We start from the raw sequence: 72089 nt of genomic DNA, 5'->3' as shown, positions 1-72089 counted from the left end.
TTGATAAAAGCGTGTATACACACAGGTTTGACACATCGAAGTAGTGTATACCTTTTGATCTATGATTTTTGAAGTTACAATTGGTTTTGGTTGCTAATGCAAAGTTCTGGGTTTTTCATTGTATTCTGGTGACTGTTTTCTAATGACAATTTTCTGCATATTCAGATTGGTTGATTGTGATTAGCTTCAGTGTTGATGGATGAAATCTAATGGTGGATCAGGATCATAATGACTTATCATTATGTGATCTGATAATGGATGGGCTAGATCTGATCACTAACACATGTTCTTCCTCTATGTGTGATTATGTCTGAAGTCTAGAAGTGCAGCAAAGTGTTTGTAGATCTACACACGGGTTTGCTTCAGGGAAGCTGCGTATACACGTAGGTTGGCTTCTGCCAAATAGTGTATACCCTATGAAGCATGGTTTTAAGATGACAACTGATTCTAAATGATAATGTAACTCAGATCTGTGTATTGGTTACAATGATCTATCTGTTACAATTGATTAGTTAAAGTATGAATGGATGATTGATTCAATTTCGTCAGAGATTCAGAGGTTGTCAGTGCTTGATTGAGTTTGGTTGATTCAGATTAAGTTTCAATGATTGGTTGATACAAATATAGTTGATGAATTTATTGCAGTGGTGATTGATTTTGAGCTTCAATGTTGTTGATGGGTCCAGTATGAAAATTGGATGAAACGTGGCCTTCAAATTATGATGTTGTGTTCCAGGAGTATCTAGTATGAAAATTTATGAAACGAGGTCCCTAGAGGAAGAGAGAAGGTTGTAGCCTTCTCTAAGTTGGCGCCTATGTACTAGTAAACATATTAGCTAGTACAAGAGTTAGGGGGTTGTAGCTCCCTTCCAGTAGAAGCTGGAGAATGAGATAAGGTTGTAGCCTTCTGCAGGTAGAAACCTGCATACTGGTATGAGTCTGCCCAGTACAATGTTGTAAACAATTTTTCTTAGTATTAAAAGAAGACAGAGACGACAATAGCAGGTGGTTTTCACCGACATTGGGTTTCCACCTTAAATCATGGTGTTCATGTGTGTTTCTTATGTGTGATGATCTGTTCTGTTTTTATTGCACTTGGTTACTGTTTATATGGTCAATGAAGTTTTGATGCACTGATTAAATATCAACATATGATGAATTAACTGAATCATAAGTTTGTTGGATATATGCTAGTTGCATTAAACATAGTTGCGTGTACACGTGAGTTCCCTTAACTGAAGTAGCGTATATGAATCTGATTATGGAAATGAAAAAGTTATTGATTTGCTAATACTGATTCATCCCCCCCCCCCCGCCTCTCAGTATTATTTCCAACAATTGGTTTCAGAGCAGGTCCTTTGGTAGAAGCTTGATCGCTTGAAGGAGATCCGTAGAACAATGGGAAAGAAGCTAAAGAAGAAAGCACCTCAAAATAAGAAGACATCTCAAAGGAACTATGACAGTGGGAGAATCGATTGGGTAATATGTGGAAGCAACTCTTCATATTCAGAATCAACTCATAATGAAGAAGAACAAGCAAAAGATCTATCAGGTATGAATTTGTTATCCTCTGGTGATACATTTCTCCATCCATTTGAAGATGTTGAAAGTGATAGCGAAACAACTGAATTTTCTCTTATGGGTGAGAAAGAAAGATATCAAATAGAGGCAAAATTTAAAAGGCTTACGGATAAAATTAGAGATCAACAAGATATAGTGGACAAAAGGGAATATTCCTTCACAGAAGAAGCTACCAAACTAAAAGCTCAACTAGAGGAAGGAAACAAAGTAAGGAAGCAATTCAAGGAAAAGGAAGATCAATGTCAAAAGCTACAGGATGAAGTGAAATCATTAAGAAATGAAGTAAATGAAAGGAGCACAACAATCAAGAAACTCAGAGATAGATCCAGTTACTACGAAATTCTTGAAGCTAAGATCCTCTCGCTAAAAGAAGTTCTTGAAAAATCAAATAAGCAGAATAAAGAACTACTCCAAGCTCTTGAAAAACAAGAAAAAAAAGTTCTTGAATTAAGGCAACGGATGGAAGAAGGAAGAAAAGCTGAAGGAATCATGAAGAAGCGGTATCTTGAAAAGTAAGAGCATCATCAGGTTGAGGTAAATATTCTAAAAGATAAATTAGAAGAAAAGGATAAGATCTTACGATTTCAAGATAGTACTAAGATCTTGGATGATATTCTTAGTAGTCAAAGGTCTCCTGCCATCAAAATCGGTCTTGGTTTTCATGAATTTGTTGAAGGTGAATCCAGCTCACAAAGTGAGGCAAGAAACTCTAATGCAAAATCTAAAATGCTCAACAAGGAGATGAGAGGTCAATCCCATCAGCAACTAAGGAAAGAAATTATTCAAAGAAAATATTTTACTCCTAACCATGGAAATGATAGTCGGTTATTTCCTCAAATTAATAATGTTGAATAATTTATATGTCATGATCTTGGACATGTTGTAGCAAGATGCGGAAGAGGAATGGTTCACACAGAAATATCATCAACTTGCAGGTACTTTCAGGGATATTGTTTTTCTTGCAATATGTTTGGTCACAAAGCCATTAACTGCTATAGAAGAAATATGAAACATATAAGATGCTATGAATGTAACAAGCTTGGACATATAGCAAAGGAATGCAGGAGAAAATATCAGACACCATACCAAAAGAAGAAAACATCATCATGCTCGAAGATATGGAAGAAGAAGGAAGTACATTCAGAAAAATGTGGCATGGCACAATGTACAAACATGACAGACTTAGGAGAAGCCGAAAGTATGAAACTTCAATGTTATAAATTTCATATGCAAGTTTCATGAAGGCAAGTCACGTATATACGTGAGTTCAATACTTCACAGTCGCGTATATGTAGTTTGAGAAAAATATTGTGGGACAGTCTTAGAAAAACTGATGTGATATGATTCAGACAATTATCAGTTATCCTTTCTGTCATAGATGAATACAGTCTGTGGATATTATTTAGAAGTATTTTGATCCTAACAAGTTGTTGATCGCTTGATGTATATCTGATTGATGATGATGCCTTGATACTTCTTATTGATATATGCAATGATCAGATCTGACAGTGAACAGGTGGAATAGGTTCAGGGGGAGAACATGCTATGCTTCTAATAAAGCATTGTTGGCATTATGTTTAGAAGTCTTTAGTACCTAATCAATGATGATGATGCTTATATATGGCTAAATGATACATCTTTCTATGATATGGTTATGAGTTGCCCATGATAAAATCTCATATTATTCTTAGGGTCACATAGTTGATGTTCAGATCAGGTTTATGGATGACTCTTTAATAACGCATATAGTACATATACGTTGCTTACATGATGATCTTCATAAGGACAAATAGATGTACAAAGCTTGAGTACAAAACTTCATTATTTGATGATGAGCCACTCATTTCTTTTATTCTGCTGTCATCATGCCTTCAAAGATGCATAAAGTTAATATGGTGCAGTTATGATACATGATTCCTTGAAGATTGTTGTTGTTGATAATATCAAGAAATCTTGACAAATGGCCATGAGCTCATGGTTTGCTAGATACTTATTGCTATGATGGATACATGGATGATCCCTTAAGTTGCATATTGACAAATATTGTTGGTTGGCCAAGAGAATGGTGGTATTTCAGGTCTCATGAAGACATAGCTATTCGAAGACATGGCTTAATAAGTTCTTACCTTATGATGATAGGTTGATACTCACTTATATTGATTACCATGGTTGATGTTTATCAGATGTGCGATGTTCCTTAGTGATGATACATGGTTTATATATTGAAGGTCCTTGTGGAAAGATCATGCAGTTCTTGATGATGATCATACTATGGTGTTTTCTCATATGATATGGTGTGAATGACTTTGTCACTACTTGGAGATATGACATATGATAAGTTTATTCATGGAAGGAAATGAAGCAAGTTGATCTTGATGAGATCAAGAGGATGAGGTGATATCTATATATGCAGACATACTTTGTCACAGGTTGATGATATTTACACTGACATGGACATATACAAGTTGTTGGTTTGGATGCTGTTGACAGATGCTTATGGAGCAGAACATACATGGTGTATGATAGCTGTTGATGAATATCATGGTCTTGTTTAGATATTTGGCCTCTGTTATAAATGTCATGTATATCATTCAATGCAAAGGTCATATCAATACCCATGATGTAATAATTTGTCTTTGTAGTCTTTTGATGAGTCCCTTTTGGTCATATGATGTAAATTGTACACCCACTAGGCATGGGATAAATGATGTAATGTTTCTTGTTTTTGACTTGTATAAACAAGTGATATATCCCCACTTGGTTGGGTGGATGAGTCAAATTTGGTATATCCCTACTTGGTTGGGAGATGGATGCATGTATGAGTCACTGGTGATAGGAAGGTCAGTTGTGATGTATTTATAGAATCATGTTATTCTTTTAGAACATTTTCCTTGCAGACTTTTCTTATGCTGAGGGGGAGCATGGACTCGATCATGGGAGCTCAATCAGCACTTCAACATATTAGAAAATTCAGCATGCACTTAGGGGGAGCATGACCCTTTGCCTTTGATGTCAAAGGGGGAGAATGACTTGGTGTGGTTGTTGCCATCAAGTCTAAAGGGGGAGATTGTTGGCATTGTGATGTATGTGTTGTACTTGATGACAAACCACTTGTAGCAGAACAACTCTCTTGTACATGGTAGTTGTGTTAACAGATATGATGCAGGGAAGAGATATCAGATGTGACAGAATACATGGTAGTTGTGTTAACAGATGTGATGCAGGGCAGTTCAAAGGAATTAGTTCAGAAGTAATGTACAATGGCAACTCACTCAGATGACAGATCACAGTTCATAGAATGAAGAAATAGAGGTATACACAAGTTCCCCATTGACCAAGCCGTGTGTACACACTTGTTCGCAGAACAAAAGGTGCATATAGCATACGCATGCACCTTCATAGAAGGAAATGTGCGTACATGTTGGAAAACTTAGTTTTGGTCCGTGGTATTTGGTCCATGGTATTTTTATCCATGGTATTGGTCCAAGGTATCTTGTCTGAAGTGTTGACCCTAAGTATTTGGTCCAAGATATTGATTCAAAGTGGTTTTGGTCCATGGTATTGAGTAAGGCATAAGAATATAAAAGGAGGAGAAGATCATTAGGCTAAGTCACTCATGAATTGAATATCTGATGAAGTGTGAGATCAAGTATGCAGGTTATGGGTTTATGATGCTCTGCTTGATCTGAACCAAGGAGGAGCCTTAGCGGTTGATGGAGGACAAGATCTAATGATGGATCGAGATCTTAAGGCTTGGAATGAATAATATTTATATGGTTTGATCATGTTTATTCTAGATTTGTATACTGATGCATGTGTTGATCTGTAAATATTATGATCTGGTTATAACTGAGGTCTGGAATAGCTGCAAAATTATGAATGAATATTTACAGATGTATACACTGGTTGACCTTGATAAAAGTGTGTATACACACAGGTTTGACACATAAAAGTAGCGTATACCATGTGATCTGATAATGGATGGGCTAGGTCTGATCACTAACACATGTTCTATCCTCTATGTGCGATTATGTCTGAAGTCTGGAAGTGCAACAAAGTGTTTGCAGATCTACACATGGGTTTGCTTCAGGGAAGTTGCATATACGCGTAGGTTTGCTTCTCCCAAATAGCGCATACCCTCTGAAGCATGGTTTTAAGATGACAACTGATTCTGAATGATAATGTAACTCAGATCTGTGCACTCATTACAATGATATATCTGTTATAGTTGATTAGTTAAAGTATGAATGGATGATTGATTTAGTTTCTTCAGAGGTTCAAAGGTTGTCGGTGATTGATTGAGTTTGGTTGATTCAGATTGAGTTTTAGTGATTGGTTGATACAAATATAGTTGATCAATTTATTGAAGTGGTGATTGATTTTGAGCTTCAATGTTATTGATGGGTCCAGTATGAAAATTGGATGAAACGTGGCCTTCAAATTATGATGTTGTGTTCAAGGAGTATCCAGTATGAAAATTTATGAAACGAGGTCCCTGGAGGAAGAGAGAAGGTTGTAACCTTCTGTAGGTCGGCGCCTACGTACTAGTAAACATATCAACTAGTACAAGAGCTAGGGGGTTGTAGCTCCCTTCCAGTAGAAGTTGGAGAATGAGAGAAGGTTGTAGCCTTCTGCAGGTAGAAGCCTGCGTACTGGTATGAGTCTGTGCCAGTACAATGTTGTAAACAATTTTTCTTAATATTAAAAGAAGACAAAGACGACAACAGTAGGTGGTTTTCACCCACATTTGGTTTCCACCTTAAATCATGGTGTTCATGTGTGTTTCTTATGTGTGATGATCTGTTCTGTTTTTACTACACTAGGTTACTGTTTATATGGTCAATGAAGTTCTGATGCAGTGATTAAAGATTGACATATGATGAGTTAACTGAATCATAAGTTTGCTGGATATACGCTAGTTTCATTAAACACAGTTGCATGTACACGCAAGTTCCATTAATTGAAGTAGCGTATATGAATATGATTATGGAAATGAAAAAGTTATTGATTTGCTAATACTGATTCACCCCCCCCCCCCCCTCAGTATTATTTCCAACAGTCGCACCATCCTTTTAGCGCCAAGCCTCGACTAAGTTATTTTGGACTTGGACACGGTCAATAGGAAGCATGATATAAGCCTCTTCCATCTTTAAATGAAGCACTAGGCCTCGTGGGACCCGAAACAACTTGAGGTGGTGGACACTACAAAGGTCAAGTAAGTCTAAATGGACGCCACACATGTAGAATATCATGGTAAGGTTGTTGACGTGGCACACTATTGGGATGACACATGGTAGGCAGAAATGTCCCTTTTGGTTGGCCAAATGGATGGTTTTTGGATGACACACTACACTGATAGAGGATGTCACATGGTAGGGTGACTTCACCCTTACGATAGTGTGACGTCAGCAAGAAATTATGAAGGTAGGATGATTTAGAGTCATATGACATGGGTTCTATGTGGACACATGGATACCCAAGTGGTGCCATGTCACATGCCATGTCATCCCAGATTGTGCATATCAGAAGATCCTTGAGGATCGCCCTTATTTCTTGGTGTGGGTAACAGGGAGGGTGACATCAAACTTAGTGTTTTAGGGTGGGAAAGTTTCCATTTGCACCTTTTGTCTAGCACCAACTTTTGTTTACCCATCCCCAATTGTGGGCATTATTAACAAAATGTGTGACTGATGGGTTATCCATTAACTAACGTGGAAAATGTTAATAGCAGATCCCATTAATTATTAGGGAGGCAGGGGATCTCGTTACTAACATGGTCTATTGGTTTATATCAGAGTAGTTGGACCACGGTTTAAATTGCGAGGTGGTAAATCCGTTGGTCACGTGGGGTGCCATGTGGAACTACCTAATTGGTAAATCTTCTAGAGGGAATAACTTTCAATCTATGATATGAAATTAGACACTTAAATTTTTCTCTAACTTCAATTTATACTTCTAGGATCTTGTGTATTAAGGCTTGAATCCAACTTGGAAATTCAATACCATTAATTTCACTTAAGTCTCTTTAATTATTAACTGATTAAGAAACTTGGTTATAGAAATAAAGAGCATAGGCAATCATCAAATAATAATGACATCAAAGGAAACTAGTTGATAACAGAGTTCACCAGACACCTTGGCTACATCTTCGGGTTCGCTTAACCGTGCAACTATTTTATTATCTCTCCTTTGAAAAGCTACTCTCTTTGACAATACAAAGGGATAAATTATCACATCAAGTGGCAATGTCTGTCTTTCAAAGAGACATTCTCCTTTGGAAATAAAAAAGAATGAACTCTCACATCACGTGGTAGTGCCTCTCCTTCAACGAAATGTTCTCATTTGACAATACAAAAGGACTTGAAATATCACATCAAGTGGCAATATCTCTCCTTCAAAGAGACATTCTGTTATAGACATTTTTGTGCCTTACAACATTGAGCATGAAATGTCCATAATCTAAGGGATCCAAAGTCCCTAAACATGTTGTTCCTACCCCTAGAGGAACAAGGCCAAATAACCACAACAATTCACAGAAGTTCTCCACCTGAAACCACTCAAAAACAAGTCAATTCAGGGTCATGTCAACTGCTCCACTGAGCATCTGCGCTGAATGTCAACTGCTCCACTGAGCATCTGCGCTGAATGTCAACTGCTCCACTGTCTACCTGCGTTGAATGTCAACTCCAACAAAGGCTACCTGCACTGAGCGAGTTTGGACAAGTGGCAGGCTCATTCCTCAATGTGTCAATGCCCAGGAAGCTTCCAAAATGACACTTGCCTCAGGGAATTCGACTGGTGATGAGTAAGAGGTTCCAAATCTCCAAGTGGAAGCAAGAACCTCCAAGTGGACTCAAGAACTGAGAGAGGGAGAGGACACTAGTCAGATCTCAAGCTGACTCATCCTCTCTCCAAAATAACTATATATAGATCTCTCCTCCATGAGATCTGGAGGCTGGAATTTTGTTATTGCAAAGAATTGCTGTTGGTTTGTGACTGGAAACATTGGGTGCTTAATGCTTTGAAGGGAGCTGAAGAAGGAATTCCATTCTGCTGGGAAGGAGATGCTGGATTGGAGCCCTCTGGGTTGTATCTCTTCCTAAACCCTGTTATCAATCAATAAAGCTATCTTGGTTTTCTCCTATATACTGGTGTATTTGCATAATTGCATTAGTGTATTTGATTTACTTCTAATCCTGAATCATTTATGAATATGAATATTTGCCTTTGTGTTGTGTTCTTCTCTTGTCGCAAGTAGCTGTTCTCTTGTCACAAGTAGTTGTTCTCTTGTGATCTCGTGGGAATCAAGTAGCTGTTCTCTTGAGCAAGCGAGGAGGCAAGTAGCTGTGAACACCCAAAGAGAAGAGGATCTAGATCGAGGGACAAACGGAAGACAATGGTAAGTCTATCGATCTCCCCTCTTTCACATTTCATAAAGGATGAAACCAGAATAGCTGTACCTGTTTGTTGCTAAGGCACTGTCACACCTTAGGTGGATAGGATCGTCTTGCATAGGCATTTTTCCCCACAACACATTCTCCTTTTTATGACAAAAGAATTGGTCACAAGCTCTTTTCTCATGCCTTGTGCTTTTCGCACAAGCTTTGTTTCATGCTCCATACACAAAACACTTAGTTACAAATAACAACTTTACATAAGCTTCATGTCTTCTTAAGCATGTAAAACAAGTTTCAAAACTCCCTTCAAACATGCCACTAAAAATGCAGCAACAAACACCTAATTTCCCATGCTTAGGCGCAAAGAGAATTGTTTTCACTGAAATGAAAATGGTCTCAAGATTAAATTTCAACTTTGTTGCTCAGATTTAGGTGTAGTCACTATAGTCATATTTGTCTAAAAAATCATTACTTTTGATTATAAATACCCCTACGTTATGAAAAGTACCTCTTAACCTCAATATGGCCTATCCATCTTGGAATACATGCCCAAAATATGTACAACAACATGTGTAAAGCTCATCACAATCATATTCGTCTCCATATGATACTTTGATAAATTTTATTTAACAATAAATATATATTTTTCTACATCGCTTAACAACGGAACTAGTAGACTGATAAGTGGGATGTTCAATTTTATTTTGGTTGATCACGTGTTCAAACTTCCCAGTGAACAAAACGTTAATAAATTTTTGATTCGTCCCACATTAGCCAAATCAAGGGTGCAACATGGCACCACATTATTATCCCACATGTCGCCCTTTGATTGGCCCACTTATTGCCCAATCAACTGCCACATCACTTTGTTTGTCATAGCTTACCATATGTCACCATCTTGGACTGCCACATGTCAACATCTTGCTTTGTCACGTGTTGTCATCTTGGCCTGCCACATGTCATCATCTCAGCCTGTCATGTGTTTCCATCACAACTTGCCATGTGTTTCCATCACAGCCTGCCATGTGTCAAAATCTCTACTTTCCATATATTACCATCTTGAACTAACATGTGTCGCCATCTTGGCCTACCATGTGTTGCCATATCAACCTGCTTGTCATATTACCATGTTAGCATCTGCCCTGCCACATCAACATCTATACTACCACGTGTCATCAATAAAATGCATGTGTCATGTCAAGTTTGACTTTTTCCATGTTGGTGAAAAAGTTCAGAACATCAAACTTTATTTGACACAATTCAATTGGTGTTGGAATTGTCTCGACGAGAACTACACAATGGAGTTATTTTCATCAAAATTTGAGATAGTAAAATTTTATTGGTTTGTAAGATCCACCTGGATCAAACCTCCCCACAAAATGAAATTTTGGACCCAAAATTTTTACATACAAGGATTAAACTCATATTTCTTATTTACAACTCCCATACCCTTTGCTACTCAACAAAAGACCTAAAACTTGTTATGTTGAATACATAAGAAATGTTATAAAACTAATCACTTTTTATAAATTTTCCCATCTATAAGGTCTCATATACAACATGTGATATGCTCTGGTGGATTTTATATAACAATAAATAAATAAAAAATTCGCACGGCTTAACAATGGGACTAGTAGATCTATCATTGGGGTATTCAATTTTATTTTACTTGATCACATATTCGAGCTTCTCAAAAAATAAAACATCAAAAAACTTTAGATTTGTCCCACATTGGACAAATCAAGGGTGCAACATGGCATCACATGATTGGTCCACATGCCGCTCTTTGACTGGCCCACTTATCACTCGGTCAACTATACAATCAACTGCAACATCACTCTATTTGTCACATCCTACCACATGTCACCATCTTGGACTGCCACATGTCAACATCTAGCTATGTTAGGTGCCACCATCTTGGCCTGCCAAGTGTCCCCATCTCTGCCTGCCATGTGTCACCATCTTGGCCTCCCATGTGTCACCATCTTTGCCTTGTATCGTCATCTTGACCTACCATGTGTTTCCATCCTAGCCTGCCACGTGTTGCCATCTCATCCTACAATGTCATATTGCCATGTCAACATTTGTCTTGCAACATCAACATCTACACTACCACATGTCATACTATCATGCTGCCACATGCCTTCTATATAGTGCATGTGTCATTTCAAGTTTGACTTTTTCCCTACTAGTGGAAACCTTTATAACATCATAACTTCTTCATACAAACTCCATTTGGTGCAATTCAAGTGGCATTGGAATCATCTCGATGAGCAATATGCAATGGAGCTATTTTCATAAGAATTTGAGATAGCCAAATTTTCTTGGTTTCCAAGATCCAAATGGATCACACCTCCCCACAAAAAGAAATTTTGGACCCCAAAATTTTACATACAAGGATTAGACTCATCTTTATTATTTACAACTCCCATACCCTTTTCTACTCAAAAAAAGTCCTAAAAATCACTATGTTGTAGACACAAGCAATGTTATAAAAATCATCACTTTTTACAAATTTCCCATCTCTAGGGTCTCATATACAACATGTGATTTACAAAAATTGTAGCAATCAACTATTCAAATAGTCTACTCATCTCTTACCTAACCAGGCTAATGGGCTCACTTTCTTTAGTTGACCTTCTTCATGAGCTTCTTCATGGATTGTTACATTTTTATCCACTTTATCATCTGCTATTTCCTTCACAGGTGTTTGCATAACTTTCTTGTCCTTCTTGGGATGAAGTTGTGGATGAAGCTTCTAACACTTCTTGATCTAATGTCAAATAATATTGCAATGAGTGCAAATTTTTCTACCCTTTTCCTTTAACAATAAGTCCTTCTTTCCATGTGTACTTTGAAGGTGTTCTTTATGACTCATCTCCTTTCCATTTGACATGTTAAATTTCTTGAACAAAGATTTCATCTTTTGACACTTGGTCACACAATGGTTAGGTGATCAACAAAAAATACAAGGGAACATATTACACAAGGTTTGATTTACATGATCATGCTTCTTATAATTAAAGAAATATTTTGAATAATCATCAAATTTATATCTTTCATGGCCATCTTTAGTGTATATTTGGCAAGGAGAACTTGACTTAGACTGTCCTTTGAAATTCTCACCTTTCTTTGGAGATGACTTGTTACCATCAACATTTTCCTGGTGTGATGCACCTTCAACTTGTGGGAGTTCTTTTTGCATTGACTCATCACTTGAATAATTGCTCACTTCTATGGTTTTGGAGAATTCTCCAACTTCCTCTTCACCATAACCTAATCCTGCATGATGAGGTTTCTCTACCACATCTGTAACAACCCTTGTAAAAATTCCATGTAAAAATATATAAATACCATGGATGATGGGACAAGTATTCCAAGCTGAATGGTGGGCAAGACATCCTAGGGGGTGTTCATTTGGTTGTTTATGGCTAAGGAAATTGGCAAAGGCAATGGATAAGGCATTAAAGTGGCAAAGAGGTATTTTGGCACATTGATTTATGAAAATAATGGAAATTAGGAGAAAATGAAGGTAAAAGGTCACAGGGTGCATTTGAGGAGGAAAATGAAGGAAAATAATGGAAATTAGGAGAAAAAGGAGGTGAAAGGTCATAGGTTGCATGTGAGGAGGAAAATGAAAGAAACTAATGGAAAATGAAGAAAGTAGAGGCCTCATTAATAAAAAGGCTTCTGAGGATCAATGGGCAAGACTTTGTCAGTTTAGATTTGGAGCTCTCTCATTATTCTCTCTCTCTCTCTCATACTCTTGGACACTTGGAGTTTTCTTGGAGCACTTTGTCATTGGAGAAAGAAAAGCAAAGAAGGCAAGAGGAAGCAAAGATCAAGCAGGGAAAGGCAGGATCAAGCAACTACAATAGGCTTCATTGCAGGTATCAACTTGCATGTGTATTTTCCTTGCTAGATTTGGCATGCATGGGATTACATGTGTTTATTTTCTACCATGGCATGGGTTTTTCTAGGTGTGACAGTATTTTTAGCCTAGCCTTGCCATTTCCTGATAGCTTTGATGAAATGGGTTCTCTCACACATTTTGTGGGGGATGGCTGGATTGGATTCGAAGATGAGTGGGGTGGATCTCTGAATTGAAAAACACATGGTGGTAGTGGTCCCTGAACTAGACTGAGGATGCACAAAGCCACTGACCTAGTAACCCCTGTATCGGATTGTGGGTTGCGTAAAGCCAAATTGTGTGCCTTGGTGGGCCTAGGAATCCTCGCCTGTGAATGGCGGGATATATGATAAAGCTAAGAGGTGGATTTTCTCTTTATTGGGCCTAGTGATGACGGGGTGGAATGCACGGTAAAGCTTGGAGAGTATGTCTTGGTGTAGGGCCTAGTGATCCCTGGATCAGATTGTAGATGCATAATAAAGCCTGAGATACTAGGAGGCACTCAAATTCCTCACGGTGTAGGTGGAGAACTCTGGTGGAATCCACATTGATTAGTGTTTTTTTGATGTGTTTTACGAGTCCCACATTCATGCTTGGAATATGGCACAAGGGTGATTGGCTGAAGAGAGACTTGGCTCAACCAATCTATGGTCGGGTGGAACGTGGTAGTCCCATCACCGGTTGGTTCATTGCAATTATTAATGAAAAAAATCATTCCTTTGATTTTCATGTGAAAATGTACTAATATATATATGGATTTTGATGGCTGATATGTTTATTGTATTTTTGTTCCTATTATGTTGTTTATATGCACATTTAACTCGGAGGGTGTTACAAGTGGTATCAGATCATGGTTCAAACACTTGGACTGGATGGGCTCTATTATAGGTAAAATGAAGAACAAAAGTTAATTTTTAGACATATCTGTCATATATGTTATAAATTTTCTTCTGTCGAATATTAGAAGTCTAAAATTTGTCCATATTGAAGGTAAATCCCACTAATAATGTGGTAAAAATTTCAGATATTGGTTCATAATACTTTAGGAATTATGATCCAAGGAAGATGACCTTCCTGAATGCACCTTTAAACAGGTCATGTTGGCATTTCTACAATAACTTTTCTTCTGTAGGCTTTCAGAAGCTGAAAATTTGTCCAAATTGAGGCGACATACCACTAATTACGTGGTAGAATTTTCAGATATTTGGTCACAATATTGTAGGAGATATGAGTAGAGGGAGTGGAGCCTTCTGAATGTTCCTAAAATCAGGCCTCAAATAGGTCACGCTGTCATTTTTGTTATAACTTCTCTTTTGGGCTCTCTCAGGAGCTGAAATGTTTTACACAATGAGGGGAAATCACACTAATATTGTGATAAAAATTTCAGATATTTATTAGCTATAGTTTAGGAGATATGATCAGTGGAAGTCGAGCTTTCTAGACACTCCTAGAATTGTGCACCAAATAGGATTGTGTGGGTATTTTGTTATAACTTTTCATCTATGAAATATCAGAAGTTGAAACTTCAACCATTGTGAGGGAAAATACCACTTATCATATGGTTCAATTTCCATAACTTGTACTACTACAATTTAGGATATATGCATTGAATGATTCGCTATATTAGTTTGCATGCAAAGTGTTTGATGAAATTCTTAAATGGTTCAATGATTAATTGCATACAAATTGTTTGATAAAATGCCCCAGTGAGTATGTTGTTCATGGTTGGGGATAGCATTGATGTGTAATAGTATTTTATAGTGATATATGCTTACTTTTATGCAAATACTTTGCTATATAGTTTGCATGTAAAGTGTTTGAAGAAATACTTACATGCAAATGTAATAATATAATAGTTGTTTGAAGAAAATGTAAAAGTATGGTAATTGTTTGAAGAAAATGTTATTTTTTTAAATGAAATAGTATTGTAGAATGATAATATGGATGTATATGATCTATGCCTATTTTCATGCAAATAATTTGAAGAGTTGCGTGTAGGGAATTTGAAAGGTTGCATGCAAGGAATTTGAAAAGTTGCATGTAAGGAAATGGAAAAGTGGCATGTTCTTAGTTATTATGTTACAAGTAGAATAAGTGCAGTGTTTTGACTTAATCTCATACAAAATGTGTGAGAAATGAAAATCAATTTCTTTTCAAGTATGGTTAAATTTAATAGAGATTTGGAGATCCCATTTCCATAATTGAACATTGGAGATCAGGCCATTATAGTAGCTTCCTCCTTCTACCTTAGTGTGGACCATGGATAGTAAGGGGGTATGTTTATAGGTTGTTAGTATTTGTGAATGCTGATTTCAAATTAATAGACACGATGTATTGATTTTTGGAACATTCGATTGACTGTGTATGGATTATATGTCGCTTACATGTTGATTTCATGATACCTACTTACATCCTTGTATGTTAGGTTACATTTTTGAATATTTTGATTACATGTATCAGTCTTGTAGGTTGATTACAAGAATTGATTGCTTATGATCGACTACATGCGGTTATGTGTATTGGTAGTTGGTTTGGCATTGCTTATGCATACTGTTGGTTGCATGTGGCAATGTGAACAATGGAGTAATGGTTGTTGTCATGCTTGAGGTCACGGTTTGTGTAGTTGATATGGTCATGCATTGATGACTGGACTCTAGCTATAATGATGTGTATATGGTTTGGTACTCATCTTTTATGTGTGTATATGCAGTTGTTATGCATGAATGGTTTTGGCTACGATTATGCATGTATAGTAGGTAAAACATGCCTTGTGAAGTCATTGTATGCAATTTAGGTCATCATGGTGCTATTGGTTGTTATGATGCTAATGAGTTGGTTGAGATAAAGCAAGAGATGCATATCATCAAAGTGAAGTTGCAACATTGGACCTCGAGGCAAGGGTAGATCATCATATCGGTATTGCATTTGAGCATGCAAGTATGTAAGTTAAGGATTTTTATATGCATTAGGTTTATGTACATGTCTTTTGATGTTATGGTTACATTCATGATAGTTGTTGGTTGATTAGTGTAGTTATATGCACATGTGTCAGATAGTCAAGAATGATAGTAACATGTAGTTGTATGCATTTCTATTGTTGTTTTATATTATATAACCCGATGATTATGCTATATGTTGTTGATGAGGATGCTATAGGTTAACTTGTTGATTTTTATATGACAATTAACTTGACATTTCGGTTTTATGTTGTTGATGAGTATGATATATAGGTTATTGTTATTATATGTTATTAACTTGATGATTAGAGTTATTTCATTGAGATCTTGATGCCGTAATTTGGATTGGTCATATGTGTGATGGTTATGTTCATTACATTGAAGATCTTGATGTTATATGTATTGTGTTAACTTGGTTTGACCTATGCAGATGGTCATGGTTGTGATAGTCTCCCTTGAGGTACACTAAGGTATGAGTTTGCTTATGTATTATACTTGGTGTTTCATAGTTGATTATGTCGTCTATTTGATATTTGAGTGTTGGTGCCTATTATTTCATCTAATTGTTTTATTTAACATGGTATGTTTGCAAGAGGTTGAATAATTGATGAATTGATTAATATGAGTATGTGTTCAAATGATTTTGTTTTAAGATTATTGTACTAACATGTATGTGTTGATACAATTGATATGTACTTGAATGTAGTGATAGTTGTAGTATTATGACTGATGACTCTGAGTTGACTATTGATTATTACATGATTGTTAGTCTTGGTAATAATTGATTTCAAATTAATAGATATGATTGTATTGATATTTGGAACATGTGGTTGACATGTGTGAGCATGATGTAGGGCGTTGCATGGCAAGAGAGGTTGCCATGAAATCTTGAAGAAGGCTTGGGTTGAACTTTCCCTGGGAACCATGGGGATTGAGTCATGGTTTTTGTTTTTAGTCTTGTGCTTTTGGTATTTTATGAATTGTTGAGATTGATTTGTGGCTTTGTTTATGTCTAGTGTATGGCCATACCTCTTTGTTTGTGGAGTCATGTTGTTATTGGTTTTTATGGTCTTCTTCTTGTTTGTTTCTTGTCTTGCCTTTTTTATGTTTTGAGTCTTCGGAATTTGTTGGGAAAGAGGAAATTTGATGGAAATCGGAGAGATTTGTGGTACCCAACCGATGATATAAGACCCAGATGAAGCTCTTTTCATGAGTAAACGTAGCGAAAGGTAGGACTATGACAATTGGTTGGACCGGCTGGATCCATTGTGGTAAATGGATAGTAGCAGTGCAGACACAAGAAATGTAACCAGAAAAGGTAAATTAAATGGATCAGAGGTTTCATATGCTTTGGCTATGTTTGGAACTCTTTCTCTCAATGCTTGTGCATAAATAAGGAAGTTCTCTTAACCTAGACCTTATGTCATCTGGTAATTATTTTATGATCATGATTATGTTGAAGTTTATATATGTATACATGTGTGTAGGTATGTCGCTGTCTGACAGTATCATGATTGTTATATGCTAACATTTATATATGTATGTATGTATCCATGTATATATGTTATTGTCTGATAGGGTTGTCATGGATCATTCTTGTGGAGGAATGATTGCTTATGCAAGAGAACAACATTAATAGGTTCTTGGTCTTACGAGGGATCAAGTGGGAAGAGTAGCCATGACAAATATACGAGGTCAATATCATTTGGATATCAATTGATATTGTATACTTGTATTATGCCTATGTCTATGTTATAATAGGTAATGTTGAAGGATACATCAACAAAGTGAAAGAAGTGTGGTCTACGGCATGCTAGGATAAGCATGGATGAGATATCGGAAGCAAGGTTTCTTGGTAAGGACAATATGGTTTTGGATGTGTGGTACTACTGTTATGCATATGTTGTATATGTTGTACATGTTGCATCTATGATGTGTGAACTTGTGTTGTGTATACATAGCATGTGTACATGTTATTTATGCAATGCTATGTACATGATGACACAAATAGGGTTGTGTGAGTATTGCATATGGGGTGTTGTATACAAATTGTACTATCTTCATTACGTATATGTCACGTGTGTGCATATGGTGCTATATACATGTTGGATATGTGGTATTGTGTACATATTTTACTGTGTGAATGATGAATATGCGGTGTGTGAGCATATGGTGCTCTGTGCATGTTGGATATGCAGTGTTGTGTACGGATGATGCTATGAATATGTTGGATATGCAGTGTTATGTACACTTGGTGTTGCGTGCATGTTGTACATATGGTGCTATGTACATATGGTGTTGTGTGCATGATTATACAAGTGGTGCTGTGAGCATGTGGTGCCGTGTACATGTTGTACATAGGGTGCTATGAGCATGTGGTGTTGTGTACATGTCGTGCATGTGATGCTATGTACATATGGTGTCATGTACACATCATGCGTGTGGTATTGTGTACATGTGGTATTGTGTACACATTGTATAGTGGTGTAGTGTACATGTGGCGTTGTGTACACGTTGTGCAAGTGGTTCTATGTACATGTGATGTTGTGAACATTTTGTGCATGTGGTGCAGTGTATAAGTGGTACTATGTACATGTTGTACATATGGTACTAGTGTACGTGTGTATTGTGTGCATATTGTTGATGTTGTATTATGGGCATGCAGTATTATGCATCATGTAGTCATGGTATTACAGCATGTGTACTCGTCGTGTAGTACTCTGTGTAGGCGTATGTATTGAGTTGTTTTGTACACTAGGTGTAGGTGTATGTGTTGTATGTCAGGTGTAGATGCATGTGTTGCATGGAGTTGCATGTCGTATGTGTGTGATGCACACTATGCGTATGTGCACATGGTTGAGGAGAAGGCATTGGATGTTTGTTGGGTGTGGTAATGAATCCAATGTGTTACAGAAAGAACCAAGGTAGAAGTAAGGATCGATGAAGGATACGTATCGGTATTGTATTTCTGTTTTAATATGCATGTGAACTATGATTTGTATTTATGATCTATGATTCTGGTTTATGATCTATGATTTTGGTTTATGATGGTTACATGTGATTTATGATTATGATGGTTGTGTTTGAGCTAACCTGATGTGATATCTTTATATATGTTAATTTGGTCAAGATTCTAGTTTGACTTCTTGTGACAGGAAGTGAACAAGATTCCAAGTGTACCTTATTGATGAACTACCAATGAGGTATGATTTGAATCTAATGGAAGTTATGTTATTGGTACAGGAAGCATGAACATGCCCATTTGAGTGGTCAAAATCGACTGCAAGAATGAAACAAAGGAATTGAAACATGTAGCAGTGTTTTGGTAAAGCACGTCAGTAGCAGGGCCATTGTGGGACACTGGTACCCAATAGTGTCAATTGATTTCCATGAGCATGCTATGAATGGTATGGTAGTTTTGAGGCAGGTATATTCCTTGGTATTTGAATCTTCTGATGCGAGGAAGCCTGGCCAAGGGATGGGGGTGCCAGCAAAACTTGGAATGTGAGTGACTGCACGAAAGGGGTGAACGGATTCCTGAGGGATTTTGTAGCAGAGAAGGGAAGGTCATAGATGGATTTGTTTTGGTCATTAGCATTGCCATATAGAATCAGATGCACATTGGGAGTGTGCCCTGGAACAATGAGTCAGTAACTATTTGCTGAGAGGACAAGTGGCGTGAGATTATAGCGCTAGACATTGGATGCAGATTTGAATTTGCAGTGGATTCTAGACTTCTTGGGAAGGAGGTGGATCCTATTATTATTCTGAGGGTGGAGGTGTGAGCCTCTATATTCCCTTGTTGCAGATTCATATTATTTTATTTGTCGGTTGAGAAAATGTATATATGTGAATATGTGTATATGTGGTTATTGTAAATACCATAATGAGCTATGTTATAAAGCTCCATGGGCAGTATGTTTTGTTTTCAAAGGTATTTTGGTTATAGGTGTCATTGAAAACCAAGGATGATGTTCCCCCAAGGGGGAGGGTTCTATAACAACCCTAGTGAAAATTCCATGTAAAAATATATAAATACCATGGATGATGGGACACATATTCCAAGCTGAATGGTGGGAAAGACATCCTAGGGGGTGTTCATTTGGTTGTTTATGGCTAAGGAAATTGGAAAAGGCAATGTATAAGACATTAAAGATGCAAAGAGGTATTTTGGCACATTTATTTATGAAAATAATGGAAATTAGGAGAAAAGGAAGGTAAAATGTCACAAGTTGCATGTGAGGAGGAAAATGAAGGAAAATAATGGAAATTAGGAGAAAAGGAAGGTAAAATGTCATAGGTTGCATTTGAGGAGGAAAATGAAGGAAAATAATAGAAATTAGGAGGAAAAGGAGGTGAAAGGTCATAGGTTGCATGTGAGGAGGAAAGTGGAAGAAACTAATGGAAAATGAAGAAAATAGAGGCCTCATTAATAAAAAGGCTTCTAAGGATCAATGGGCAAGACTTGGTTAGTTTAGATTTGGAGCTCTCTCATTATTCTCTCTCTCTCTCATACTCTTGGACACTTAGAGTTTTCTTGGAGCACTTTGGCATTGGAGCAAGAAAAGCAAAGAAGGCAAGAGGAAGCAAAGATCAAGTAGGGAAAGGCAGGATGAAGCAGCTACAACATGCTTCATTGCATGTATCAACTTGCATTTGTATTTTCCTTGCTAGATTTGGCATGCATGGGATTAAATGTGTTTCTCTTCTACCATGGCATGGGTTTTTCCATGTGTGATAGTATTTTCAGCCCAACCTTGCCATTTCCTGATAGCTTTGATGAGATGGGTTCTCTCATGCATTTTGTGGGGGATGGCTGGATTGGATTCGAAGCTGAGTGGGGTGGATCTTCGAATTGAAAAACACATGGTGGTAGTGGTCCTTGAACTAGACCGAGGATGCACGAAGCCACTGGCCTAGTAACCCCTGAACTGGACTGTGGGTTGCCGTAACCAGATTGTGTGCCTCGATGGGCCTAAGAATCCTCACCTGTGAATGGCGAGATATACGGTAAAGCCAAGAGGTGGATTTTCTCTCTGTTGGGCCTAGTGATTCCAGGATGGAATGCACGGTAAAGCCTAGAGAGTATGTCTCGGTGTAGGGCCTAGTGATCCTTGGATCATACTGTGGATGCATGATAAAGCCTAAGAGACTAGGAGGCACTCAAATTCCTCACGATGTAGGCGGAGAACTTCAGTGGCATCCACATTGATTAGTGTTTTTTGATGTGTTCTATGAGTCCCACATTCATGCTTGGAATATGGCATGGGGGTGATTGGCTAAAGAGAGACTTGGCTCAGCTAATCTATGGTTGGGTGGAACGTGGTAGTCCAATCACTGGTTGGTTCATTGCATTTATTAATGAAAAAAGAATTCCCTTGATTTTCATGTGAAAATGTACTGATATATATATATGGATTTTGATGGCTGATATGTTTATTGTATTTATGTTCCTATCATTTACCTCGGAGGGAGGGTGTTACAACTTCTATGGGATTAACTATATCTTGGCCATGAAATCCAAGGCCTTTTCCTTTATATCCCATTTTTATTAGCAATTTCATGCCAACACCCTTAGTGTGCTTTTCAAATGCACCAAAAGAATCATCTAGATGGGAAGAGTACAAAATTGAAGAATTACTTATATTTCATTCTTAAGTGATAGTTTTAGAATCTAGTGTAGAATATGGTTTCTCCAATCCTTCATCACTCTAAAACTTTTCCAAAAGCTCATCCTTGGCTCTCAACTTGTCTTGCAACTTTATTTCTCATCTTTCCTTCTTGCAAAAACCTTCTCAACTTAGCATTTTTTGCCTAAATACTGTAATTGGTCTATTTGAGCTCTTTGAGTCATGCTCACTTTGATGCATTTCCCATGGGGTTGTACTTATATAACCAAAAAATCTTGCAACCTTCAAGATACAAATACAACACTCAACCTTCTCTAATACCAAACTTGATCTAAAGTTAGACACTTAAATTTTTCTCTAACTTCAATTTACACTTCCAGGATCTTATGTATTAAGGCTTGAATCCAACTTGAAAATTCAATACCATTAATTTCACTTAAGTCTCTTTAATTATTATTTGATTAGGAAGCTTACTTGTAGAAATAAAGAGCATGGGAAATCATCAAATAATTATGAGATCAAAGGAAACAAGTTGGTAAGGAAGCTCACCAGACACCCTAGCTACATCTCCGGGTTCACTTATCCATGTAATCATTTTATTATCTCTCCAAAAAATGCTCTCCTTTAACAATACAAAGGGATAAATTCTTACATCAAATGGTAATGTATCTTATTCAAAGATATGTTCTCCTTTGAAAATACAAAAGGATTGAACTCTCACACCATGTGGCAATGTCTATCCTTCAAAGAGATATTCTGCTTTCACAATACAAAAGGAAATATCCAACTTCCAGTGGAAATACTATTCAACTTCCGGTGAAAATATCCAATGATTTACCCCTAGAGTATTGGTAAGAGGTTATTTATGAAATGTTTTGGGAGCGTCATAGCCAAGGCCAAACCTCACAACCGACACTCTCCATATGATACTTTGACAAATTTTATATAACAATAAATACATATTTTTCCACATTGCTTAACAATGAGATTGGTACCCTGATCATTAAGGCATACAATTTGATTTCATTTAGTAGCGTGTCTGAACCTCCCAATGGAAAAAGTGTTAACACAATTTTGATTTGACCCACATTAGCTAAATCAAGAGTACAACATAGCACCACATGTCACCCTATGATTGGTTAACTTATCGCCTATTAGATACATAATCAACTTCCACATCACTTTGCTTGTCATCCTGCCACATGTCACCAACTTAGACTGCCTCATGTCAACATCCAACCTATCATGTTTCACCATCTCAGACTACCACGTCCCCATCTTTGACTACCATGTGTCCCCATCTCGGCCTGCCACATGTCATCATCTTCGCCTGCCACATGTCACCATCTTGGCCTACCATGTGTTGCCATATTGGTCTACCAAATGTTTCCATATCAACCTACCACATGTTCCATCGTGATCTACCATGTCAGCTTTTGTACTTCCATGTCGTCTTTCCACATCAAAATTTATATTGCCATGTCATTCTTCTATGTTTTCATAGTGACAACATCATTTTCACTACCTTGTGTCATACTACCATGCTGCCATGTTTCATCAATACAATCCATGTGTCCTGTCAATTTTGACTTTTTCCCTATTAGTTGAAAATTTTAGAACATCATAACTTCTCTATACTAACTCAGATTGACGCGATTCAAGTGGCATTGGAATCGTCTCAGCGATTAGTATGCAATGGAGCCATTTTCATTGAAATGTGAAATAGTCAATTTTTTTTGGTTTCAAAGATCCACATGGATCACACCTCCCCACAAAAAAGAACTTTTGGACCCCAAAAGTTTACATACAAAGATTAGACTCGTATTTTTGATTTACAACTCCCATACCCTTTGCTACTCAACAAAAGGCCTAAAAATCACTATATTTCATACATAAGTGATGCTATAAAAATCATCACTTTTTACAAATTTTCCCATCTATGGGGTCTCATACACAATTTGTGATTTAAAAAAATTATAGCTGTCAACTATTCAAATGGTATACCCATCTCTTACCCAACCAAACTAATGGACTCTCTTTATTAGTTGCCCTTCTTCATGAGCTACTTCATGGATTATTACAGGGTTCTCCACTTTCTCATTTTTTATTTCCTTCATAGGTACTTGCATAACCTTCTAGTCCTTCTTGGTATGAAATTGCATATGAAGCTTCCAACACTTCTCGATCCAATGCTCACTCATATTGCAATTAGTGCAAAAAAATTCCCTTGTCCTTCAATGATAAGTCCTTCTTTCCATGTGGAATTTGAAGGTGTTCTTTATGACTTATCTCCTTTCTAGTCGACATATTCAATTTCTTAAACACATATTTCATCTTTTGACACTTGGCCAGAGAGTGGTTTGGTGATCAACAAAAAGTACAAGGGAACATATTCCAAAAGGTTTGTTTTACATTATCATGATTCTTATAATCAAAGAAATATTTTGAATAATCATGACATTTATACCTTTCATGGCTATCTTTAGTGCAGATCTGGTGAGGATAACTTGACTTAGCTCATCCTTTGAAATGCTCACTTCTCTTTGGAGATGATTTGTAATCAACATTATTTTCATGGTGTAGTGATGCACCTTCAGCAGTAGTGGGAGTTCTTTATACACTGACTCATCACTTGAAGAATTAATCACATCCATGGTTTTAGTGCATTGTCCAACTTCCTCTTTGCCATAACCCTATCTTGCATAATGAGGTTGCTCTACCACTTCTATGGGATTAACTATACCTTGGAGATGAAATCCAAGGACTTTCCTTCATATCCCATTTTCATTAGCAATTTCAAGCCAACACCCTTAGTGTGATTTTCAAATGCACCAAAGGAATCATCTTGATGGGAAGAATGAAAATTTAAGAATTACTTATATTGCATACTTTAGTGATAGTTTCATAATCTAGTGCAGAAAATGGTTACTCAAATCCTTCATCATTTTGAAACTTTGCCAAAATCTCATCCTTTTCTCACTACTTACCTTGTAACTCTTGCATCTCATCTTTTGCTTCTTGTCACAACCTTCTTGACTCACCATTCTCTGCTTGAATCCTTTGGTTGATCTCTTTTAGTTCTTTTAACCATGCCCACTTTAATACTTTTCCCATGGTTGTACTTATGAAACCAAACATTCTTTGAACCTTCAAGTTGAAAATAGAGCACTCAACCTGCTCTACTACCAAACTTGATATGAAATTAGACATTTAAGTTTTACTCACTTCAATTTATATTTCCAGTGTCTTGTGTATTAAGGCTTGAATCTAACTTGGAAATTCAATACATTTAATTCTACTTAAGTCTCTTTAATTATTATTTGATTAAGAAGCTTAATTGCAAAAATTAAGGGCATAGGAAATCATCAGATAATAATTAGATCAAAGGCAACCAATTTGTAATGGAGTTCACCAAACACCCTAGCTATGTCTCTAGGTTTTATTAACCATGTAACTGTTTTATTATCTCTCCTTCCGAAATATTATCTCCTTTGGCAATACAAACAACTGAATTCTCACATCAAGTGGCAATGTCTCTCCTTGAAAGAGACACTCACCTTTAAAAATAAAAAAGGATTGAAATCTCACATCATGTGGCAATGTCTCTCCTTCAAATAGATGTTTTCCTTTGACAGTGAAAAAAGGACTTGAAATCTCATGTCAAGTGGCAACGTCTCTCCTTCTAAGAGATGTTCTCCTTTTTATGACAAAAGGATCAGTCACAAGCTCTTTACGCATGCCTTAATTGCACTTTTCACACAAGATTTGTTTCATGCTCCACACACAAAACACTTAGTTACAAATAACAACTTTACATAATATCCGCACTTAAATAAGACATGAAACTAACATATTATGAAGAAAATAACTCAAAGGAGTCTTATTAGGCATGTAAAACAAGTTTCAAAACTACGTTCAAACCTACCACTAAAAATGCATCAAAAAACTCCCAATTTCTTATGCCCAGGTGAAAAAATAATGGTATTATCTTAAATGAAAGAGGTCTTAGGGTTTAATTTCAACTTTTCTAATTAGATTTAGGTTTAGTCATCACGATTAGATCCATCACGAAAAATCATGAATTTTGACTATAAACACCCCTATGTTTTGAAAGGTACCTCTTGGCCTCAACATGGCCTATCATTCTTGGAATAGGTGCCAACAATCTGTACAAAAATAAACGTAGAGATAATCATGATCACATTCATCCCATAAAATTATGATTTTTAACTATAAACACTCCTATGTTCTGAGAAATCTCTCCTTACCTCCCATTGGAAATTATGTCTCAATTTTTGTGCACTATAAATTTTATATTACCACCTCAGGTCATGTGCCAAGTCCTAGTCAACTTCTCACCAACAAAACCAATGATTTCCCCCTTGGCATATTGGTAAGAGGATGTTTCTAAAGTGTTTTGGACACATCATGCCCGGGGTCAAACCTTGCGACCGATGGAGGATGCCTTGAGCCACTTGAGAATTCATGTTCTCTGGTCCACATTTAGAGACATGGAAAAAGAGGTTATCCTTGAAATCCAAGCCCTTGAATATGGTGGGACCCCAACCTCCAGTGATGAAGAAGAAGCATAAGAAGAAGAAGAAGTAGAAGAACAAGAGGAGGAAAAAATAGACAAAACAGAGAAAGAAGGAGAAGAAGAAGAAGAAAAAGAAGAAGAGAAAGAAGAAGAGAAAGAAGAAGAGGAGGAGAATAAGGCAGAGCCTGGCCTTGATAAACATAATAAAGAAGGGGAGATACCTCCAAGATTGTCTCTAGATGCCACTAAAAAGGAGGAAGTTGTTGCTTTGGCTGCCTTGAACACACCCATCAAGTCCAAGAGGGAAAGATAGAGGCAGACTCCCCTTTATTTTAAAACAAGTAGAAGCACAAGGATCAAGCAAGGGAAGCCACAAACACCTACAAGAACTCCCATCCTAATTGAAGAGTCACCAAACAAGCACAAAGATCTAGGTTCCTTGGGTATGAAGAGTGAGGAAGGCCCATCACAAAAAGCAACCCCAAAGGATCACATCACCTATGTTAGGAATCCTATCACCAGGTCAACATCAGCAAAGCAAACCAAGGCACATGTGACCCTCTTATAGAAAGTAAAAATTATGCTACAGGATCCTCAGATAGTGCTACATGAAACATTGTCAGTGCTATAGGAAAGAAAGAAAAAACTATAGGAAGGAAAACATGGGCAAAGATAAGGAAGGGAAACAATACCACAGGTGCAGGAGGGGGAAACTTCTCCAAAAGCATCTGAGGGATATTTTCTAGAGTTGCAGGAGCCTAGCCCACAACCAAATTTGAGTTCTTACTACAAGTTCATTGAGGGAGGCAGAGTAATACCACAAAAATTTGCAATCCCTCTCTTCTTTGAGCTTGAAAAATAAAGGGCAAGAACACATCACTAGATGCAAATTGCCAAGTCAAAGAAAGTAGAAGATGTGGGCCATATGGAAGAAAAACTCCTAGAGATGGGAAGGGAGTTGAGTGAGTTGAGAGACAGAGAACACATCATGAGATCTCAATTACAGGTAGAAAACACATGGTTGAGGAGGCAGTTGTAGGAAAAAGAGAGCCAATTGGCCACCATGGCAAGCCTCTCCATGAAGGTGCTTTAGTACGTGATTCCATCTAAATCATATACACTATGGCACAACAGGGGACCATGCCATTCCAAAACTATAGATAATTCATAGAGCTATGTGACAAGAGCACCCTGGAAGAGAAGGCCAAAATATCTGAATTTTACCTACACAACTTTGCCTTGATAGATTTGAATGTGTGGGACCCCAATGCAAAATTGGGGGACTTTTAGTTGATGACCCTTGCATCATGGATGCGTCATGAGAGGGCAGGGGCTAAGGAAGTGAAGATAATAATAGAAAAAGAGGAAAGAGAGTGCCTTTATATTAGAGCAGAGAAAATAAATTCCATGGCTGTCATTAGGAACCACAACATCATTTCCAATGATGCCCAAATTGCACCAAGATACCTGGCTACACAAGAGCAGGTCATCTCCCATTTTGAGAACACTTTAAGATTCCTGTGGAGAGAAAGCCAACAAGCATGCCAGAGGAGATGGAGCAACCTACCACAATATCTAAGGATCAGGGAGTACCACCAGGGAAAATTTTAGGGGCCAATATTCGCAGGTGGTCTAATTTTCCATGTTTTCCCAAAAAAAAGATTCACCAATTTCCATTTTTTCTAAAAATAATTCACCCAAATTTTATGGTATAAAATTTTTTTACCTTGAAAATTGCCAAAATTTTATATAGACTAATGTAAAGTAATTAGAAATCTATATATTAAAAGAGACAAACATTACATGTTTTACAATTTGCATATTAGGGACTAGTATTATTCGCCAAAGTTTCTAAACTTTAAAATAAACTTCCATAGTTAAAATTTTCCCTGAGTGCCACACCCTTGAGAGGTTGAGAAATGCATTGGAAAGGACCCCTTTGTATAAGAATTCCATGTAGAGACTAAATAACAAATAGATTAGACTAAAACTCAGTCCACCCTTATTGTTGGGTCTGTTAGAAGGTAGTAAGGAAGAAGAGGAAAGAAAGAAGTGGGAAGAGATAGAGAAAAATGCAGGGTTCTATCTTCAAGAGGAAACTCCATCAACAGAGGCCTGGGATGTCATAGAGGCCAAAGAGCTATTAAGATATGGATGTAGACTAATTTTCTTAGCAGATGAGCAACACTTTCAGTAGGGGGTGATGATGAGGCTCATCAATAGGTAAACTATATGGGTCACAATGCCACTCTCCAACTTATCAAAATTGTCTTTTCTCACATTTATTTACATATTTTGTTATATTTTGCTTAATGAGAAAGGTGAAGGTGATTTACTATGTCATGTGGCCTAATATGTATTAAATGTAGGAATTGGAGTAGTTTTGGGTTGAATTAAGTGTAGGAACTTGAAGTGGGTAAGAAAGAGAGATTTTAGGAGATTGGTCTCCCTCCTTAACTCCTAAAATCATTCGAAGATTCCTCCACCATGTTTCATCAACTCAGAGTTACTAGTAGCCAAGAAAGCTGAGTCCATTGGAAGCCAGGCCAGTGGAAGTTAAGAAAGCATCATTCTCGAGTTAGGGAGACAAGTCTCCCTATTTTCTAGGGAGCTGTTGGGAGCTCTAGTTTTGTATAAATAAGAGAGCTAAGGGACTCATTAGGATTCGATTCTTTGTTGTAGCCAACAGCACATTTTGAGCTAAAACATTGTGACCATTATTATTATTGACATTTTGATGATAATGAGAAATTATACCTTGATCCATCACTAAGTTGACTTAGAGGGTTGAAGCTATTAGGTTAGGGCCCAACCCTAGCATCAGAAGTTCCTCTTTATATATATATATATATATTCTTAGATTAAAATGATAGTTAGCTACTAAATTTTATTTATGTTTTGTTTAGCTTAACAAACATTTGAGTGATTTCTTAACCTAGTTTCCATTAGTTTGAAGAGGTATATCAGTGGTGTAATACTGAAGAAAAGTACTTTAGTAAAGTTTGTGCCAATGGCCTCTATCTCATCTCCCTAATGGGATCATGATTAGAGGGCACTGCTCTCACAACACCAAAAACATAGTTTTTCTTTTGGTCATTGCATAGCTTAGGGTTCATTCTTAGCTAGATCACTGTTTATGATTTCTTTGAAGCACCTGCAGTTGTTACCTTGTTTTCTTAAGTTTTTTGTAGCTTAAAATGCATTCCATTTCATAGGTCTAGTTGTTAACAATAGATAGATCAACTTTCTCAAATTCAATTCATCTTTTCCATGTTGACATGTAGTGATGCATAAATGAAAAGAAAAATAGGTTTTGTTGCAGGGATTGTTAATCTGTAGGGAGGAACTCATCCAACCAGCTTCACCTAGGTTCTCTCCGCCTTTTGCCAAGGGATACTTGCCCAAAGACCAAACCTCTGTTTTGCAACCACCATGAGAAAGCTACCTTAGGCAAATCCAAATTCCCTGGAGTGATTGGATTATTCTTGGGTAATGTGAACCTTCCCTACATCTTCTATCACCATCATACATCTCTCCAACAACTCATATCACTTTTCTTGCCCCCTTAAGCCCTTCATCTAACATCCTGTAGCAAACCAGGACATCCTGTAGCAATTTTGTGTAGTAGCTACATGATATCCTATAACAGCTTATTTGACCTTGTTTTGACCAAATATGGTAGTATAAGAGAAGGTTAGGTCCTCATCTTGGATTCCATGCCCATCAATTCCACTTAGATGAAACTTCCCATTCCTTTTCCTCCTGCAAGATCAAACAAAATAGCATGACATTTATATTTCTGAATTTAACAATTAAAAGATGTTTTTTTTGCAGATGTAAATGAGATAGTTAGTGCATGTATGTATGATTCCTAGAATGATAGAACAATTTTCCATTTCCAAACAATCTGAATAGCTAGAGGATAATTTGCAAGGTTAGCATAGTTCTTTTCTGCAAGTAATTTGTGTCATTTCCTAACTAGATGCTTTATGGACTTTCATAGCATTTACCATTCAATAAGTTTCATTTCTTAAATAGGCAAGCATTTACTTTCCTACATTAGAACTAGATTTACATTCACTGTCAGTAATCAGACTCCTTCTAATCAATAGAAGTCTGGTCTAGAAACCTAGTGGTCTAGCACCCCAGTTGAGAAGTGACATGAGTAGAATGTTGCATTCGTTGTGCATATAGCATTATCACCTCCAGGTTTGTATGAAACCACAGGTTGATAAAGTAAAGTTGGTAGCCCTAGGAGTTGCAACATCCATGCTGCAATACTGAGGCTCATCAAACTGCATCCTGAGGTCTTTCTCGCTTCTTATCCCACTTTCCTTTAGTATTTTCATTACCTTTCCAATCCCACTTAGGTTCAAACTTATGCTTATACTTCTCATAACAATGCTTTAGCTTCTTGATGACTTCCTCTAATGACAAAGACTTGTCATACTCAATCTGATAGTTTAATGCTAATGGCATTCCACTAATGAACCTTTGGACATTTGTATTCTCATCCTTGATATATGACACATACTTCAAAAACTCCAAAAATTTAGTTGTATACTCTACATCTGTCATAGAATGCATCTTAAGCTCATAGAAGCCTTCATCTGTCTTAGAAGCCTTTATAATATCTCTTGGAGAATTACCTATTTCTGAAAATTCTCTTAAACTCATGCCAACTCAAATCCTTTGTCTTGATGCCTTTGACATGCTTCACGTCTTCCCACTAGATATTTTCTTTTCCTTTGATATTGAAAATAGTTATCCTAACCTTCATATTCTCTGAATAATCATGCAACTCAAAGAAATTCTTCTTCCCAAGCAACCATGATTTTGCATCTTCCAAATTCTTTAGCTCTCCATCAATGGTAGGAGGCTTTCCTTTCTTGAACTCATCTGGAAAGTACCCCTTCTCACTCCTCATGTAAGGATGATGGTGATGATGACCATGGTGTATCTCTGAAATAGAACTATAATAGAACTCATAACCACTACCTCTCATGTTAATTATATCCATCCATCTGCCACATCTGACCATGTCATCCATGTCCAACTTATGTCCTCCATCATACCTACTACCATATGCCCCATTTGTCCTTTCCTCTTGTCCATAATTGATTCTTGTCTCTCCCTGTCTCTGTAAATTTGATAAACTCTAAAAAATCACTGCATTGACCTCTGATTTATTTTCCTAAGTTGTGGCAAGCCTTTCCTATGAATGAATTGTCCTTTCATTATCTTCCTTGCAACTTCTCATTTCTTCCTTCAAACTACTCAATGTATCTGTTATTTTAGGATAGTACTCTTCCCCATGTTTCTTAATTGATCTCTAGGGAGAGTCACGTGATAAAATCAAACTGTAACACTGATGATATACATTACAACCACAAGAAATACAATGCATGGATACAGATGACATGCATGCAAAAAAATCACATCTAGCCCATCCAATCCAAGTTTTTGAACTGGGAAGGTTTGATACCACCCTGTAATCACCCCCCTCCCACATTTACCCAAGTTCACAAGCTTGTCGGGCTAAACATGAGACAAGTGTCACTATGACATGACTCGACATCTAAGTTCTAGTTATGGACATGGGGCTGACACACCAACACTTACAAACATCCTATAGGGACCACAAATCACCCTGTTACTTGAGAAACAAACCAGGTGGTCAATCCTTGAGCTAGAACCTTGTTTCACTGACCTAGCACCCCAATTGCACACAAAACAAGGCAATGGTGTGGTTATAGGGCCTTCAAATGCATGAATAGGCCTTCTTCCATATGGTTATGGAATAAATTCCTTAGTCAATACCTGCAGTACTGAGATCTAAGCCACTTTTCCATGCTAGCCTCTAGACCACTACCCAAAACTCCTCGTAACTTTCCAGAATCATATTTAACAATTTCCCAAAGATAAAAATTCAAACTTGAGTAAAAAACTTGACTTAGACTGCCTAGAACACACTACATATTTTTTCAAACATATGGAAAACATGTAAGCTACAAGTCATGAATGCACACCTGACCATAAATTGATAGTCTTCATCTAAGAATCAACAAGAAGGCTTCAAGCCCTCTCTAGCTAGATGCAATAACACTTTTCAGTCCATGCATTCATCTACCATTTCATAACTTATCAAAAATATGTCAAGATACATAAAAATAATACATCATATAACCAACAAATAACTAGCATATGTAAATCCCCCTTTGTGGGATGGGTCCTTTGATGTCCTTGTGCTTTAGCGATCCATTTCTCTCTCAATACGCAGAAAACCCAAAACAAAGATTTAACTCAAGTGAGAGGTCAAATGGCATGAGATAATAATGGTGATGATGATAATGATCATGGTGAGGAATGACTAGAAAACCCTCTTATTTATAGAAAAGTATTGAGTTAGATTAGAACTTAGAAAATAATAAAATATTATTGACCAAATCAGGATTTGACTGCTAGGAATACTTTATTATATTTTTTGGAGAGGGAAAAGATATTCAAAGTGGAAAAATACCTTTATTTAGAAAATTGTTGAAGTAATTAACAAATAAAATGGTTTATTAATTACTTTGAAAGGATTAAGAAAAGTGTGAATTTGAAATAATTATTAAATAATGATTTAACAATTATTCCAAAAATAAGAATAAGGAATAATAAATAAATAGTGATTTATTTAATTATTCCAAGGTGATTTAGTCAAATGTGTTAAGAAATAATTATCAAATAATGATTTAATAATTATTTCTAGATAAAATTAAATAAATAATGATTTATTCAATAGTTCTCATGTTTTTTTTTTAAAACATAAATAACTTAATAAAAATAGTTTACTAAATTATTTCCCATGGTGAAAGTGATTTTACTATGGTAAAATTAATCCTACAGGGTGTATTTCGATCCACCTAGTTAGAAATGGCTAGGTGATCATTTTTTAGGTGATAACATGTCCCATGACCTTGGTCTTATTTTATTTACATGGAAAATCAATTAGGGGTTGTTACATGCCTAAGGGTCTTCCATCTACTAGAGTGTAGATTTTTACTTGTAGATTCAACAACTTATGTGATGTGCTAAAACATAAGACAAGAATCTACTCTACTCATCAGTGGAAACAAAAATTGATCGATGAAAGCATTAAGTAGAAAAGAAAGAATATCAATCACACATAACACAATATTTTTATGGGGAAAGAAACTGCTCAAACCCCCGACTATCTATATTGCCTTAAATAGAATCTGAGAAGAAAATACAATGCTTGTTCAACCTAAACATTTCTTGCATAAGTACAATCTATCTCTCTATTTCACAAACTAGCTAAAGCCAACACTTAGCCAATGTTGTTGCCTTCCAAGCCCCTACTTCCTTGCACAATTCTTGAGAGAACTAGCCCATATTTAATTGGGAAACTCTCTCTCCATAACTACGCAATCGTCCATAGGCCCTCAACTGATTGCGTGCATCATCTGTACAACTCAAAAAATTATACAATTGATAGTACAATGTCTTTGAACTCTAATCTCTCAACTAGGTCTTCCTCTGAGCTGACATGCATGAGTTATTTATGAGTGGATCTTTAGTTAAGTGATTGATCACTGCATTTGAATTAAATCCAATTTAATTCACTTGACCTCTCACTAGTTCGTCCAACACTTAGAACTAGTTTAACTGAATTTAACTCAGTTAAACTGAATTAAATAATTACAACTCAATAAGAACTCAACTTGGACCCCTAAAATTTATGGATCACTATACATGACTCTAGATAGACTTCCAACTCAAATTTACTGAGCCAACTAAGTCAATTTAACTTACTTAACTGTTACAAGTTGCTATGAGAATAGAATTACTATTTAATTCCTAATTTAATTCAAGGAAAAATTAAATTAGGATTTTTCTAGATGTTATTTTCAACACTCCCTCTCAACAAGAAAGGAATTATCTTCTACCCTGATCTTGCCTCTGGGAAACTCGAATTTTCATCTTGACAAGGCCTTTATCAAAATATCTGCATCCTATTCCTCTGTGGGAATGTACTCCAGCAACATAATTCTCCTCTGCACATAATATCTAAGATGATGATACCGGATATCAATATGCTTGGAACGATCATGAAAAAATGGATTCTCAGAGAGTTTGATACAACTATGATTGCCACAGTAAATCACTGTTAGATCCATCTGCTGACCAAAGAAACCAACCAAAATCTTCCTCATCTAGATGACCTCACAAGATGCTTGACTAGCAGCCATGTACTCATATTCTACTGAACTGAGTGCAACTGATCTTTGTTTCCTATTGTACCAACAAACAATTGTTGACCTAATACTAACAATCCCACTTGATGTGTTCTTCCTATCAGATGGACTCCCTGCCTAATCTACATAAGTGAATCCTTGAAGCTTCACTCCCTATGTCCTTATGTACCAAAGACCATACTGAGTAGTGCCTTTGAGGTATATCAACACATGTTTGGCTACCTTCCAATATAGCTTGGTTGCCTTAACCATTGCTTGACTAAGCTAGTTAACTTCATAACACATGTTCGGCTGTGTATTCACCAAATACATGAGTGAACCCACAAGCTGCCTATAAGTAGTATCCTTACTTCACCAGAAGTGGCATCCTACTTCCTCCAATTACCAGTTAGAGGAGTCTCCATGGGTTTACTGCTCTCCATGTGGAACTTCTTGAGTATATCGTCAACATACTTTCCCCGAGAGACAAACAATTCCTCATCACGTTTCCATCCTTAGAAAGTAGTGCATGAGCCCCAAGTCCTTCATTTTGAACTCTCTTGCAATATCCTCTTTGCAAGACTTGATCAGCTTATCATCACTGATCAGAATCAAATCATCGACAAATAAAAAAGTAATCAACAATTTACCTTCAACCACAATATGGTAAAGGTTTGCATCTGCTTCACTTTTGGTGAATCCCAACTCGATGAAATAGATATCAATCCTGGTGTTCCAATCATGAGGTGCTTGTTTCAGTCAATACAATGCTCATTTAATTTGACACACATGCAACTCTCTGTTGAAGTTCTCAGATCCTTTAGGCTGCTCAATATACACCTCTTCCTCAATCATGTCATCGAGGAATGTTTTCTTTACATCCATATGATGTATCTCCCATCCCATCTGCGTTGGCAGTGCTAGAATGGAACTGATTGATGAGTACCTTGCAACAAGAGCAAAAGTCTCATTGTAATCGGTCCCCTCCACCAGAGAAAACCCTCTGGCCACAAACATGGCCTTGTGTTTCTGCACACTACCATCCACTGCTTTCTTTATCTTGTAAATCCATTTGGAACTCACCACCAACTTATCTGCTAGTCTTGGGACCATATCCCAAACATTTTTCTTGACAATGGAGTCATACTCCTCAACCATGAATGGTGAGCTCCATTATTGTAGCAATGATGCTGCAACTCCTGGGACTCCCTACTTTACTTTTATCAACCCGGTAGTTCGTAACAAACTTGGAAGCGACAGTGCTATATGCACAAGTACTAGCTCTTTCTGCAGGCTGTCACTTGATCAGCTGGCACAATTTCACTAGAAGCTTAAGCCAACTTCTATGAGTTATTAGAAGAAGATTTTAACTATGATGGATGAAGGCTAACTCGAAAGAGGCTAGTCTACTTGTAGAAAGAAGATGAAAGCTGGAAGGAAATGAAAACCCTAGCAAACCCTAGTTTTACAAACTAACCCTACTTGTGCAAGAAAAGAAATGTACAACTACTGAAATGGATGCCATGGAATATTGCAGAGGTAAAATACACATGTTTAAGCTATTTCTAAAAGGAAATATGGAAAATTAATCTTTTTGTATTTTTGAGCAATTTTATGCAAAAATTATTATGCATGTGTTTTAACTATTTTTTATTGTGCAGAGGTTTATTGATGAAAGAAAATGGAGTGGGTGATTGCAGGGGGTTAGGAAGGTATGGAGAGAACCTAAGTGGTCCCTAGCACCCTTCTAGAGATTTCCACCGTGCTCAGATCTCGAAAAACTTCTCGCGTTATCTTCTATAGGAGGCTGCAGGGGATCTATAGGAAATTCTATAGGAACATGCCAAAAGTGATTTTTAGAGGATTGATGAAGGAAAAATGGTGGGGGAGTGGAAATGAAGGATAGATAAGGATGTTAAGAGGTGTGGGACCTGGTAAATGAAGCTAAGGAGTGATGAAGATGGGTGGATTTGTTCAAGGATGTAGAAAGAAATGTTGCACAAATAGAAATTAGGGTTAGTTGAGAAAGTGTGGCAAATGAAGGGAAGAAATCTTGAATTAGGGGTTCGAGCAGGTTGTATGATGGAGGAAGGGTAGTTAGAAATGTATTACAGGTGTTCTACACATCACTTTTCAAAAAATAATCCAAACAAAGACAAAAAACATAGATCTATCTACTTTGACCTAATCTACTCTTAAAAAACAGAAATATGATGAACAGCAGTGTGTAAACTAGAAATCATGCAAGAGAGCTATGGAAACTATGCAAGAACAACTCTGAACATGAAGAAACAACTGATATCAACTTTTCCAATTCAAAATCTCGCACTAGCAGTTGCATTAGAAGGCAAAAACAATGTTTTGTGGCAGCAAGTGTACCTTGGTCTCAATTCATGATCCCAAGGATGGAGAACTGAGATCAAGGACTGCTTGGTAGCCTTTTTGTGGATCTTTTCTATTACCAAACTGTCAAATCAACCTGAAGCATGAACAACTATCTAAATCATCAAAAGCAACCTAAGAAATGAAGCAAGATTTTAACCTAAATAACAGAAATTAGTCTATGAATGCAAGAAAAACACATAAAAGTAAACAAAGGAGGTACTGGCACTTGGTTTGGGCCCAAAACCAATAGCTATAGCCTCCTAAGAAAGATCAGAGCTGGCGCAAAGCAAGATTCATCTTCATTGATAAAGAAATAATAGCTACATCCAAAAACTGTTTACAAGAAGAAGCTCGAAAATGTGCTGATACAAAGTTGCACTAATGTGCGAAAATAGACTAATAAAATGACTAAAATACCAAGGCTTCAAGCCTTCCTACTTATGCATATGAGGACCCTCAATAGTCCTCCTTAACTTGAGGAGCTTGGCTGCCCAAAACTACAATTAATCAACCACTTCACTAGACCTGCTTGGTTGCCCTTGAAATCATCTTTGGTGGGCTGTAGAACTCCGAGCTGATGGTGGAGAACTCGAGGAAGGGGTCATTTAGTGCAGTAGACATCCCTCTTACAAATTCTCAGCCTTGTTTCCTCGTATTTGGCTGCCAATCTGCTCATAAATGCCTGATCTTGGTCCCAAAAATGTCCAAAAATCTGCAATAAACACGTGTTAGACCTTGTGGTAAAGTGACTATTCCAATTCACACAATTAACATAAATATATTTAAAAGCATGCATAAAACTATGGAGAATGGTGGATTAAATGAGAATATTAGGCAAAAAGAGCCCATATAGTTACCCATTTCTGGGGCTCATCATCACCCCCCTGCTGAATGTGTTGCTCATCCTCTGAGCAACTAATCCAATTCATCATCCTTGATTGCTTTGACTACCTCTCTGACATCCCAGGCCTTTGAGGTGATGTCCTCTTCCCTATCATGAAATCCTACCTTTCCGTCTACCTCCTCCCATTGCCTTTGCTCCTTTTTTTCCTTGACCCCTTCTAACAGCCCCAACAGTAGTGGAGGGCTGAACTTAAGGCCAATCCAATTGGCTTTCAGGTTCTACATTGATTGTTTGTATAGGGGTACTCTTCTCATAGCCTCCCTCATCCTAGTTGGGGAGTGGTACTCTCTTATTTTCAGACTATGGGACAAGGTGTTCCATCTCCTTGTGCAAGCATGAATGCAATTATCACCAAACAGTCTTTCCATGTCCTCAAAGTGAGCAATGGCCTGAGCTTGTCTTTCAACATAGTTAGGCACGATGTGAGGGTTGTCTGCAAGGTACCGATGGGAATATATAAGGGTTGAAGGATCTTCTGGCTCTGCCGTGATCATAAGTGGCTCATTTAGTTCCCTAGCCATAATCTTCTGAATCTCTACTCCCCTTTTTTCCTCATGGCTTAACCAAGAAGCCATGGCCATTAGTTGTAGATATCTTAATACAGTGTTTGGGTCCCATAGATTCATGTTAGGTAGTGCCAAGTTATGCAAATAGAATTTTGCCATCTTGGCCTTATCTTCTGCTGAGCTACTGTCACACAATTGCAAAAACTGATTGTAATTCTGAAATGGAGTAGTGCCCCTTTGGGCCAGTATGTTAATTTGCAATTGCAAACATTGGTCCTTAAGGTATAATGCATAAGATTTAGCAGGTTGCCTACATTGTAAGGCTTCTATTGCTCAACTGGTCATGTAGGCCAATTGGGCCTCTTTCTCTTGCAACTGCTGTTTCAAAACTTGTATTTCTTTTGCTGCCTGAGATTCCTGTTCTTGTAGCAATTTTGTTAGCATCTCCACATTATCTTATAGCTCTTCCTCTTTCTGTTGTTTCTCAGTTGTGTCCTTGTTTGCTGGAGGTTCTTCTTGCTGTTGTTGCCCTCCCAAAATGGACAACCTATCTTCCTTGTGGACTTCCTATAACTGCAACTATTTTTTCAGCAGCTCATTCTCCTCCTGCAGCTGGGCTCTTTTGCAGCTTTCCACATGCCTTACCATGGCAAATTCTCCCCTTAATTCTTTGAACTTATCCTCCATGTGGCCTAAGTCCTCAACTCCCTTAGATTTGGTGATTTTCATCCATGTGTGTGTTCTGATCCTCTCTTTCTCTAATTCGAAAAATAATGGTACACCAAATTTCTATGGGATGATTTTCCAACTCTCTAACAGATTGTAATATGAGCCCAAATCAGGTTGAGGGGTAGGATCATGTATTTCTTCAGTTTTTCTCTCCCCTTGTGATTGTTTAGCTACCTTCTCCTCCAATTTCTCAATCTCCTTTAACTTGGCTAGAGTTTCTTGTAGAGATGTTGCAGTTTCCTGTAGAAATGCCTTTGAGTCCATGAACTTAATTTTCTCTTTCCATGTAGAGGTTTTTGGGCTTCCTCTTTCATAAGTGATGGATATCTTGGAAGGGGAGTCTTATTTTTAGTGGGTGAGTCCTCAATGACAATCGGTTCCTTGGACGGTGCCTGAGGTTTGCCTACTTTGATCCTTTTGCTTTTTCTAGCTTTAAAGTACATGGAGCTCCTTTTTCTTTTTCCTCTTTGTTTTGTAGGTGTGCTTAATGCAGCAAGCATAGCTGCTGCCTCTCTTGCCAACATTTCAGTGGATTTCTCTTTCTGCTGTTATTTTTCTTCACTTCCTGTAGAAATCTCTATGCCCCCTGTTTCTGCTTGTGTCCTTGATATCTCAGGGTGTGTCTCTTCTTTCTATTGCTGGGTACCTGCCTTAGCTGTGGCAGCCTTCTTTTGGGCCTTCTTGGCCTTTTTCTTCCCAACCTTTGTCTTTTTCTTTCTTTCTCTGTTTTTGTTGTTTTCTCCTTTGCTGTCTTAGGTTTAGCAGTCTTGTCAAATTCCTCTTTTTCTTTCTGTTCTTCCTCTGTTTTACCCTCTGCTTGAATGTCCTGTGTTCCCTCATCAATGCTCTTCTCAGTTTCTTCAATTTTCTCCCCCTCATCACTGCTGGGTGGGCTGATGTTCTCAGCCAAAGTTTTGATGTTATCATCCCTGGACATATTTCTGAAGATTTCCCAAGCTATGGGGATAGTATAGGTGTGTAAAGCATCTTCCACCAACAGTTTGATGAGTCCATGGTGGGCTAACTGATCTGGGACTCCTACGTTTAGCTTTGTACCACATTCAATCAAAGACTGAAGGAGGAAATATGGGATGTTCAGTTTCTTAGCTGGAGGTAAGTCCATCCTATACCTCAATTCATGTAGCAACCTGAAATGATAACCATAAATGATGCTAAACCTCCCTTCACATGTGATATACTTCATGATTTGATAACTGGCTTCACTCTAGAGAGGAGGCAAGCTGGTCCTTCTGACCCCATTTTTTTCTTGTACAAGATGCTCCTCAGGCAGAAAAAATGTTTTCTTAGCCACTTGTCCCAATGACTTCTCCTCTTTGCTCCAAGGGAGCCCCATTGGTACACTGGTAATTCTACTGATGAAATCAGGGGTAAGTTCTAAGGTCAAACCCCTAAAACTAATTGTGGCATGTGTCTTCGAATGTGGTCTCAGGGACATAAAAAAATCTTTAGTCACCTCCTCATCATAACCCTGAATTCTGTCAAAGAAGGATATCTAATGTGCCCTGGTGAAAAGGTTCACCACCTCAGGGTTTTCGTACAATTTGCTAGAGTTTAAGGGTTCTTTCCTCATGAATCCTCCTAGCATGGTGTTGATTTTGGTCGTTAACCAGAAAAGAAAATGCTCAGGTGGGAAAAAAACATAGTCAATCACTGAGACAGAGGATAGTTGAATTTGGATTGTTTCTTATATCAAAGAAGGAATTTCTCGTGTGCCCCTTACAATATCAAATGGCAATAATTCCCCTGTTTGAAAACTGCTGTCACCCAGAATTTGGTCTGTCTGTTTATGAGAGAATTTTTTTTTTTTACAGAATAGAGCATAAGGACACAAGTTTTTTCTTAGCACATTGATAGATATGTAAATTTGAGTTTTTTTTCACACACATAGGTTGGCCTCTACTGCTGCATGTCTTCCTTATAGGAGAAATTAAAAAAAACTGATGAGGAGATTTTGGATGCAGAAGAACAAAAACTAGGTAAACTCGGTGAATTATGTAGGCAGACTTCCACTTTTCTCAATGCACAGGCAGACTTTTTACTCTCATTTTTCAATATAATTCCATGTTCAATTCACCATTTTGCACCAACAAGTCATGCACAGAAAAGTTTTCTCGAGCCTACCTCATTTTGAGCTTGAAATTTGGTGAAAGTCTTGGGTTTTCTTTCTGCAGAGCTGTTCTCTGCTTTTCCTGTAGAACCCTTCCTGTAGAAGTCACCCAACGCCTGGAGAATGAACTGTGCTTCCTGTAGAGTCCGATAGGTGGGAGAATTTCAAAAAATAGGCAAAAATATGGCGGAGGACGATTGGTTAGCTGCTCTGGAAGTGGTAGCTATGTACTCCAGTCGAAAACGCCGTGAGTGCAAAATGAAAAAAAGGTGATGAATGGCTTAACTAAGCTGTGTTTTATCTATGGGCGTGATTCGTGGTGAGGTGATGAGGTGGCCAGACCAGACCGTTGATCCTACGTCATGGCCATAATTTTACTACATGCCGTCTGACCACCATCACCTCCCTTACTCCTGTTATTTGCTGCCACCACTACCAGTCCCGATTATTTCTTCGTGAATGGACATTCCACACGTGCTGGTTGCATATCTTATCAGCAATTTTGAATTTAATGAGGCTCGGTTGGATTCCACAAGGACGTGTAACTAACCGAGGGTGGCCAGTCAACTAGCCACCGATTCCATTCAAACCGAACCATTCCCATAGTTACGCAGCCTTGAAATATAATTCATGTAATTGCAAAATAGGTTTAGTCACTTACCTGTGTAGTCGTGGTCGTGTTATGCACATTTTGGATGCTGGAACCCATTTCTTCATGGCTGTGGTTGCTTGTGTTCTGCATGCTCGACCTCAGGCTGTTGCTGATGTTTACATGTTCAAACAGGGCTCATGCATGTTTCATAGGCTATACTTTGTTGTCCTTGGCTCTATAGTATGTTTTTCAGAGGGATCAGCTACTACAGGGATCCTGTAGGATTTCCTGTAGCTGCTTCTCCTTCTGAGATTCAAGATAAAATTAGTAGGGCTATAATTACTAACAAGGGTCTCTGCTGGCAAGGAATCTCAGATGGAGGGTAGCAGGTATGGTGAGTGAAAAGAAGAACTGTTGTTTTGATTTGTCACTAAAATTTGTTTGCATAATAAAAAATAGGATTTTTGTGTGACTGTGCAGGGACATGAAAACGATTGGAATGGAGGTGTATGGAGATGGAAAAGGATGACATATGGTGAGGGATGGAGGCATGGAGGTTTATAAGCCTCATAGATAGATCTCAAACCCTCGGGTCCTATTTTAAGACCGATTTTGGCTTGTCTGTATTTTCTACAGGATCATCCTGTAGAAGATACAGAGCTTCCTATAGGATGTGGAATTTCGGGCCAAATGAGACCATATCTTGGGAAAAGGTAACGATGATGGAGGTGTTAGCACCTAAATCTGCCTTAGGCTGAAGGAAGGAAAAATTCAAGGTAACCACAAACCACGCTCAGTCTGGTAGCTAGCCCTACCAGAACAGGAGAGGGCTCTCTCCGAGTCACGCTCAGCGAATAAGTAAACGGAATGGTTTGAGATGACTAACAGTGAAATATTGATCTTAGGCTAGTAAGTAAATATGGATACAAGAAGCAAATTTTTTATGAATGACTGATTTTCTGGGATGGTATGGGACCATCGGACAGCAATGAGCAGAGAATTTAATACAAAGGCACAAATTACTTCGTGAGGCAAGACAGGCGGAAAGTCTGGAAATTTAGTTTGAAATAACACGGAATGGAGGAATTGTTTAGGAGGTTGAAAATGGCATAAGTACATGAATCCTTTTCAACAGAAGAAGAACACTGAACATGAAATTTTCCCACAGGCAGAGCAATAAAAATGAATTCTTCCTTATCTAACTTAGAAAATTTCACTGGAAATGAATATGAAATGAACCGTGAAACATTACGAAATACATATGAAACATAAGAGACACATTAGCTACACTCACAACCACATGAATCTCATGAAATAGAGCCACTGCCTTTCATTAATCCTCTGTCAAAATATACAATGAAGAACTGAGTTTCTCTCCCACAATCTCCCAGAAATTACAAGCCAACCCTTTGAAAATGGTTTGCATACAATAAATAGACTATGCCATGAGGAACTAGAACGACCAAGAGTTGGGGAGTTTTTTGAATCATTACAAAGTGGAAGTGGAAAGCCAACCATTAGTTACAGGTGCAACGTTACAAAAATGACAAATGGCTTGGGTGACTGCTCACCTTCCTTTGCCACTTGGATAGGAGCCCACCTTTAATGAAAATGCTTTTTAAACATTGCCTTAGTTGCCAAGAAAAACATAGTGTAAATGAGCGGGCCCACTTGGAGAAAGTCGCAAATCGAAATTTCGCGAAACGGGCGCGATTTTGGCCTTTTTCTCTATATGCGCCGCACCACTTTGGAGGTTGTTTTGAGGCACCTGAAGGAGTCCAAATTGTGCCAAAGTATGCTTTTTGGAAATTTTGGCCTGTCTACTTTCCAACCCAAGTAGAGTTTCTGAATTTGGTGCTCATTTGCCCCTCCAAATCTTTATTCTCCCAAGACTGCTTCCTGTGTGTCAAAATAGGGGCAAAGAGGTCATGTTTTGAGTGTTTTTGACCTCCTGGAGACTCAAATCATGCCCAAATTTCTTGTCCAAACGCCAGTAGTCGTGATTTTGCATGCTGAATCCAAAAATGCAAACCATTTGTGATTTGGAGCTCGCAATCCTAAGCGCCGCGCCAGTGGCGCGGCGCACAGGGAGAAAAAACTTGTGTTGTGACCAAAAATCTACCATGTGACCAAAATTGCCCCAAATTTCTTGAAATTTGGGCTGGAGCTTCCTTATCAAGTGTTATGCTAGGCCAAAGAGGCTTCAGCCAATATCAAAAGTCAATCAAGCTCCCTTTGCCTCTTTTTCTTTTTGATTGCCTTCCTCAATTTCGCCTTCAAATTCCTGATTTGGGCCTTGCACACTTTGTTTCGCGCCATGTAGTGGAAAGCCATGTGTCTTAGCAATGCATGGTCCTTGTCAGCCTTGTCCAGCAACCTCTCCAAGTGCATGTTAACTCTCTCGAGGTTGGCCTCCCGATCCTCATTAATCTCTTGCTCCAATGACGTGAGCTCAACTATTCTCCTTTGTGCAGCTTGGCGATGCTCACGAATGTTTTGTAGCTCCATAATCAGTTGCTGATCCTCCAGCTATTTGTTCCTCTGCTCCAGATAATTCATGTTCCACTTAGCCCTCTCCAAGTCAAGGGATAAGGCTTCGATCTCTTATTACTGCTCCTGGATGATCTCTTTGAGCTGTGCACTTGTCGGTTCTGTATCTGTATCATCATCATGAAGGAGAATGAATTCGGTCTCTTGTTCACCTGATGGCTCAGCTGAAGGCCCCTCATCATGCATTGGTTCCTTACCTCTGTCCTGTACCTGTAGTGCTGATGTCGGAAGCGAGGCCCCTTCCACCCCGGTTGTTGATAACACTCGCTTTGCTGCTGCAAACAAATGTCTAGCACCCTTCTGATATGTGATGAAAACCAGCTCACTAGTAGTCTCATGGCACTCATACCGATGAGAAGGTTCACCCTCATGCTTAACCTCTGATAATACCTGTGAAGTGCTGAAGAGGTCACAAGAGATGAAATCATCCCAAGTAATTCCCTGCAATCCCAGGTGATGAACCACCAAAATCTTAATAAGAGCAAAGTGATAAACACTGTTAAGTTGCTGCTGAGGGGTCTTGTGCTGCATGAAGGTGTTCATCCTCTCTATGTTCCTGCAAATGAAAAATGGGATGTTCATCATCCATACCATGGTAAAGTGCATGAGCAACCTAATGTGATAGGCATATAGACAAGAGAACCTCCCCTCACAGCTGAAGTAATTCATGATCAACTTCATGAGTGGAGCATATTCATCTTTCAAATATTTGAATGGAAAGACTCTTGTGAGCTGCCTCAAGCAACTGGCCTTAATGTAAGGCTCATAATGCTGCCGATTAACTTTCTGTTTCTTGTGCCATGGTTCTCCAACATTCGGTATACTGGTTGCTAATGAGACAGTTTCGAGTGTCAGTGTGAAGGTGACACTGGACAAGATAGAGTGATCTCCATGTAGGTGAAGCACAAAAAGACAGGCCAACTCATGATGAACTCGAACATTAGCCACTCTTTGACAAAACTCAAAACATGATAGATGCTGGAAACATGACATAGCAAGAGGGCATGCCTGCAATTCTGTGAGGGTGGTTGGCTCATCCCTAACATGTTTGCCACTATTGTGATGTCTCCTGGGAGCCTGTTCTTCCGAGGATGAATCACTTTGTGTCTCCATCTCATACTCTGATGAATGATCAGATGCCATGACTGCTGTGTGTACTGTACTTGGGCTGCCCTTTGATGATGGTGTGAAACTAGGTGTTTTTGTGATATCTACCACCAAGGGGAACAATGAAAAAAGGGAGTATTAGGAGGGAATAATATGATGGGAATAGGGGTTATGGGGAGAAGTTTTGTTTAGGGATATGTAGGGGGGTTTGGGGATATGATAAGGTAGGGTTTTGGGGTGTTATGTTGACAAATAAGAGGAGGGGATACGGAATGGAGTTTGGTAATATTTTAGGGTAGGGGTAATAGGGAAAAATGAGATACGGGGGAAGGGAAAAATGGAGAGGAGGGAAAAGATGAGAGGTGAAAGAGGAGCCTTGGCATCAACACCACAATTTTGCAACCCTAGCAACAATGGCTTTGGTGTTTTCTAGTGGTTGGTTTTATGAATTTTAATTGCCACTATAACTAGCCATGAACCACCATTACCTTCACAAAAATACATGAGCCATCGAGATTTAGAGCCTAGCTGTCGATTTGAGGGGTTTCAAAGGCAATTTGAGGCAATTTGGCACGATTTCGGGCCTTTGTGGGTGTGTGTCGTGCGATAAACCCAGTGCGCCGCGCCCTTGTAAACTTTGCACTGTGGGGTGGCTCTGTGTGTGCCGTGCTCTGTATGTGCGTTGCGCCCCTCTGTGTGTGTGCCGCGCTCCTGAAAACGACTCCAACTCCCTCCAAACGCGTGCTTTGCACTCTCAAACACTTTTCTATGTTTCTCAATAACCTTGATTTGCACAATGACCTTGTTTCCTTGTGGAAATTCTTATATAAAGACTTTGAAGTCATGGATTAAATTTTTGCTTCTTCAAAAACCCACTTTGCTAATGTTTCCTTTTGACACTTTTCACTGACTTAAAGCAACACTGAATTTCTTTCTTCCCTTTGAATTTTTAGCTAGAATGATGAAATTTTCGGCACTTTTTACAGGGGTTGCATGACAAGGCATTTGGCCACGGAAACCATGACTGCATCTGAAGAAATCAACTGGCGACCTTTTGAAAATTTTATCACACATGACATTGTTTGACTTTTTTCTTCAAAACAAAGTTTTGAAGAATAGTCGAAATTTGTCCACATGATGATGAAACTCTCTGAATCATAACTTTGTAAGGGCCCCACTCTAGCCTTCATGGATTTATTGGACATGGTTGAAGACTGAATTGATTAATCCCTAGACCTAATTATCGAAAATGACTTTTGTCCATTAAAGGACCAGACCTTGACTGTCATGGACTTTAGTGATCATTGACAAAAGACCTAAGCCAATAGGAGCCAGACATGAGGGGAAATGACTAGCATGACCTTTTTCGTTAGATTATGGCATGCTCCTATAGCGGAATGTAGCTGGGTAAATGGAGCGGGACTCCCAAAAATGAAATGCATAAACAGTTTTGATCTCTGACGGAGGATTGACCAGACCAACTCTAACATTGGCTCCAATGGGGGATGGTAGCTCCTTGGAGGTGCCAAGAATAACAGATCTCTGGAAGAGCTAGACATTGCCTTCGTCCATTGGGCTATGGAGTCATTTTTTCGAAAAACAACACAAGACTCTAACTCATTTATGAATTGGAACTTGACTTAAACCGACATTAATTATGAAATCAACATGACTGAAAAAACAGACTCAATGCAAAAGGAAATGACTCATGACTGACTTAACTAAAATAAGAACTGACAAAAATTATTCAATGGCAGCAGTCCATCAAGATTCGAGGGTTTCAAATTATGATGACAACCACTTGCATATTAATGCAATATGTAAATTCATGTGTAATGTGTTTTCCAATATAACCAATCAAGCAGATGCCTTCTTGATTGATTCTCCTGATCAGATCTCCTGGTCAACAACAAATACTGGTAACTGGGCATCCAAAAACACAGTCGACCATGATCTCCTTCATCACTGAATACTGCAATAATCACCTTCACTGCTGACTGCAACAGATTTGCCATTGGATCATGAAAAACATGAAGATTTACCTCCTGTTTAGGAAACAAGATGTCTTTTTCTTTTGATGCTGATCTTCCTTCATAATGTTCTTCAGAAAAAGTATGGTCCTGGTCCTCAAAAATTTCTAAACAAGTGGATGAACAGATTTCCTCTTCAAAAAACATTTCAAAACATGAGACATATGAGGAAGAATCTAAAAGGGAATCCTGAATAGTCTGGTCTGCTGAAGTTTGAATATATGGTAGGTCATCTTAATACGATATGACAGTCAGATTCTCATTACATTCATCAATCATGAGAAACACAACTTCAGATGTTTTTTGAAACCTAACACTAACATTTCTATCATCTACCATAAATTCATCCAGAGGAACTTTTTTACTTGCTTGAGCAATGATCTCATCTTGCTGTTCTTGAGCTGACTGGATTACCTCTTCATGAAGAATGTGTTCTACTGACACGAGAACATTCAGATCCAAAACTCTGTCTTCTTCATCCCAGATGGTTTCAGCAGCAGAGTTCTCTTTTATGGGACTTAGTACAAGGTTTTCTTGGTCGTCACAATCTGAATCTGAATCTGAAATGGGTGACTTGACATTATCACATTCTGGAATTAGAACTGGACTTCCTTGCATGCTGTCTTCTTCTATGGACAAATCTAAACCGACACTTTTTCTTTCATCACTTTCAGCCATATGGAACTCTTCAACCTGCTGATCTATTTCATGTAATTCATGTTGACTGTCAAGATGCAAAATTCCTTCATTTTCCACCGTACAAAGATCTTGATTCTGCTGCAACGTTTCCTGAGCATCTTGATGGGACTCCTTTAGTTTCTCTTCATGTTGCTGAAATCGATTCTCATACAAGGCTTCCATGATCTCATCATCCATAAAATTATCATCCTCATAGTATTTTTGAAGGCTTTCAATAAAAGTAGAAGCATGTTTGCAACAGTCATGAACTAGATTTAATGATGGATAAGATTCTTGATATCTTTCAATGAACAAGGCATGAAAATCCTTTAAACAGTAAATACAAGTAGGCAGCAAACTTTCATACCAAGATTGGGCTTCACCTTCCAGAGTGGTTAGGAATATCTTCATCAAGCAATCTTCAGGAAAATCAACCTTCAACTTGCGAATATGCATGTGAAATCAAACTAGATGTAAAGCAGCGTCCTTCTTACCATCATCTTTAAACGTAGGTAGATTCCTTGACCAATCTACCTTCAGAATTTGATTTGGAAAACCTGGGATGTGATCTCGGCTCATAGGAGCATATCTTCTTACAACCCGCTCCATTTTGAAAATCTCAAAGCTACTGATCTCTCTGCAGTGGAGTCACCATGAAGGATTGATTGCTGGATTCTTCAGTGAATGGAGTCACCAGGAGAATGATTTCAGCCTTCTTATGTCTGATCATTGTTCACCATCAACAATAAGCTCTAAACTTGAGAAACAATCTTCAAGCAAACCATTTTCATCCCCAGTGGAGTCGCCACTATGTTAGCACCTAAATCTGCCTTAGGCTGAAGGAAGGCAAAATTCAGGGTAACCACAAACCACGCTCAGTCTGGTAGCTAGCCCTACCAGAACAGGAGAGGGCTCTCTCCAAGTCACGCTTAGAAAATAAGTAAACAGAATGGATTGAGATGACTAATAATGAAATATTGATCTTAGGCTAGTAAGTAAATATGGATACAAGAAGAAATTCTTTTATGAATGATTGAGTTTCTGGGATGGTATGGGACCAACGGACAGCAATGAGAAGAGAATTTAATACAAAGGCACAGATTACTTCGTGAGGCAAGGCAGGCGGAAAATATAGCAATTTAGTTTGAAATAACGTGGAATGGAGGAATTGTTTAGGAGGTTGAAAAGGGCAGAAGTACATGAATCCTTTTCAACAGAAGAAGAACACTGAACATGAAATTTTCCCACAGGCAGAGCAATAAAAATGAATTCTACCTTATCTAACTTAGAAAATTTCACTGGAAATGAATATGAAATAAACTGTGAAACATTATGACATACATATGAAACATAAGAGACACATTAGCTACACTCACAACCACATGAATCTCATGAAACAGAGCCGCTGCCTTTCATTAATCCTCTGTCAAAATATACAATGAAGAACTGAGTTTCTCTCCCACAATCTCCCAGAAATTACAAGCCAACCCTTTGCAAACGGTTTGCATACAATAAATAGACTATGCCATGAGGAACTAAAACGAACAAGAGTTGGGGAGTTTTTTGAATCATTACAAAGTGGAAGTGGAAAGCCAACCATTAGTTACAGGTGCAGCGTTACAAAAATGACAAATGGCTTGGGTGAATGCTCGCCTTCCTTTGCCACTTGGATAGGAGCCCACCTTTAGTGAAAATGCTTTTTAAACATTGCCTTATTTTCTGAGAAAAACATAGTGTAAATGAGCGGGCACACTTGGAGAAAGTCGCAAATCGAAATTTCGCTAAACGGGTGCAATTTTGGCCTTTTTCTCTATATGCGCCGTGCCCAATTCTATATGCGCCGCGCCACTTTGGAGGTTGTTTTTAGGCTCCTGCAAGAGTCCAAATTGTGCCCAAGTGTTCTTGTTGGAAATCTTGGCCTTTCTACTTTCCAACCCAAGTGGAATTTCTGAATTTGGTGCTCATTTTCCCCTCCAAATCTTCATTCTCCCAAGACTGCTTCCTGTGTGTCAAAATAGGGGCAGAGAGGTCATTTTTTGAGTGTTTTTGACCTCCTGGAGACTCAAATCATGCCCAAATTTCTTGTCCAAGCACCATTAGTCGTTATTTTTCATGCTAAATCCAAAAATGCAAACCATTTGTGATTTGGAGCTCCCAATCCTAAGCGCCGCGCCACTGGGAGAAAAAACCTGTGTTGTGACCAAAAATTTGCCATGTGACCAAAATTGCCCCAAATTTCTTGAAATTTGGGCTGGAGCTTCCTTATCAAGTGTTATGTTGGGCCAAATAGGCTTCATCCAATATCTGAAGTCGATCGAGCTCCCTTTGCCTCTTTTGCTTCTTGATTGCCTTCCTCAATTTCGCCTTCAAATTCCTGATTCGGGCCTTGCACACTTTGTTTTGCGCCATGTAGTGGAAAGCCATGTGTCTCAGCAATGCATGGTCCTTGTCGGCCTTGTCCAATAGCCTCTCCAAGTGCATGTTAACTCTCTTGAGGTTGGCCTCTCGATCCTCCTTAATCTCTTGCTCCAATGACGTGAGCTCAACTCTTCTCCTTTGTGCAGCTTGGCAACACTCACAAATGTTTTGTAGCTCCATAATCGCTTGCTGGTCCTCCAGCTATTTGTTCCTCTGCTCCAGATATTTCATGTTCCACTTAGCCCTCTCCAAGTCAAGGGATAAGGCTTCGATCTCTGATTGCTGCTCCTGGATGATCTCGTTGAGCTGTGCACTTGTTGGTTCTGTATCTATATCATCATCATGAAGGACAACGAATTTGGTCTCTCGTTCACCTGATGGCTCAGTTGAAGGCCCCTCATCATGCATTGGCTCCTTACCTCTGTCCTGTACCTGTAGTGTTGATGTCGGAAGTGAGGCCCCTTCCACCCCGGGTGGAGATAACACTCGCTTTGTTGCTGCAAACAAATGTCTAGCACCCCTCTGATATGTGATGAAAACCGGCTCACTAGCAGTCTCATGGCACTCATACCAACGAGAAGGTTCACCCTCATGCTTAACCTTTGATAATACTTGTGAAATTCTAAAGAGGTCACGGGAGATGAAATCATCCCAAGTAATGCCCTGCAATCCTAGCTGATGAACCACAAAAATCTTAATAAGAGCAAAGTGATAAACACTGTTAAGTTGCTGCTGAGGGGTCTTGTGCTGCATGAAGTTGTTCATCCTCTCTATGTTCCTGCAAATGAAAAATGGGATGTTCATCATCCGTACCCTGGTAAAGTGCATGGGCAACCTGATGTGATAGGCATATAGACGAGAGAAACTCCCCTCACAGCTGAAGTACTTCATGATCAACTTCATGAGTGGAGCATATTCATCTTTCAAATATCTGAATGGAAAGAAGCTTGTGAGCTGCCTCAAGCAATTGGACTCATTGTAAGGCTCATAATGCTACTTATCAACTTTCTGTTTCTTGTGCCATGGTTCTCCAACATTCGGTATACCGGTTGCTAATGAGACAGTTTCGAGTGTCAGTGTGAAGGTGACCTTGGCCAAGATAGAGTGATCTCCATGTAGGTGAAGCACAAAAAGACGGGCCAACTCATGATGAACTCGAACATTAGCCACTCTTTGACAAAACTCAAAACATGATAGATTCTAGAAACATGACATAGCAAGAGGGCATGCCTGCAATTCTGTGAGGGTGGTTGGCTCATCCCTAACATGTTTGCCACTCTTGTGATGTCTCCTGGGAGCCTGTTCTTCCGAGGATGAATCACTTTGTGTCTCCATCTCATACTCTGATGAATGCTCAGATGCCATGACTGTTGTGTGTACTGTACTTGGGCTGCCCTTTGATGATGGTGTGAAACTAGGTGTTGTTGTGATATTTGCCACCAAGGGGAACAATGAAAAAAGGGAGTATTAGGAGGGGAATAATATGATGGGAATAGGGGTTATGGGGAGAAGTTTTGTTTAGGGATATGTAGGGGGGTTTGGGGATTTGATAAGGTATGGTTTTGGGGTGTTATGTTGACAAATAAGAGGAGGGGATAGGGAATGGAGTTTGGTAATATTTTAGGGTAGGGGTAATAGGGAAAAATGAGATAGGGGGGAAGGGAAAAATGGAGAGGAGGGAAAAGATGAGAGGTGAAAGAGGAGCCTTGGCATCAACACCACAATTTTCCAACCCTAGCAACAATGGCTTTGGTGTTTTCTAGTGGTTGGTTTTATGAATTTTAGTTGCCACTATAAATAGCCATGAACCACCATAACCTTCACAAAAATACATGAGCCATCGAGATTTAGAGCCTACTTGTCGATTTAAGGGGTTTCAAAGGCAATTTGAGGCAATTTGGCATGATTTCGAGCCTTTGTAGGTGTGCGTCGTGCGACAAACCCAATGTGCCGCGCTCTTTATATGCGCCGCGCCCTTGTAAACTTTGCACTTGGGGTGGCTCTATGTGCGCCACACTCTGTATGTGCGCCACGCCCCTCTGTGTGTGCGTCGCGCTCTTGAAAATGACTCCAACTCCCTCCAAACACGTGCTTTGCACTCTCAAACACTTTGCTATGTTTCTCAATAACCTTGATTTGCACAATGACCTTGTTTCCTTGTGGAAATTCTTATATAAAGACTTTGAAGTCATGGGTTAAATTTTTGCTTCTTCAAAAACCCACTTTGCTAATGTTTCCTTTTGACACTTTTCACTGACTTAAAGCAACACTGAATTTCTTTCTTCCCTTTGAATTTTTAGCTAGAATGATGAATTTTTCGGCACTTTTGCAGGGGTTGCATGACAAGGCATTTGGCCATAGAAACCATGACTGCATCTGAAGAAATCAATTGGCGACCTTTTGAAATTTTTATCACAAATGACACACTGTTTGACTTTTTTCTTCAAAACAGAGTTTTGAATAACAATAGAACTTTGTCCACATGACGATGAAACTCTCTGAATCGTAACTTTGTAAGGGACCCACTCTAGCTTGCATGGCTTTATTGGACATGGTTGAAGACCAAATTGATTAATCCCTAGACCTAATTTTCGAAAATGACTTTTGTCCATTAAAGGACCAGACCTTGACTGTCATGGAATTTAATGATCATTGACAAAAGACCTAAGCCAGTAGGAGCCAGACATGAGGGGAAATGAATAGCATGACCTTTTCTGTCAGATTATGGCATGCTCCTAGCGGAATGCAGCTGGGTAAATGGAGTGGGACTCCCAAAAATGAAATGCATAAAGAGTTTTGATCTCTGACGGAGGACTGATCAGACCGACTCTAATAGGAGGAATGGATTGTGAGGGATGCATGCATCCTGGTTCTGTCCTTTGTCTCTGACTTGCACGATTCTCCCAAAACCTGTAATGACCTTCCTACAACCTACAATTTATTCGACATAAATTAGATTTATTTATTTATTTATTTATTTTTGTCTGAGAAAGTTGGGGTGCCTCCAGGAAGTTTTCACCCTCACTGTCTGCCCTGGGCGCCTCCAAGAGGTTTTCACCCAAGGATATTTTTTTTGTGTGTGTTTTTTCTTCATGATGTAGGTAGAGTGGAGACAGGGACCTGCTCCATTACCAATACTGATTTTCCAAGAGTCTCAATGAACTCCTACTTAGAAAGGGGCTTCTTGTAGATTTTCAATCTATGCCCATTGACGAGCATGGGGATGGCTTCTTCATCAATGGTCCGAATAAGGACTGAACCATTGTCATTGCATGTTTCCACTATATATGGTCCCATCCATCTCGTCCTCAGTTTTCCCTTGAAATCCTTGTACCTTGGATCATATAACAACACCCAATATCTTGGCTGAAATTGATTTTCTTTGAGGTGCTGGTCATGCCATATCTTTCTTTGAAGCTGGATTACCTCTGAGTGGAGAAGGGCCTGCATTCTTTGTTCATCTAATCCATTCAGCTGAAGCAATCTTTCCTATTGTGCATGGCTAAGATCTAGGTCCAGCTGAGCTGCCAACCTCAATGTGTTATATTCAAATTCTATGGATAACAAAGCCTTCTTCCCGTAGACCAGCTCATAGGGTGTGAAACCTGTCGTAGTTTTCCAAGTAGTGTTGTAGGCCCAGGTGGCCTCAACCAAGCGATCTACCCAATCTTTTCTGCTGCTGCTCACTACCTTAGTCAAAATCCCTTCAAAGCTCTGTTATTAACTTCCACCTGTCCATTTTCTTGCGATGATAAGGGGTGGAAGTTCTGTGCTTAATATTGTGATGAGTGAGCAGGTCTTCAATCAGGTTAGAGGTAAACTGGCTTCCTTGATCTGTGACTAATTCTCTTGGGTAGCCAAACTTGTAGAAGATATTTTCCCTCAAAAACTCAGCTACCTTTTCTTCTGTTGCTGCTTTGATTGCCTTCGTTTCTACCCACTTTGTCAGGTAATCTATGCACACAATGATGTAGGACCTCTGTTTTGAAAGAGGGTTGATAGGACCCACAAAGTCCATGCCCCACTTCTCAAATGGCTCGAAAGTCACCTGAGGTTGTAGGGGCATCTCATCCTTTGGAGTAGGTTTCCCCATCCTTTGACATCTGTCACATTGGCTGATATATCTCCTGACATTTTGATGAAGAGTGGGCCAATAGTAACCTACCTGTAAAATTTTGAAGGCAATTATCTTTGCTACAAAGTGGCCTCCATAGGGCCCATCATGATAGGTTAGGAGGATTTCAAAAACTTCCTCCTCCCTGACACATCACCTCAAAATATGATCTGGGACAAGCTTAAAAAGATTTCCCCCAATCCAAGTGAATGGGGCACTTTTCCTCACGATCTTGCTCTTCTCTTTTGAGGATAGGTATGGCGGAAACTACGCTGAAACCAAATAATTTGCTATATCAGAAAACCATGGAGAGAGTACTGAAATAACAAATAGGTGTTCATCTGGCATTTGATCATCCACCATCCCTTCTTCACCTGCAAGCAAATCTAGTCTAGACAGAAAATCAGCAACAACATTTTTCTTACCTGGCTTATCAACAATGGTCAAATCAAATAGCTGCAATGAAAGTAACCTTCTAATTATACGAGCATTTACATTAGGTTTGTTCATCAAATACCTAATTGCAGCATCATCAATATGCACAAAGGTTTGATAGCCAGTGATGTAGTGTCTGAACTTGTTTAGGGAATGGACTACAACCAAGAGCTCTTTCTCGGTTACAGTATAGTTTAACTCCGCCTTGGACAGGTTTTTACTAATAAAATATATGGCATATGATAGCTTCTCCTCAACTTGTCCTAAGGCTGCTCCTATGGCTTTGTTTGATGCATCTGTGTGAATGTGGAAAGGCAGGGCCCAGTTTGGACCTCTTAAGATTGGGGCAGTTATTAGCTTACCTTTTAAAGCACCCAGAGCCTTCTAACAGTTGTCAGTTCATATGAACTTAGCATCTTTTCCCAAAATACCAAACAATGGAGAGGCTATCTTACTGAAATATTTAATGAATCTTATATAATATCCTGCTAAGCCTAGAAAACTCCGAACATCTCTTACCTTTTGAGGAAGTGGGACCCTTTGGATGGCAACAACCTTGTTGGGATCCAACTGTAAACCTTGCTGAGAAATTGTATGACCTAGCACTGTCCCTTCAGTCATCAAGAATTCACATTTATCAGGACTGAGGGACAGGTTCATCTCAATGCACTTGGCTAAAACTGTCCTCAAGTTAGTCAAAGCTTCTCGGAAGTTAGAAGCATAAGGGGTAAAGTCATCCATATAGATTTCCACTGAATCATGAACCAACTCAGCGAATATACTCATTACTGCTCTCTGGAAAGTGGCAGGAGCATTGCATAACCCAAAGGGGAGGACCCGGTAGGCAAAGGTACCCCATGGATAAGTGAAAGTGGTCTTATCTTGGTCTTCCGGGTTGATTTGGATTTGATGGTACCCGCTAAACCCATCTAGAACAGAAAATAACTTCTTCCCTGCCAGACCATCTAACACTTGATCTATGAAAGGCAAAGGGAAATGGTCCTTCTTGGTGGCTTTGTTAAGTTCTTGATAATCTACACAGATTCTCCACTTCCCATTTTTCTTAGACACAAGCACCAAAGGAGAAACCCACTCACTGTCAGAGATGGGATAGATGAATCCTTCATGCAACAACTTTTGTAGTTCTTCTTTGAAAATATCCTTAAGGGCTGGATTCAACCTACTTTGAGGTTGCCTAACTGGCTTACAATCCTCTTTAATGTAGATGTGATGGGTACAGACCGAAGGATGGACTCCTTTCATCTCCTTATAGCTCCAAGCAAAAGCATCCAAATGGTTGTTCAATAGGCTACACAACTCTTTCTCCTGAGAGGTGGATAGGGATGAGTTTATCTTCAAGGTTCCTTCAAGGCCAAATTCCACATTCTTAACTCAGAGAGAGGTCAAATCAGCTACACAGAGATCAACTAAAGCACTGGCTTGGGTTTCTTCCACCAACTCTTCTAATGGCAGCACACTGGGGGGTGGATTTTGAATCAAATTCTCAATAAGATCATCCTCGGTTTGAGGACCTCCCCTAGTGGCTTCCACTGTGCATAAGGGGGCCGAGTAGACTTCCCCTTCATCTTCTTCCTCCAACTAGAGAGGTAAGTCATATTCTAGTAGAGGTTGGGTAGGAGGATATAGGACTAGCTGTTTGGACATATGCCCATTCTTGATGGTCATGCTCCTGGCTTGAAAACTGATGTAAGCATCTGTAGTAGCTAACCAAGGCCTTCCCAAGATGAGGGGATACCCAGTGAGTTTTTCCTTTGGCTGAAGGACCAAGAAGTCAGCAGGGTACTCCCAGGAATCAATGGAGACCATGACATCTTCCACAATCCCTTCAGGAGTCATAGTGGAGCGATCTGCCAATTGCAGTATTGTTGAGGTCTTTCTTAGGGAACTCTGAAGGTTGAGTTTGAGCATAGTGTCCCTGGTAATTACGTTAATGGCAACCCCTATATTAATCAAATTGTGGGGGATTATGGTACCATTTATGTGGACATCAACTACAGGACTCCCAGGGTCTAGACATTTTGGATAGATTATCTATCCCAACATCAGGTCAGAAAGTTATCCTATGACATTGATAGTTGGGGCATCTCTCTTGTGCTTACCTGGGTGCCTGAAACACTTCTTTTTGATCAACTTATTGTGGATTGGTACATCTTTTATGCCCTGGAGAAGCGGTATTTTCACACATAATTGTTTAAGTTCTCCCAAAAGTTCAGTTTCTTCTGGGTTTGGTTGTGTGGTTCCAGTTAGTCTCTTAGGAAAGGGTGGAATGGCTTTGGGTTCACTTTCCTGTTTCTCTTCCTCGTCCTACTTAGGAGGAGGTTGGATATCTGGGAGGAACTTCCTAGATTGTAGGTTAATCTCCTGAATCTCCATAGCATAGGCAAGGCATGTGGTTTCTCCAGTATATACCTGTTGGGCTTGTCTGTTATTGGGGTTCGGGTTCGGTTGAGTAGGTATCTGGGGTTGTCTTGGAGGAGCAGGAGGTAATGGCTGTGGTTGAGCAGGTGGTGGGGGAAAAAGAGTAGGAGGAGAGTTGTATTGGGGCCTCCACCCCTGATGAGGTGCATTCCATTGAGGTTGTGGTTGAGTGTGAGAATGAAATGAGTGAGCAGCTGGTTGAGTATGGTATTGAGGAGGATATGACTAAGGAGGGGGTGTGGACCAGGAAGGATGAGTAGGGGGGCCCCAAGAAGGCATGGAAGTGGCTTGATTGGGGTTGTAATAAGTTTGGGATGTCCCTTGCATCCCCTACTGGTAGGGTCTGGGTCCATGTGGTCTCCTTTGGTTCACGAAGTAGAGTGGTTTAGTGGCTCCTTCAGCCCCTTGGTACATAGCTTTAAATACAGGCAAAGAAGGGCATTGATTTGTAGGATGGTCTTCTTCACAGACTAAACACACTTCTACAGAGTGCAATGGACATTCGTTCTTAGGATGCTTTCTGGTGCACCTGGGACAAAAGATGGCCAAATCCCTCTCAGCTTCCTCTTGCTTCCTTTGGATTCGCAAGGTATCCATTTGCATGGCAATGGCCTGTCTCATCTCGCTTTTGAAATCTTCCATTTGATTTGCAAATTCATTTTTAAGGAACGAACTAGATAAAGGGGTACTAGCTAAGAGTTGACTTCCCCTACCTCTCTTTCTGGCTGCCCTAGAATGGTTTCTAAATACAGTCTTTATGTCATCATAAGGTAGGTAGTAGATGTCTCCCCCAACCAGCAAATGGAGGGTATCTATAAGGTCTTTAGGGACTCCTCTGAGCAGAACCAACTTCAGAGATTCGGGGTCAAGTGTACACCTGGCCCTTTTATGACTGAGTTGAAATCTCTCTTCATAGTCTTCTAAAGATTCATCACTTCCCATAGTCATTCGAAAGATTTCTTCCTTTGTATCCTTTGACCTACACTAGTCTTGGTATTTGTTGTTAAAGGCTTGTTGCATTTGAGCCCAAGTTGTGATACTGTTTCTAGGTAGCCCCATGAACCAGCAGAGTGCTGCATCCTTGAGGGTAGAAGGAAAGAGTTTCAACTTTTGCTCGTCTTCTGCATAGTCATAAATTCGACAAAGGACAACAAACTCAAACAAAAAGGTATCAGGGTCTTCAATAATCAATCCATGGAAGTGAGGTAAGGTTGAGGGACTGATGTTTTTCATTTTTGTGTCCCCATTGATCTCTCAGATGGGAAAGTTACCCTCTACTCTCTCCCCATTTCCTCTACCATTTCTGTTTTCAGCCATGGTCTCAGGAGGAATGGTTTCTTTCTCTTCTTCTGTTATAGGATATTCATATATTTCTGGAGGTTCACCTATATGTTCTTCAGGATCACTGCCACCAAAGAAGAGAGAAGGGTGACTCAATGATGTGGTGGGGGTGTTGGGTAGGAATTTTCCTGAATTGTCTTTGTTCCTACGAGGCATGAAATGAAATCTCTTTTTTTTGGGTGATTTTTGTTGTTGTTTTGTTTTGTTTTGTTTTTTTTTGTTTTTTTGTTTTTGTTTTGTTTTTTTTTTTTTCCTGCTTGTACCTAGAAAACTGAAATAGATTGAACTGCAACTAACTGAATCCTATCTTGCTAAAACGAAAATGCCGAATTGAAATGAAAGCAGGAAAGGACTAATATATTTTGCTGAAATGAAATTGCAGAATTGAAATGAAAGAAGGAAATGACTAATCTATTTTGCTGAAATGAAATTGCGGAATTGAAATGAAAGCAGGAAATAGCTAATCTACGCTTGCTGAATTGACATTGCAGAATTGAAAGGAAACAACTATTCTACTTTTGCTGAAATAAACTACTTAGCAGAATGTTTGCAGTAGAAAATAGAAGAAAAACAGTAATCACAAAATACTCTGACGCTTCCTTGGCAATGGCGCCAAAAAGATGGTGAGCTCCAATATTGCAGCAATGATGCTGCAACTCCTGGGACTCCCTACTTTACTTTTATCAACCTAGTAGTTCGTAACAAACTTGGAAGCCACGATGCTGTGCACAAGTACTAGCTCTGACTACAGGCTGTCACTTGATCAGCTGGCACAAGTTTGCTAGAAGCTTAAGCCAACTTCTATGAGTTCTTAGAAGAAGCTTTTAACTATGATGGATGAAGACTAACTCGAAAGAGGCTAGTCTACTTGCAGAAAGAAGATGAAAGCTGGAAGGAAATGCAAACCCTAACAAACCCTAGTTTTACAGACTAACCCTACTTGTGCAAGAAAAGAGATGTACAACTATTGAAATGGATGTCATGGACTATTGTAGAGGTAAAATACATGTGTTGAAGCTACATATGGAAAAATCATCTTTTTGTATTTTTGAGCAATTTTATGCAAAAATTATTATGCATGTGTTTTAACTATTTTTGACTGTGCAGAGGTTTATTGGTGAAAGAAAATGGAGTGGGTGATTGTAGGGGGTTAGGAAGGTATGGAGAGGACCTAAGGGGTCCCTAGCACCCTTCTGGAGATTTCCACCGTGCTCAAATCTTGAAAAACTCCTCGCGTTATCTTCTACAGGAGGTTGCAGGGGATCTACAGGAACAGGCCGAAAGTGATTTTTAGAGGATTGATGGAGGAAAAATGGTGGGGAAGTGGAAATGAAGGATGGATAAAGATGTTAAGAGGTGTGGGACCTGGTAAATAAAGCTAAGGAGTGATGAAGATGGGTGGATTTTTTCAAGGATGTAGAAAGCGATGTTGCACAAAAATATAGAAATTAGGGTTAGTTGGGAAAGTGTGGCAAATGAAGGAAATAAATCTTGAGTGAGGGGTTGGAGCAGGTTGTATGATGGAGGAAGGGTAGGTAGGAATGTATTACAGGTGTTCTACACATCACTTTTCAAAAACTAATCCAAACAAAGACAAAAAACATAGATCTATATACTTTGACCTAATCTACTCTTAAAAACCAGAAATATGATGAACAACAGTGTATAAACAGGAAATCATGCAAGAGAGCTATGGAAACCTGAACATGAAGACACAACTGATATCAACTTTTCCAATTCAAAATCTCGCACTAGAAATTGCATTATAAGGCAAAAACAATGTTTTGTGGCAGCAAGTGTACCTTGGTCTCAATTCATGATCCCAAGGAGGGAGAAATGAGGTCAAGGACTGCTTGGTAGCCTTTTTGTGGATATTTTCTGTTACCAAACTGTCAAATCAACCTCAAGCATGAACATCTATCTAAATCATCAAAATCAACCTAAGAAATGGAGTAAGATTTTAACCTAAATAACAAAAATTAGTCTATGAATGCAAGGAAAACACATAAAAGTACAAAAAGGAGGTACTGGCACTTGGGTTGGTCCCAACCCCAAGAGCTACAGCCTCCTAAGAAAGATCAGAGTTGGCACAAAGTAAGATTCATCTTCATTGATCAGAAAATAATAGCTACATCCAAAAACTGTTTACAAGAAGAAGCTCGAAAATGCGCTGATACAGAGCTACACTTGTTGAAAATAATACTGAGAGGGGGGGTGAATCAGTATTATCAAATTCTTTTCAACTTATATAAAGATTAGCAGATCTGACTAATGAAACTTGTGTATACCTTCCAGACTTATAATTTAATTTATTCTTCAGATGTTGATCATTAATTTGTGTGTCAGAACCATATAACAGTAAGTAGGAACAGAAAAGTAGAGCAGATAGTCACACAAAAGAACACAAGATATAAGGTGGAAACCCAATGTGGATGAAAACCACCTGCTGCAATATGTCTCTATCTTCTTTCAATTGGAAACTTCCTTTTACAATGATTCTGTACTGGTGCAATCTTATACCAGCACACAGGCTTCAACCTCCAGAAGGCTACAACCTTCTCTCGTTCTCCAGACTCTTCTGGAAGGGAGCTACAACCCCCTTTGGCTCTTGTACTAGCTGAGGTACTAGTACGTATGTGCTGACCTACAGAAGACTTCTATTTTCTTCCAGGGACCACATTTCATAAATTTTCAAACTGGATCCATGAATATCAATCAAACATCAAATAGATCTGCAATCTTCCTTGTACAAATACTGAATCAATAACTTCTCAGAACACAGTACCAGTAACCAAACACTAATTCAGAACCCTGAACACTGCAGTAATAGACAAAAGCAGCTAAAACATATTTCAAGAAAAAGTTCGCAACTTCACCAATAGAAACCTGCGTACATCTACAGTTTTCAGTTCTTTGACCTGCGGGTATCCACACCTCCTCTGTGTCGAACCTGTGGGTATCTGCACCTGTGCTCTATAGATCCTGCGGGTATCCGTGCCTGCTCTGTGTTGAGCCCACGGGTATTCGCGCCTGCGCTGTGTCGAGCCTGCCGGTGTCCGCGCCTCTGCTGTGTCGATCCTGCGGGTATCCACGCCTGCGCTGTGTCACATCTGCGGGTATAGATAATTTATTAGACTTCACTTATACCCCAGATTATCAGATTTACAAATCTGATCATGCGCCAAAGAGATCTCGACCAATCAGTAGATCCGCCTTGTAATGCTTAGGTTTCTCCTTGATTCAGGTCCAGCTATAACTCCCAATCGATCACCAGTATTTTAGATCTTGCTCATCTCAAGATATTCAACCCATTAGTTACCTCAACCAAATGATCTCCTTTCCTTTTTATAGTCTAGGCCTTAGTCAAACCATGGTCCAAAACCATAGAGATCCAATACTAGGGACCCAAAACCTGGGTTCAATACTTTAGATGCAAAACCATGGACCAAAACCATAGGATCAAAAATGTCGGACTAAATACCATGGACCAACCATAAGATTTCTCACGTGCACGCTTTTCTCTGCATGAAAGTGTGTGTACTTTATGTCTGCACTTTTTGTTCGGAGAACCTGTGTACATGTCCGTAACTTTTGTTCAGCGTACCTACATATGTCCATGACTTTTCCAATAGGAACCTGCGGGTATCTCATTTTCTACTATTTTGAGAGCCTGAACTTGTGATCTGCTATTTGAGTGAGTTTCCATCAAGGACAACACTTATGTCATTGAGCCAAACCTGTGTCATAATGCCAACAAAACTAATGTGCGAAAATAGACTAACAAAATGACTAAACTACCAAGGCTTGAAGCCTTCCTACTTATGCATATGAGGACCCCCAATAGTCCTTCTTAACTTGAGGAGCTTGGTTGCCCAAAATTGCAGTTAATCAGCCACTTCACTAGTCTTGCTCGGCTGCCATTGAAATCATCTTTGGTGGGTTGTAGAACTCTGAGATGATGGTGAAGAACTCAAGGAAGGGGTCATTTAGTGCAGTAGACATCCCTCCTACAAATCCTCAGCCTTGTTTCCTCGTATTTGGCTGCCAATCTGCTCATAAATGCCTGATCTTGGTCCCAAAAATGTCTAAAATTATGCAATAAGCACGTGTTAGACCTTGTGGTAAAGTGACTATTCCCGTTCATACAATTAACATAAATATATTCAAAAGCATGCATAAAACTATGGAGAATGGGGGATTAAATGAGAATATTAGGTAAAATTAGCCCATATAGTTACCCATTTCCGGGGCTCATCAATGACATCAATCCAAACTGGTTCCTGCACTGCTTTCTCAAAAGAGAATGGCTCAATCTCTACACATCCGCTCATTAGATCCATGTAGCGAGTGTACCTCTCCAGTGACCTCCTCTTCCTATGTTGTGATGTGGGTGCTCCCACATTCTCTCTAGCATCATGCAATAACCTGTCAGCCTCTCTAGTGCACTTTCTCCCATATCTGGAAGACTCTGCATGAGTGGGTGTTTTCACTCCCTGCTCATCTGCATGTGGTTACTCCACATCATCCTGAGGTTTCTCCTCAGGAGCTAAAATCTCCTCAACTTCATGTAGATAAATTTCCCTCTCTAGGGAACATCTCATGGCCTTCTCTTCATTGAATTTTACATATTTGCAAACCAATTTCATCCTACTGGTTGGCAGGTATAGCCGATAGTTGTGAGGTGTATCAGTGTAACCCACAAATATGCCCAACCCTGTTGTTTGCTCTAGCATTTTTTGTGCTTATTTTGTAACATGGTAGTAGACTAATGAACCCAAAATCTTGAAATGTGCCACATTCGATTTCTTCCCTAAAAAAGCCTCTTCTGGTGTACTCATCCTGAGAATTCGGTGAGGGCTTTTGTTCTGCAAATAAATAGTTGTGTTGCATGCTTCAACCCACAACTATAATGGTGGGCCCTGATCATGCAACATCGACTGTGGCGCTCCCACAATATTCATGTTCTTCCTTTCACCCACCCGATTCGGTTGTGGGTTATGAGGTGATATCAACTCCCATCAAATGCCTTTTGATGCACAATTTTTTTTGAAATCATTTGGCACACACTCTCCATTGTTATCACTCCTAGGAGATTTAACTTTCCTACTAGTATCTTTCTCAAAAAGTGCTTTAAATTCAAAAAAATTAGCAAAAGTCTGATCTTTATTCTGCATGAAGAAGATCCAACACTTATGAGAAAAATCATCAACCAATAACACATAATACCTGTGCTTAGCAATGAATGTTGTCGATAATGGTCCAAACTATTGGGTCCCTATAATACTAGTGATTACCCCATTACTATTGTAGTTATACCCCTTATTTATATTGTTGTGCCCCTATTACCCATATATTGTTATTTTTGTGCCCCATAGAATCCCTCTATTATTATTTTTGTGGCTTTATATTATTATTGTTAGGTCGGCTGGATTATATTGTGACTCCTTAGACTCCTATATATAGAAAGGAGGTTTTGTCATTTGTATCATCCAAGAATTGTTAATTTATGTAATGTAAAGGAGGTTGCCCCCTTGAAGAGGCTGAATTCTAAGGCGTTGATCTTTCTTTTCTATCTTTTCTTGAGCTGGTTCCATAACATTTGGTATCAGAGCTTTGGATTCTAGGGTTTCACTGCTCCAAACAGGTCATCGTGGCATTTTCGCTATAACTTTTTTTTTTGTGACGTTTCAGAAGTCGCAAAAAAAACCCATTTTAGTAGAAATCGCGCTGAACCTTGGATCCGAATTTCAGAGTTTTTCGTGCGATATTTGCGGAGATATGATCTGAGGAAGTTGGTCTTTTTGCAGACTCCTGAATTACACTCAAAACAGCTGACCTGGGGAAAATCGTCATAACTTTTTTTATGAGCATCGGATTGAAATTTAGTAAGAAGGTATAGAAAGAGGACGGACTGTAGTTTTCTTTTGTATATTTTTCAGAGTCAAAGGTTGAAACAGTGACACGTGGCACGTCGTACAAGTTCACTCTACTGAACTAGTCTATAATCAAGTCACTGTGGGAGATTTCGCATAACTCTTCCTTGGAGAATCCAATTTGGGTCAGACTTGTGGCATTGGAAAGAGGACACAGAGGGCTACTACAGGTCACAAATTCAGAACTAGATAATTAGAAAGTACAGAGATACATCGGAGGAAATATCGAGCTCCTACAAAGTGAAAAAAGGTGTGTAGATTTTCTTTAATCTTTGCTTAAGCTTGGTTTGAAAATTTATTTTGAAGGAATTCAAAGGGCATATTAGAGAATTATTTTCGGTAACTGATGCCCCGAGGAAAGAAAATGCAAACACCTAGTAAGGAGCTTGAAATCTCTAGCATGACTCATGAAGAAGAAGAAGAAATGCTATATGATATATCAAAATTACAAGAACAAGTGCAACGAGTGTCACTTGCACAAAAAGCAACAGAATCTAAAATGGATGGTTTAAGGAAAGATGTAGAAGCTAAGATGGATGGTTTAAAGAAAGGTGTAGAAGCTAAGATGGATGGCATGGAAGCTAAGGTGAATGGCATGGACGCTAAAATTGATGGCATGGATGATAAGATGGATAAGTTGCTACAAGAAATAGTCACTAAGGGTGAAAGAGTACTAAAGGAAACTCATGATGAGAACAAAAGAAATGTTAATAATGATTCCATAGACTCTAATGTTGGATCGAAGACTCACCATGTTCCAAAAATCGATATGAGGAAGTTTGATGGCAAGGATCCCGCCACATGGATATTACAGATGGAGCAATTCTTCGATCTCAATAATGTGCAAAACACACAAAAGGTACGTATGGCAACTTTATATTTGGAACCAAATCAGTTTGTATGGTATCAATGGCTTTGTTCTCGTAAACAGTTTATCACTTGGTCAATTTTTACGGAAGAATTGATAGCACATTATGAGGATACAAAAAGCAACACTTTTTTTAGCCAATTGATAAGTCTCAAACAAAAGGGTTCAATAATGGAGCACATTGAGGAGTTCCAAAAATTGAACATAAGGGTAAAAGATATTCCAGAGGAGCATAGGATTGATGTGTTCATAGGGTCTTTAAAGGATAATATCCAACATGATGTGCGCCTTTGGGAACCTGATTCATTAGAAAAGGCATTCAGGTTAGCAAGAAAAATGGAAAGCAAAATTATGGCAACTAGGAAGCATACCATTCACAACTATAAAGACGGAAGTGTTGTTGCCCATAGTCTTCCATATAGAAAGGAGGTTTTGTCATTTGTATCATCCAAGAATTGTTCATTTATGTAATGTAAAGGAGGTTGCCCCCTCGAAGAGGCTGAATTCTAAGGCGTTGATCTTTCTTTTCTATCTTTTCTTGAGCTGGTTCCATAACACAAACACATTTGAGTCAACTCGATCGAGGATCACCTGTGCTCGACTATATTTGTCATGAAAGGAAGCTTTATTGTACTTCCCCAATGTACACCCTTCGACATGACCTTCAAAGTGCCATGGTGAAAGTGTCCCAACCTCCTGTGCCACAAATCACTGATATCTCGGCTCTCCACCTTCTTTGCTTTGGTGCTCAAGGCAACACAATATTCTACCTCCAACTTGTAGAGGTTCTTCACTTGAACCCTATCCTCTTCACCTATCCTATGGCTATGGGACGAAGGAACACCTTTCCCTTACTAAATATCACATCCTAGCCTCTATCCTCCAACATGGCAACAAAAACCAAGTTCTTATTCAAACTCGGAACATACTTAACATCTCGCAAAGTGAGGGGAGAACCAGAATCCCTCTGAAAGGTAACTGTACCAATACTGGTTGTGTTATACCTCCTATCATCACCCATCTTGATATGCATCTGGAGATCCTTCTCCTCCAAGTTATTGAAGAGCTCTTTGTTACCAGTCACGTGGAAAGAAGATCCACTGTCTAGGTACCACTCGCTACCCATCATTGATGAAATCATACAAGCAATGAGGGTAAAATCTAGTTTGAACTGTGAAGCAAAAAAGCCTCACCTGCCACTCCTCCCGAGGGATTATTACCAGCCTTCTTATGCGGACACTTCGTGGAAAAATGTCCTAGCTCATGACAGTGAAAGGACTTGATTTTCAACATGTCCTTCTTCCCACCCTGATAAGAATCTAATTTGGAATGGGATGACTTCCCCTTCCCTTTCTTTGCCTTACCTGCTAAGGCACGATTCTCCTCATCATCATGATTTGATGAGGATCTGTCTCTGGTATTCTGCCGAATCTCTTCCTGTACTAAGTCTTGGTAATTATGCCAACTCTTAGGAAGTCCTAGAAGTGCTAGTCTCACTAAATCATCTTCAGAAATAGTAATCCCAACACTTCCAAGCTCATCCTGACATTGGGCGAACTTGTTCAAGTACTTCAAAATAGAGTTTCCCTTCTCCATCTTGATCTTTTTGAGTTTATCCTTCAGTTCCAACTTCCTGTGCTCACTTCTATTTTGAAACAGGTTCATCAATGCCTTCCACATTGCAAATGGAGTTTCCTTACCATGGAGATTTGAGACAATATGATCTCAAACTCCTTCTAGCATAATCCTTCTCGCTTTTTCCACACACTTTCTCCATTCAACCAGATCTTTAGCATCAGATGTCAGAGGCTTCATAATATCATGATCTATGAATTCCTTCAGGTCGTTGTCTTCCAGCACTGCCTACATCCTGTACTTCCAAGCTAAATTTGAGCTGCCCTCCAAGGCATACTCAAGTCTCAAAGAGTAGAATGACATACTGCTCATATTGAAGTATGAACCTGTAAATTCAATTTCACCTGCATAACAAACTCGAATTCTCCTCTTCTATAATGTCTTCAACTCTAATACCAGGTATATTTTTACTTGTAGATTCAACAACTTATGTGTTATGCTAAAACATAAGACAAGAATATACTTTACTCATCAGCGGAAACAAAAATTGATTGATGAAAACACTAAGCAAAAAAGGAAGAATAGCAATCACACATAACACAATATTTTTATAGGGAAAACAACTGCTCAAAACCTTGACTACATGTATTACATTAACCAGAAGATTTGAGAAGAAAATACAATGCTTGTTCAACCCAAAAAATTCCTACATAAGTACAATCTATCTCTTCGCTTCACAAACCAGCTCAAGCCAACACTTAGCCAATTTTGTTTCCTTCCAAGCCCATACTTCCTCGCGCAATTCCTAAGAAAATTATAACATATTTAATTGGTAAATTCTCTCTCCATAACTGCACAATCCATCCATAGGCCCTCAATTGACTGCATGCACCATATGTACAACTCGGAAAACTTATACAATTGATAGTACATTGTCCTTGAACTCTAATATCAACTGGGTCTTCCTTTGAACTAACATGCATGACTTATTTATGAGTGAATCTTCAGTTAACTGATTGATCACTACATGTGAATTAAATCTAATTAATTCACTTGACCTCTCACTAGTTCCTACAACAGTTAGAACTAGTTTAACTGAATTTAACTCAGTTGAACTGAATTAAATAATTACAACTCAATAATAACACAACTTGGGCCCTGAAAATTTAGGGATCACTCTACATGACTCTAGATAGAATTCCAACTCAAATTTGCTGAGCCAACTAAGTAAACTTAACTTATTTAACTGTTACAAGTTTCTATGAGAATAGAATTACAATTTCATTCCTAATTTAATTCAAGGATAAATTAAAATAGGAATTTTCTAATTGTTATTTTTAACATTTCTTCTTGTTATTTTCAACATAGAGATTATGACCATCTATTTATTTGCTACTGAGACTAAGCATCTGATTCAAGAAATATTAATAGGATGACATCATTCAAGCTAACCAAATTTATTTATCTTAATCAAGGGTGATGATTAAAAGAAAGGAAAGTTCAAAAAGTATGTGTCTAGATTATAGATAGCTCAAAAAAATGAACATTAAACATAATTTCCTATTTCTATCATTGATGAATTATTAGATGAATTGCAAGGATAAAAATTCTTTACTAAGTTGGATATGATCCATTATAGATACCTTCAAATCAAAATTAAGAAAGAAGACATCCCCAAAACAACCTTTAGAACACATGAAGGTTATTATGAATGTTTGGTGATGCTTTTTGGCCGTACTAGTGCACCTTCACTTCAAATCTTGTTGAACTCTATTTTAAAACCCTTCATTAGAACACATGTGTTAGTTCTTTTTGATGATATACTAATCTAAAAAAACACTGGTAAGAGCATGTACAATATATTTACATGGTATTACAACTATTGGAAAAACAACAATTATATGCAAATCCTTCCAAATATGCTTTTTGGGTTCAAGAAGTGGAGTATATGGGTCATATTGTACCTCATGAAGGTGTCAAAGTGGATACCAACAAAAATAAAGCTATGATAGAATGATAAATTACCAAAACCTTATAATATTATATGATTCTAAGGATTAACAAGCTACTACCAATTTTTTGTGAAGAATTATAGTCAACTAGCATCACCTCTTTCAACTTTACTAAAAGAGGAGGAATTTTCTTGGACTAAAGAAACAACCAAATTACTTGAAAAATTAAGGAGGCTATATGTATTACCCCTATCTTAGCCATGAATAGCTTCACAAAAACATTTATTGTGCAGTGCAATGCCTCAGAGCATGGCATTGGTGTAGTTTTAATGCAAAAAATGAAGAGCCACTACATTTGAGAATAGCCAACTTAAATAAGAGAACTTACTCAAATCCATTTATGAGAGGGAAATCTTGGCCATATTACATGTAGTTAAGAAATGAAACCCTCACCTAATAGGAATACACTTGAAAGTAAAAATAAATCATGATATTTTTAAGTACTTCTTGGCGTGATGATTATCTTTAGAAGAGCAACACTAACGGGTTAGAAAGATTTTTTTAATGAATTTGAAACTACCTACAAAAAAGGAAAACAAAAATATGGTGGAAGATGTATTTTCAAGGAAAGAAGAAGACATAAGGATTACAAATTCTATATCCATTCCACAATCTAACTGGATGGAAGAAGCAAGGGTGGGATGGAAGAAGCAATGATAGAATGGAAGAAATATTGGAAGGTAAGCAAGATGATTCAACAAATACAAGATGACCCTATTGAATTAGATAAATTTGTCCAAAAAATTGATTTATTGGGGTATCAAGATCATTTTTATTTATGTAAGAATTCTCAAATCAAATAGAATGTCCATTTGAATTGCAAACTTCTCCTATAGGAGGACATTCAGGGTTCTTGAAAGCTTACTACAAGATCAAAAGGAATTTTTCTAGGAATGTCTAAAAGTTGTTAAAAATTTTGTGGGTGAATGTGTGGTTTGGAAATAAAATAAGGGAGAGATAACAAGGCCCTAGATATCATACAACCATTAGCCATACCAAGTGATGACATAAGTGTTCTCAGACACACAAATTTTATTAATCAAAGGAAACTAAATTCACATAATAGATGCAAGAGCTTGAAACAATCTTCAATACACGTGCATCATGAGAAAAATAAGCTTATGTCCTAAACTACATTCATTATGGACAACTAATCACAAATGGAAAGTGTACACTTACATTAAATGTAATACAAACAATTTTCCTAATTTTAATACTAGGTAACAATTATTTTATAGATCTACTAATAATATATAAAAACCTAACTATATGAAAATATAATTCTAAAACAAAGTATTTTTGGATCCTAATATATAAATTCTCCCTTTTGATACAAAAGTAAATTAGAACAGATACCAAGTTCTTCTCTCAACTTAGTGAATTTGATCTCACCAAGTAGTTTTGTGAAGATATCTACAATATGATCTTCTGAAGGATGATACTTTGGTTTGATGATGCCCTTTGCAATGAGAGTCCTATTGTAATGATATTTAGTGCTGATATGCTTCATTTCGGAATGGAAAATATACTTTTGGAAAGATTAATGGTTTTTTTCATAACAATAAAAAATTAAGTGGCTTCTTCTCGATGAATTCCCAAACCATGTAAAACTCTACGTAACCAGAAAATATCATATGTTGCTTCCCATGTTGAAATATATTTTTCCTTTGTTGAAGAATTTTCCACTATAGCCTGCTTCTTACAACTCCAAGAAACCACTACTAATACCATATTCATCAAATATCCTAATGTTTATGCCCTATCATCAACATTTCCATAAAAAAATGCATCTCAATATAAAACAAGTACAAGCATCTTATTCTTTTTGTATAGCAGGCCATAATCTTCCATACCTTGGATATACCTAAGAACCCATTTTGCTGCATTCCAGTGTATTTTCATTGCTTCTTATATAAATCTTAAGAGAATATTGACAACATATGATAAATCTAGATGTTTTTTTAAGTAGGTCAAGGTACCAATCAATTGTTTGTAACAAGTGTTGTTTACCGATCCCCCCCTCCACCACTTCAAATTTTTAAAATTTGAAATTTTTCTCCATTGGGGTGAGAATGGATTTGCTGTCTGTCATACCAAATATTTTCAATAGTTTAGAGGTATATTTTCATTGGCTAATTAAAATGCTATTTTAATGTTGGAATACTCCAACTCCAAGATAGTAGTGAAGTAATCCCAAACTTTTCATCTTGAATCCAACCTGTAATTCTTGTTTCACTTGTAAAATATGATTATCATTATTCTCAGGAAGGATCAAGTCATCCAAATACATTACTAATATCACTATATTTTCACTCTGCTGATGTACATATAAAGTACCATCTTATTCACTTCATTGAAATCCCACTTTGTGAAGGTAATCATCCATTTTAGCATACAAATATCTGGGAGCTTCTTTCAATGCATATAAAGCCTTGATTAATTTACAGACTTTATGTTCTTGTCCTTCAAGCTCAAAACTAGGAGGTTGAGTCATATAGACTTCTTCTTGCAAATCATTAGAGAAATTTTGAGGTCTAAAATGGGCCTCAAGACAAAAATGTACAACCAAAATAAAATTTATAAGAACCAATAGGATTCAAGATGATGATTCAACCATGGGGGATGATTCACCATTTTTGGAGTAAAAAAGTAAAAGCATTAAAAAAATTAACTTTTTCAACTTGTATTTTCAACTTATCTCCTTACGATTTTACTCAAATTTCAAGTGGGAGCACTCGTTTGATGCAAAATTTATTTCCTCATCCAAGGAATACCCATGTTGCATACTTTCAATGGACTTTATTACACGAAAAATGAGAAACACATGAAAAGCTTGATTGCAATCAAGTTTTTTCATGTATTTCTCATTTTTCGTGTAACAAGGTCCATCAAAAGTATGCAACACAGGAACTCCTTGGATGAGGAATTAAATTTCACATCCAATGAGTGCTCCCACTCAAATTTTGAGTTAAACCTTAGGGAGATAAGTTGACAAAGTAGTTTTTTATTTTTTCCCTCTAAAATGTGATGATGTAATCAAATCTTATTTTATTATTTCCATTATTATTTTATAATATTCCTTAGGAGGCCCAT

Source organism: Pinus tabuliformis, chromosome 9 (genome assembly GCF_031772625.1).
Source record: "Pinus tabuliformis cultivar Carrire ecotype Pingquan chromosome 9, CPIR1, whole genome shotgun sequence".
Classification (NCBI taxonomy): domain Eukaryota; kingdom Viridiplantae; phylum Streptophyta; class Pinopsida; order Pinales; family Pinaceae; genus Pinus; species Pinus tabuliformis.
The sequence above is the reverse complement of the archived record's forward strand: the minus strand, read 5'-3'. Positions refer to the sequence as shown.